The sequence below is a fragment of the Elephas maximus genome, chromosome 3 (assembly GCF_024166365.1).
Source record: "Elephas maximus indicus isolate mEleMax1 chromosome 3, mEleMax1 primary haplotype, whole genome shotgun sequence".
Classification (NCBI taxonomy): Eukaryota; Metazoa; Chordata; class Mammalia; order Proboscidea; family Elephantidae; genus Elephas; species Elephas maximus.
The window spans coordinates 195,737,255-195,799,477 of NC_064821.1; the positions used below are offsets into that span (position 1 = coordinate 195,737,255).

Genomic DNA, 62,223 nt, shown 5'->3' on the forward strand with positions numbered 1-62,223 from the left:
TCAAGGGGCACTCCAATTTTACCTGTAGTGTTCACATTTTTGCAAGAGTGAACTTATGTATACTTGTGTGATTCAAAACTAATCTGAAAATCAAAGAAAAACATTGTAACTTGCTAATAATTAAAGAAAAAATAAAACATTTGTCACAAGTCATAACACTACTGAACCTCAATAAACTGGGTCTCTGCTTTCCCTTTAAGATCCATTTTGGTAAGGTGGCATTTTCAAAAAGTACAGAAATCCAATCCCCACAAGTACTGAAAAGTAACACAGGATTTTAAAGACTACCTCTTGAGGAGGGGCAAGAGTAGAGAGTGGTAAATATGATGGATATCACAACACACAGCACACAGCAAAATTTTCTAAAATTCTTTTTTTAGGTATTTCTCTTGCCAAAGTTCACTCGTCATAGTACCTGCTCACCCCAGATCGATTTTCTTTTTTCCCCAATCCTCCAATTCCCTGACCTCACCCTACACCTTCTATCCCAACCTCTCCACTTTTCTTCCTTCTCCTCCTATCTTCCAGAGGTTTCCTCCATATCTTGCCCCTGCATGTCTTCAATTCTCCTCTCTTCACTACAATGATCCTAGAAGCTGTCACTGCAGATTCAGAAGCTGACATGGAAGGTATCCCTAATACAATCATACATTGTATAAATATCTGTGAGAGTTGTACTCTGGCCAGCTACGACGATGAAGAGACTTTATAACGGAATTAGTTGGATCCAATCAAATGGCAAAGAGGCAAGCCGAAGACTGGTTGGGGCGGGGCAGGGTAATCATAGCCTCTAATCAGATGTAAGACATCATTTGAATCCAGGGACAGTGAGCTGCATGACCATTTCACTTCCAGGGCATAGATCTGAAGTTCCTGTTGGCATGGAGTCCCTAAAACCAAAAAACCAAACCCATCGTGGTGGAGTCAATTCCGACTCATAGCGGCTCAGCCGCATGTCGCTGTGATGGCTGAGGTTAAGGTGTTGGAAATGAAATTCCATGTGGTCTCCATGTGCATTTTCAAATCCTGCTCACAGCCTCTGTACTTTTAAACCCTGGTGGCGTAGTGGTTAAGAGATACGGCTGCTAACCAAAAGGTTGGCAATTCGGATCCACCTGGCGCTCCCTAGAAACTCTATGGGGCAGTTCTAGTCTGTCCTATACAGTCTTTATGAGATGGAGTCCCCAAGTGGTGCAAATTGTTAATGTGTTCAGTTGCTAATGGAAAGTTTCAAGGTTCCAATCCACCCAGATGTACCTTGGAAGAAACACATGCTTCCAAAAAAGCAACTATTTAAAAACCTATGGAAAAAAAAAAAAAAAACCTATGGAGCACAGTTCTACCCTTGACACACATGGGGTCACCATGAGTCAGAGTCCACTTGACAGCGCCTGATATCGGCATGGAAACAATAAAAGAGGGTTCTACTTATTTTTCACAATTTTGAGACAAAAAAAAAAACTTTGAAGCTCAGCCCAAATCTCTGGTCTGTGTACAACTTCAGTCTACCAGCACCAACCCTGTAAAGTCACGGTGCTTGGCAGAGTGGGGCAGAGATTGGAGGTTGTCCACCAAACACTTATTCTCCCTTTCTTATTGGAGGCAGCAATGTAACCAGATGAACACCAATGTTTCCCATGTCTCCCTTTGCAGATAAGGGTGGCCATATGACTGCATTCTAAACAATGGTATGTAGGCAGAAGTTGCTGGTTGAGAGGAGATGAAGTTGACTCAACTTAGAGGCCTTTTTACTCTTCCTCTTTCCTCCTTTCTCCTTTCTGGAATGGAATGTTGTGTCTGTGACCTTGAGGCAACCTTTAGGATAGAAGCCATGTGGTAAGAAATGTAGAATAGAAACCTAGAAGGAGCCCAGAACATTGAAAAGGACAGAGATGCCAAACTAAGTAGGAGGAAGATAACATCTTGGGTGAAGAGTGGACTTTGAACTGGAAGAGACCCTGAGCGGGCCAATTGGGTTTTGTGAAACTCTTTCCAAAGACTCAATTTTGGCTCCTGTAGGCATTAGGTGCAAGAAAGACAAATTTCTAACATCTTTAAGTCATCATCATTTCAGGTTTCTGAAATTAGCACTTACGCAAATTCCTAACATTTAGTAACTCCAGATTGCTTCAAACTGCTAAAATTATTTCCTTAATGGGTAATTGACTTAGCCTGCTGAAGGCATAAATGAGAATTGAGATGATGAAGTAAAAGCAAACACATTTCATTAATATATTCTCTATGTTAAGAAGGAATCTTTGGATATTTAATGTTTTCAATATCTCAACTATTTAAAATAATTTAGCATATTGGATTATCTGATAAATTAACCATGAGGTTCTAATTTCAAACATGTGCAATAAGTAAATTATCTAGAAGTGTGGTTTTAGGTTGAAAGTTATAAGAGAATATTTTACTAAGTTTGTAAACATCATTGAGAAGAGCTTAATAGTCACCGTGTTTATAAGTGTAATTTATTTGATTTGTGCTTACTTAAGTACATAAGAATATTTGTTAGTCAAGCAGTTTATGGGGAAAGAAAATCAAATACGGTGCATTAAATTTATAACTGCAGTTAAAAATGTTCAAGAAATTTAATTAACTAAGCTATCAACTTCACCTTTAAAACTACTTGTTAAATTTCATTAACATCAACTGACATGTGTAAGCATTATTTTTTGTTTTTCTGTTTTTGATTTTGTTGTTACTCAACACACTGAAAACATTTAAACCATAAATGTCTTCAAAATCTTTTGGTTCCCACAAGCCACCCTCAGAGACACAACAGAACTCACAGGAACACCCTCCTTAGATTATCCTGATAAACTGAATCGTGCAGTCTGAACAAGGAACTCTCCACAAAAGCCAGGCTAGGGGAATGCTGAATAGTCAATACTTTAGTTTTTTTCCCTGCCACTGAAATTGCCGTAATATTTGCAAAGGGGTTCACAAAATCTAATTGGATCATGCAGGGTCCCTTCAACTTCAAAGCCCATTCTCATTCTTGAGATGATCTCGCTCTTACTGGGTTCACATGGCTCCTCTGTCACCCTTTATGGTGACTGCCTGGATCGGCCCAGACATAGCTTTTCGATTTTTTTTTTCTTTTAGTAAACTTTAAATTTTGGATATGTGTAACATTCCTGAGGAAAAACACATCAGTAGGAACATTTGTGCCTCTTGAAACTTTTGTGCCTCTTGATAATGTGACGAAGATGTGAAAATGTGAAGAAAATGGCATGTTCACAGAGCATTTTTCTTCATGGATGCCACCAGATGTCACTCTTCTCTATAACCAAGATCATTGCTAAAGTTTCTGTGGTGGGTGGAATACTCAGTGCTATCCAGTGGGTTCTGACTCACCGCGACCCTATTTGACAGAGTAGAACTGCCCCATAGGGTTTCCAAGGCTGTCATCTTTACAGAAGCAGACTGCCACGTCTTTCTGCTGTGGAGCGGCTGGTGGGTTTGAACTGCCGGCCTTTGATCTGACCTTTCTTATAGCAGCCAAGTGCATTAAACACTGTGCCTTAGTGGGTCAAACAGTGTTTCTGAAAGGTAGGGGAAAGAAGGAAAATTTTGGTTAAGCTAGCACTGAGTTTTTGTTTATGGGGATGGAAAATATGACAATGGATATTGGTGATGGTTGCATAATGATTGATGTAATTGATTTCATTGACTTGTGCAAATGACAAATGTTGAATTGGCAAATGTTGTGTTATCTATGAGAACATACATATTATTTTTTTGCAACAATTAAAAAAAAATTCATGTCCACCTGGAATCTCAGAATGTGACCTTCTGTGGAAATATGGTCTTTGCAGATGTAATTGTGAATATTAGGTCATGTTGGGTTAGGGCGGACCCTAAAGCCAATGACTGTTGTCCTTGTAAGAAGAGGAGAAGACACATCTAGTTCCATACAGGGAAGACCATGTGACAATGGAGGCAGAAACTGAAGTGATGCAGCTACAAACCAAGAAAAGCCAAGGTCGCTGGCAACCACCAGAAGCTAGGAGAGAGGTATGGAACAGATTCTCCCTCAGAGCTTGCAGAAGGAACCAATTCTGCCTAAACCTTGATTTTGGACTTCTGGCCTCCTGAACTATAAGACAATACATTTTTGTTACTTTAAGCTTTACAGTTTGTGGTAATTTGTTACTATGGCCCTAAGAAAGAAATATAGTATCCTTACCTTTCCAAATCCTGGGAAGTCCTAGATTTGTAAGTCTGCCCCAACCACGGAGAAGATTGAAGGCATCAGCTGGACACTGCGGCATCTCACTTAATCTCCAATACTTCCTTACCTTCCAGGTTGTCCAACCTGCAAACTTCAGGGGCCTGCTCTTACCATGACGGTCTTTCTCGACCGTCTCTACTAGAACTCCCCATGAGTTTCTCTTGTTTATGGTAGCACATGGCCTCTAATTCTGGTTCCAAAATTTGTTTAATGACTTGCCTCACAAGAGCCATTCAGTCCCTAGAGGGCCCTGTCTTTGAAGGTGGAGTAGAGCAAATGTCTAATCAGGATCTTTCTCCTTCTAGGAAAGATTGAAATTTATTAAGAAATTCGATATCCATAGAAGTTGGGTTAAAAATACAAGGTTTGATCTGTAAAGGGAGTTACTTAGCCTTCCCCCAAATCCCAAAACCCAGTGCTGTTGAGTCAATTCCAACTCATAGCAACCCTATAGGACAAAGTAGAACCGTCCCATAGAGTTTCCAAGGAGCATCTGGCGGATTCAAACTGCCAACCCTTTGGTTAGCAGTTGTAGCACTTAACCACTACACCACCAGGATTTCCACTTAGCCTTCATATCAATGAATTCATTTAACGTTATAAATCTGGTTTTCCTTCTAATATAACCAGATCAAACTGCATCAGTTCATCAATGGGCATTACTAAAATACCACAATATCCTCTACAATATCTCTTTAATTTTGCGGGTGTATTTTGAGAAGCCATTATAACTTGATTGGGATAAATTCCTGCTCATTTATACCATAGGCCAAAGAGTTTGGTAGTCATGGTGAAGGTTACCTCTTTACCAACTGTCTTAGTCATCTAGTGCTGCTATAACAGAAATAACACAAGTGGATGGCTTCAACAAAGAGAAATTTATTCTGTCACAGTCTAGGTTTCAAGTTCAAATCCAGGGTGTCAGCTCCAGGGGAAGGCTTTTACTCTCTGATAGCTCTGGAGGAAGATTCCCTGTCATCAATCTTCCCCTGGTCAAGGAGCTTCTCAGGCATAGGGACCCCAGGTCCAAAGGACACTCTTTGCTCCTGGTGCTTCTTTCTTGGTGGTATGAGGTCCCCAACTCTCTGTTTGCTTCCCTTTCCTTTTATCTCTTGAGAAAAAAGGTGGTGCAGGTCACACCCCAGGGAAACTCCCTTTACATTCCATCCGGGATGAGACCTGGTAAGGGTCTTACAATCCCACCCTAATCCTTTTTAACATAAAATTACAATCACAAAATGGAGGACAACCACAGAATACTGGGAATCATGGCCTAACGAAGTTAATACACACATTTTTGGGGGGACATAATTCAATCCATGACACCAACTACATCTGAGAAAAGAAGAAATTTCATCTTACAACCCAAAGCCAAATTTCCTCGATATCTTTTCTCTATATTTTCTCCAAATCAAAATTTCACGCAGCACAGTAGCTATTACTTCCAAAACGTATTTTAAAATCCCTTCCAACACCCTAATTCTCCTGGCTCTTCTCTTTCATCACCTCTTTTCCTTTCTTGAATCTTCTTTTCTCTTTTGTTCAGAATATTTTCTTCTGCAGTTAACTCTGTGCCTTTTCTCATGGAAATCAATTACTCTGCTCTCAGCTCCTCCCAGTTCTTTTCCTCACTTATTATCTTGATCAAGTCCAGACACTGTGCAGACCAAGCAAAGAAATCTACTTACAAAAAAGGAGCAAGAAGAAAGGCAGGTATATTTATATTTCAAAATTTTCCTAGGCACGGTCCGGTGAAATTAACAAAAATAAACATAAAGAATAAAATGCAATGATAGTAGATCTTTTAGAAATAAGTATATTGCCAGTGGCATTGAAAAATAGCAATTTTTCCAAAAAGTAATCTCACAATATATGAAAAAGTCTGTTCAAGTTCTTTCTGATTCAGTAATCCCATTTTAGAAATATACCCCCAAGAGATAAATAAATGTCAAAATGTACAAAGATGTTTGAAGCATTGCACTGTGAAGGGAGGTAATGGTGGTGTAAATACTATCCCTGATTTATAGCCTGAAGCATTATAGAAGCTGTATATCTAGGATGTGGCCTCAGAATTTGAATAAATAAATAAAACACTCTCACCCTGTAAAACTGAGGCAAAGAATATTCAACATATAGTAAAAGGAACATGCCCATGGCCCAATTCTTTCCCACGGGAGTGGCCTACCCAAAAGAAGCATTTGTAGGTTTCTTTTAATGAGGCTTGGTAGCTCCCAATTCCCAACAATGAGATTAGAGTGCAACAAGGGGCCAAACCCATGAACTACAATCTTTGAAACTCTAATATAAAATGATAAATGAAAGGGGGGGAAAAAAAAACAGGATTGACTATCAATGATTCTTAACTAGTTTTGCTCCTTAAGGCTTTTGATGACTATCAGATGCTCCAAGAACACTTGGTTGAGCTATGTACAACACCTCCTTCTCAGTTCTTAGTACCAAAGGACTTGAAAAATAGATTTAGTTCATTCATTAAGTCATTTAAAATTTCGAATATTTTGATTGCCTACTTTGTGCTGAATACTGTGAACTTGTTGTTGTTAGGTGCCATCGAGTCGGTTCTGACTCATAGCGACCCTATGCACAACAGAACGAAACACTGCCCAGTTCTGCGCCATACTTACAATCGTTGTTATGCTTCAGCTCATTCTTGCAGCCACTGTGTCAATGCAACTCCTTGAGGGTCTTCCTCTTTTCCACTGACCCTGTACTCTGCCAGGCATGATGTCCTTCTCCAGGGACTGATCCCTCCTGACAACATGTCCAAAGTATGTAAGACGCAGTCTCGCTATCCTTGCCTTTAAGGAGCATTCTGGCCACACTTCTTCGAAGACAGGTTTGTTCGTTCTTTTGGCAGTCCATGGTATATTCAATATTCTTCTCCAACACCACAATTCAAAGGCGTCAACCCTTCTTCAGTCTTCCTTATTCATTGTCCAGCTTTCACATGGATTTGATGTGAGCTGGGTATGTCAGGGGTGGGCAAATGTAGGTAGTAGGTGGAAGTTGAAAAAAGGGAGAACAGAAAGCAAATTTCTCTAGCTTCCAGGAAAACCTATGTAGTCTGAAAAAGCTGCTTTCTTCTCAGATATTAATACACACATTCCCCAGATCAGTTCATCACCACCATGCTTCAGCCTTGAGGAATTTGCTCCCCTACATTAGTATAAACTGGCAAGCAAAGTGTTATAGATTCAGTTGTGTCCCCAAAGAAGATATGTTGAAGCCTTAACCCCCAGTACTTTCAAATGACACCTTGTTTGGAAATAGGGGCTTTGAAGATGTTACCAGTTAACAGGAGGTCATATTGGAGTAGGATGGGCCCTAATCCAATATGAATGCTGCTCTTATAAAGGAAAAGAGACACGGAAAGAGACACACAAAGGGAATACAGCCATATGAAGATGGAGACAGAGTTTGGAATGATCTACAAAGATTGCCAGCCATCACCAGAAAATGGGAGAAAGGCATGAAACAGATTCTACCTCAAAGCCCTCTGAAGGAATCAACATGGCCGATACCCTGAATTCAGGCTTCTAGCCCTAGAAGTGTGGGACAATAAATTTCTGTTGTTAAAAGCCACCCAGTTTATAGTACTTTGTTATGGCAACCCTGGGAAACTAATATGCACGTGTGTGTTCCCATCATCTGTTGTTATTGTTGTTATTGTTACGTGCTGTTGAGTTGTTTCTGACTCATAGCAACCCTATGTACAACAGAACGAAACACTGCCTGGTCCTGAACCATCCTCACAGTCATCATTATATTTGAGCCCATTGTTGCAGCCACTGTGTCAATCCATCTCATTGAGGCTCTTCTTCTTTTTGGCTGACTCTCTACTTTACCAAGAATGATGTCCTTTTCCAGGGACTGGTCCCTCCCAATAACATGTCCAAAGTATGTGAGATGAAGCCTCGCCATCCTCACTTTCATAGAGGAGATTTACAGTTCTTAGCTGACACAAGACAAAGTTACATGGAAAGTGTACTTCCAGTAACACTTCCCAAAGTTTTTCCATGTCATAATATTTGTTGGGCAATCTGGCGCTGACTGGAGGCAATCTAAAGATCTGGGTGAGGCTGCTGCAGCAGGAAATGAATGGTCCAGGGGTTCTAGCAGCCTCAGGCACAGCCCCCAGGAATTAAGGGCCTTGAGGGTCAATATCTCACCCAGATCAGCGTTCCAGGGTGATGATAGTTCAAGATCTACCACAGCCATATCCCCTGAAGTCTCCTTAAAACCAAACAGTAGTTTATCTTGGTGGTGGTGGTGTTAGGTGCCATCGAGTCAGTTCCGACTCATAGCAACACTATGCAGAACAGAGTGAAACTCTGCCTGGTCCTGTGCCGTCCTCACAATCGTTGTTATGGTTAAGACCATTGTTGCAGCCACCATGTCATTTCATCTTGTTGAGGTTCTTCCTCTTTTTCGCTGGCCTTCTACCTTATCAAACATGATGTCCTTCTCCAGGGACTGATTCCTCCTGATAACGTCAAAAATATGCAAGTCGTAATCTCGCCATCCTTGTTTCTAAGGAGATTCTGGTTGTACTTCTTCCAACACAGATTTGTTTCTTCTTTTGGCAGCCCGTGGTATATTCAATATTCTTCACCAACACCACAATTCAAAGGCGTCAATCCTCCTTTGGTCTTCCTTACTCATTGTCCAGCTTGCCTTGAGCATTAAACTATTTTAAGTGCTATCTATATGGAATCGAAGTGACAACAGCAATGGGAAAGCTTAGACAGGAACTTTAGGGGTCAGCGAGTTTATGTTAATAGGGGAGGAACAGCTCAGAAAAGGAAGGCGACAATGGTTGCACAACCTGAAGAATGTAATCAACGTCACTGAATTGTACATGTAGAAACAGCTGAATTGATGTGTGTTTTGCTGTATATATTCAACAGTTTTTTTTAAGTGAAAAAAAATAAAGGTCTACCACAGCCTCAGTGACATATCATTAGCTCTTTGCTCTGATTCCATGTTCATTAAGCAACATTCTAGTGTTTGGATGAAACACTACGCCACAGGATGTGGGAGGAACAGACAGATTCTTCCTTAGTCTTCGCTCTTGTTGACTAATCTGAAGCGTGATGCTTCACTGAAGAGTCTCTAGAGAAGCCTTGCAGCCAAGTGGATGCACACATTTTGTGACCTTGCTTTGGTTCTATGTAGCTTGATATAATTGATAGCCAGTGTGAGAATGTACCACTTCATATTCCTTCATCTTTGCTTGTTTCATTTTCCTTCTTCCTTACCCTTGTATCCTGAGTTTTCATTTCCCAAATAAAAGGTCAGCAATTTAATCTTGTCCTCAGCCTATGATTTCCAGAAAACTCTGGCTAAAACAACCATTAAATTCTCTCTCACTTTTTCTCTTTTTTCTACCTGAGCTAATTTGAGTTGGGTGTCCGTCACTTGCAATCAAGAATCCTGACTAACACAATCCCAATATAAATGTCTACTCTGTTATAAACCAAACCAAAGCCCGTTGCCATCGAGTCGATTCAGACCCATAGCGAACCTATAGGGCAGAGTAGAACTGCCCCATAGAGTTTCCAAGGAGCGCCTGGTAGATTTGAACTGCCAACCCTTTGGTTAACAGCTGTAGCTCTTAACCACTACACCACCAGGGTTTCCCTACTCTATTACAGCCTCTCATGAATCCAAACCCTAACCCACTGCCATCCAGTCAATTCTGACACATCGTGACCCTATAATTTTTCTTGGCAGCACTTGTCAGAATTTTTAATATCTGTCTTCCTGCATTAGCACATAAGCTCCATGGAAATAGGGGTCATAGTTTTTTTTGGATGGCATGCAGAGTTAGCATCTACCACAGTGTTCAGTATAAAGTAGACTATCAACAAATACTCAAATTTTTGAATGACTTAATGAATAAACTAATTCTACTTTTTTAAGCACTTAGGTCATACCAACAGTTAAGTGTTCAACTACTAACCAAAACGTTGGTGGCCCAAACCCATCCAGAGGCACCTCAGAAGAAAGGCCAGGCTATCTACTTGTGAAATATCACAGCCCTGAAAGCCCTATAGAGTGCAGCTCTACTCTGCAACACAAGAGGTTGCTTTGAGTAGGAATCAGCTCAATGGCAACTGGTTGGGTTTTTTAGGTCCTTTTTTTTTTTTCTTGAAGAAGGAGGTATAGTACATAGCTCAACCAAGTACTATTTTGAACCCTGAAAGTTACATCCAATGTATAAAACTTTTAAAAATTGATCTTTGGGTTTCTTAAATGAGTCTTCTATGAGTCTGGCCAATAAGAATTAATTTACCAGTGTATGTTCAGCCCTTGTACTAATATTGTTTAGTCACTAAGTCTAAAACATAGACAAAAAAGCTTTTAGCTTTTACTGGCTCTGAGATTTGGAACGTGTCATTGGAACTCTCTGATTGTACAGGACAATTTTGAGGACCCAACACTTCGAATGGTGTGAGTGCTCCCTGTAGCTGTGACCGGGAGGGTAGATGTTGTGGTTTTCCTGAGATTGACTCAGAGGGGCAGCCACCATGTAAGGAAGTTACAGCTCAGAACAGTAATCTCAGAGTCTCTAATCCAGAAATGAGAAAAGCAATTCCATAATATTTATGAAAATGCTTTGCCCTTGTTGTTTATAACTTCTTTTATTTTATTATTCAGAGAAATTTTAGCCATTTTTCATCTTCTCATCTACTACCTAAAAGTGATGGGGGAGGAAGAGCGGATGCATTTTCTAACAGGACTATTTTTGCCAACAAAAGAGCAGTTCTCTTCCCGAGGTAAATGTTGTTTCTGAAATCCAGGTCAATTGACACAAATTGATATTGGTCTTTAAATAGTAATTTCTTCATATACTTGTAATGGGATCATACTATAATGGTGCTTTATAACCTCTTTGTTTACTTGACTATATATTATACTGTCTACACCAAAAAATATGTATTTACTTCATACATAACTACACACAATTCCATTTTGTGAATATACAATAATGAATCTAACCAATTCTATAGTGTTGGACAGTTTTATTGATTTCAGTATAATTAATAACCCAGCAATGAATGATCTTCTGTAATCACCTTTGCATGATAAATTTTGGGCATATGAGTTAAGAATCTGGAAACATAGAGATATTTTAGACAGCATCAAGCACTTAATCAGTATTTTTCCATGAAGAGAAAACAGTGACAACTGTCTATTGGGAAGTATCTCTGTAGGAAATGGTATAACTCATTCCTGGAATTCCTATTCACCCGCTTACTAATGCCTCTCCTAATCCATGGTTTCTGTACCTGGAAGACAGTCTATATGGAAATTTATCAATCCTGACCCAACAACAAGCCCGCCTCTAAGATTGTTCTGACTACTTTCTGCTACACTTAAAGGGAAGCACAGGGATTGCAGAGCCCCTGGGCCTCCCTTTTCACAGGAGCCTTCTCACAACTCAGAAATGTCCTTCTCCCTTCTGGGATGCTGCAGAAGCTTCATTAGAAGCAAACAAGTCATTTGCTGATCTGCACACAATGTTTTCTTCCTTGGGGTAGAGAAAAGGGAACAGTTCCCGCAGCCCATGTTGATCTGTGGATCTAGTCCCGTCTCCTCTGCACACACCACACTGTGCTCTGCCAGGAGTTCCTGTGCTCTGAATTCTCTTGTCCATTCTAGAAACAGAGCCCTTCCCAGGTGGAAAGAAGAAGCATAAGGGTCCTGCACAGGGCCATCTGAACTAACACAGAGCCTGAGGTGTGATCTCTTTCCAAGTCAGTAAAGTGAGGGTGCAATAAGACCGTACTCCCTTATATTGACATGATTCATTCTTTTCACTAAAACTTACAGCATATTTCCATGTGTCAGGCATTATTAGGCATGTATAATATAACAATGAACAAAAGAGAAAGCCCTTGCCCTCAGGGAGCTTACATTACAGTGGAGGGAGAAAAATTAAACAAATAAAATGTGTGCTATTTCTTATGTTGATAAAGCATATTTTAAAAGCAAGGTAAAGGGGGTGGAGAAGAGGAGTGCTATTCTATATGGGTTGGTCAGTCAAGGCCTTGCTGATAAGGTAACATTTGAGCAGACCTCTGAAGAAATAAAGGGATGAAATGAAGGGGTCATACGGTTATCTGACGGGAAATGATTCCAGACGGAAGGAACAGCCAGTGCAAAATCTCTCATGCAGGTGTGTGCTGGTCATGTTCGTGCATTCAAGAAATATGTATAATAGGAAGATGCAGCTGAGCGTGGGAAGGAGAAAGTAGTAGGAAATTAGATTAGAAAGTATATCTAGGGAGCAAGATAATATAGGCCATTGTGAGAATTTTGGGATTTTTAGTCTAGGTGAGATGGAAAACCGTGGGGGTTTTCAAAAGAAGACTAACATAATCTCTCTCCATCCATGTTCTACTGCCTGCATGTAGTCTTGGAAGGGATAATAGGCATGTAATTGTACAACCTTTCTATTAATTAAGCAATTTGACAATATGGATCAAGAGCCTCAAAATGGCCAACACCAACCACTAATAAGAAAGCATTATAGAATAAAAGATCCCATTTACAAATAGGAAAAAAAAACAAAGCTAACTTAACCTAGGAATCAGCTTGGCGGGATCTATAAATTAATCTTCAAACTCTAATGAGAAAGATAAAATAATACCCAAACAAGTAATAATATAAAATCTATCCTCAGAAATTCTCAATATTGTAAATATGTTTGTTATTTTTATACTTATTATTTATATAGATCTTTTATATGACTATTTTTATTTATGTATTATTCGTTCATGACCTAGGAAATGGTCTATCTTGTTTAATGCTCCATGTTGTTGTTACTAGGCGTCATCGAGTCAGCTCTGACTCATAGCTACCGTATGTATAACAGAATGAGACACTGATCCTGCACCATCCCCACAATCTTTGCGACGTTTGAGCCCATCATTGATGCCACTGTGTCAAGCCACCTCATTGAGGTTTTTCCTCTTTTTCATTAACCCTTTCTTTTACCAAGCATGATGTCCTTCTCCAGGGACAGGTCCTTCCTGATAACGTGTCCGAAGCACGTGAGACAAAGTCTCACCATTCTAGCTTCAAAGGAGCATTCCTGCTGTAATTCTTTCAAGACAGATTTGTTAGTTCTTCTGGTATTCCACCGTATATTCAGTATTCTTTGCCAAAACCTGTAATTCAAAGGCATCCATTCTTCTCTGGTCTTCCTTATTCACTGTCCAGTTTTTGCATGCATATTGAAAATACCATGGCTTGGGTCAGGCACACCTTGGTCCTCAAAGTGACATCTTTGATTTTGAACACTTTAAATAGGTCTTTTGCAGCAGATTTGCACAACGCAATACATCATTTGATGTCTTGACTGCTGCTTCCATGGGTGTTGATTGTGGATCCAAGTGAAATGAAATCCGCTTATCATGACGTTGCTTATTGGTCCAGTTATAAGGATTTTTGTTTTCTTTATGTTGAAGTGTAATCCATTCTGAAGGCTGTAGTCTTTTATTTTTCATCATTAAGTGCTTCAAGCCCTCTTAGCTTTCAGCAAACAAGGTCATGTCATCTGCATATCGCAGGTTAGTGAGTCTGCCTCCAAATCTGATGCCGTGTTCTTTTTCGTATAGCCCTAGTTCTCGGATTATTTGCTGAAAAGATACAACCCTGAAACACACCTTTCCTGATTTTAAACCACACAGTATCCCCTCATTCTGGTCAAACGACTGCCTCTTGGTCAATGTACAGGTTCCAAATGAGCACAATTAAGTGAGCAGAAGATTCCAAAGGGTGACTCAGGAAGACAAAGTAAAGTGTTATAATGACATGTGCAAAGACCTGGAACTAGAAAACCAAAGGAGAAGAACATGTTCAGCATTTCTCATACTGAAAGAATTGAAGAAAAAATTCACGACCTGACTTGCAATGTTAAAGGATTCTATGAGCAAAATATTGAACGACAAAGGAAGCATCAAAAGAAGATGGAAGGAATACACAGAGTCACTGTACCAAAAAGAATTGGTCGACGTTCAACAATTTCAGGAGGTAGCATAGGATCAAGAACTCATGGTATTGAAGGAAAAAGTCCAAGCTGCACTGAAGCCTTTGGCAAAAAAAAAAACAAAGCTCCAGGAACTGACAGAATACCAATTGAGGTGTTTCATTCCAAAGAAAGGTGATCCAGCAGAATGTGGAAATTATCGAACAATATCACAAGCAAGTAAAATTTTGCTGAGGATAATTAAAAAATGGTTGCAGCAGTACATCGACAGGGAACTGCCAGAAAGCCAGATTTCAGAAGAGGAAGTGGAACAAGGGATATCAGATGAATCTTAGCCAAAAACAGAGAACATCAGAAAGAAGTTTTCCTGTGTTTTATTGACTATCCAAGGACATTCAACTGTATGGATCATAACAAATCACGGATAAAGGTCTATAGCCTAGGCTAAAATTCCTTCAGAATTTGGTTCTGCAAGTAACTAGTAAAAAAGTGTTTATTTGCCTTGTTTACTCTTTGATCAGTACTCTTCCTTAGTATGGCTGAATGAAGATGATCAAGGTATTCTCTTTGCTTGGCCAAAATATCCTCTGAATCTTGCCTCAGCACCCCACACACTGATGACATTGGGTGGGATTGTGCAGATTCCAACAAGGAGGGAAAAAAAGGCTTTTGCTGGGAAGTTGTAACTTTGTTTTCCCCATTGAGGACGCTATTGGTTATTTTCCATTTAAGCCATCCCACTCCACCTTAGATTCATTCTCTGCCCTTCCCACTGTTCTGTGCCCTGGAGGACTGACCCCTGCATACTGCATCTATCAGACTCTGGCTGGCTGGCTTATAGTTGGGTTCCATTAGTGGAAGGTGCTGATGGGTGATCCGATGGCAGGGACAGAGAGAAATCAGAATATTTCTTCCCTCTCCCACTTGGCCTTGGTGTGTCTTCCCACATCCACAACTTCAACTGGCATTTCCTCTTGTGGTTCCAGTTTTCATTGGGCTTTGTAACAGTACTTCCTCCCTTGTTTCTTCAGCCCTAGGTATAGTAACAACTTCCCACCATGGCTTGTATCTGGATAGTTTACCATCTTTACTCTGTTACTTTAATCCTATCTACATCTCAGTAGGCAGTCCCTTCATTGAGGTACCTCCTTTTTTAACCATTAGAGTGAATTCTATTTCCAACTTGACACAAAAGCTGTCTTTCAAAATTCATTCTTGAACTTTGGAGTATGTGTGTTCTCCTGTATGTGTTCAAGCCCTTCTGACTACTCTGCTATAGTTTAGAACTAAAGCCTCAAGTATCCATAAGGTGTTTGCATTACTTCTTCCTTCCTGTATGTGTCTTCTGGAACACCTCGTAGGCAAGAGTGACTTGGGTTAAGCAGAATTTGTATCTTGCTAGGTCCCTTGGTCATATATAATACCATCTAATATCATCCTATTCCCATCATCATTTCTTACAAATGTCTGTTTGGCTCTTCATGGGGTCCAGGTGGATTCCCATAGAGCAGCATTGATGCAGTATATACAGGAATTGCATAATAAACCATGCATCTCAAGTGGTAAAGAGAATTTCCTTTGAATGAGGCAAAGCAGGTGATTAAAATCTTGGCAAGCATGTATTTCAACTTTCTCTGCAAAGTCAAAATAAGTTGGGAAACATCCTGAGAGACCTAGCTACTGGGCTGAGGGTTGGAGACCGTGGCCTCAGGGGATATCCAGCTCAAATGGTATAACAGAGTCTGTAAGGAAATTGTTCTACTCGGGTGAGTGCGTCTGTGGTCTTAAAAGCCTGCTAGTGGCCATCTAAGATACATCTACTGGTCCCATCCCGGCTGGGGCAAAGGAGAATGAAGAAGACCAAAGACACAAGGGAAAGATTAGCCCAAAGTACTAATGGACCACAACTACCATAACCTCCACCAGACTGAGCCCAGAACAACTAGATGGTGCCCAGTTACCAGCACCGACTGCTTGGACAGGGATCACAATAGAGGGTCCTAGACAGAGCAGGAGAAAAATGTAGAACAAAATTCAAATTCACTGAAAAAAAAAAAAAAGCCAGTCTTGCTGATCTGACAAAGACTGGAGAAACCCTGAGAGTATGGCCCCGGACATTCTTTTAACTCCGTACTGAAGTCACTCCTGAGGTTCATCCTTCACTTCAGCCAAAGTTTAGACAGGTCCATAGGGCCAACAATAACACACGTTAGGAAAGAGCTTCCTAGTTCAATTCATGCATGGGAGACTCACGGGCATACCCGCCCAAAGCAAAGACAAGAAAGAAGGAAGAGGAAAACTGGACGAATGGCAGCAGGGAACCCAGGATGGAGAAGGGGACAGCGTTGACACAGTGCCGGGTTGGCAACCAATGTCACACACACACAAAAAAATTGTGTATTAACTGTTTAATGAGAAACTAACTTGTTCTGGAAACTTTCACCTAAAGCACAACAACAACAAAAAATTGGGGAAACTTCCCTTGAGTGACTTGTGCTATGAAGTGAACATCTGACATTTTAAGACTTTTTCTAGTCAATACACACCATCTGAGCGACTGTGTGAAGGAGCAAAACATTTCCTTTGTCAGCACCCGTGGAGATGGGGGTGGGGGCAATGGTGATTGGCAAACAGAGGGCTTTTCTACTTCCTTTTTTCTGTTTCTGTACCGCCCCTGCTAAACCACGTGCTCAGTCCTGCCTTCATGGTCATCTGGATAGGCCCCTGCTCTAGGACCTGAGCAGCACCTGAGCTGCCCCTGACTGTCCCTGGGACAACTTCTCACCTGTGACCTCATGCTACTGTGACCCCTGCTTCTGGTCCTTGGTGGGTAGGACGCTCAAGCAGGACAATGGTAGAGTCAGGGCAGGACCATCTGTGCCTGGATGTCCTGGAACCTCTTCCTGAGCACAAGTCTCTGCTGGAATGAGTAGGGTGGGCTTCACTGCCAACTCAGGGCCAACATGCAGTATGCAAATGGTAGTGAGCAGAGAAGGCGCCAGTAAAAACAGAGGACTGTGACTCTTCTCCAGCTACTGATAACCTCTCCCTTTATTTCAAATCCATTTCTGCTTTGCTGTCTAGGAAAATTTGGAAACACCTTAAAAGGACATCAAAGGAATTTTTCTAACCATTAGGATGAATTCTACTATAAATCCTACTCTGCCCTAACCTCAATTTCCAGTCCAAGCTACCACTTTTTTAGCTGAACTTACCTCCCTGGACTTAGAGTTTGGAGAGGCTTCAAGCCCTGTTAACCATGATCTAGAAGAGATTATACCCTTTGCTGATACATTAACCAAAAAACAAAAGCCCTTGCTGTCAAGTCAATTCTAACTCATAGCAACACTATAGGACAGAGTAGAACTGCTCTATAGAGTTTCCAAGAAGCACTGGTGGATTTGAATTGCCGACCTTTTGGTTAGCAGCCATAGCACTTAACCACTACGCCACCAGGGTTTCCTGTTGATAAATATGACTCTCTCATACAGATTCAAACACAACACTAGACCTAGTACAGGCAAGGAGGGAGAAATAGTGTCAGTGAGATATGAGGACACCGCCATTTCTTTCATGGACCTTACTGGCTTCTATGCTGATCCCAGGCAGGACATTTTAAAAAGAGAGGATGGGAGAGGAGGGAATAAATAAACTTCTGAGAATTTGCCTGCTGAAAGACAAACATCTAGTAATGGGCAAGAACTTTGTTTATAAACTGTTTGAGGTTTATAAACTAAACACTGGTTTCTAGGAGAGCGTGAGTGAGGGAAGAAAGGAGGGAGAGAGGAAGGGAAAAAGAAATAGAAGAAAGGCAGGAGAGAGGGTAGAAGGGAAGAAAAGGTAGGGTGGGAGAGGAGGGTGAAAGGCACAGAGGGGAGGAAGGAAGAAGAGAGTTGCTGGGAAGTTTCTCAGAGGGTTACTACTTTTAAAAACAAGGATTCCATGGTAACCTCTGATTCTCTTACTTGGCAGCTTCTGCCACTGTCCAGTCAGGTGAGTGACCTTCTGTTTTTAGTTTTGGGTCATGGGAATCATACGTGCTCTGCCAGGCCCAGGAGGTACTACTTGCTCCAGCTTCTCAGGCTGAAGGCTGTAGGAGTCAGGGCTTGATTTAGGATGAAGAGAGTGAGGACTTGTTGCCTCACTCACCTCACCCTAGACCTAGCCCTGGCAGGGACGGGATGCTCCAATGTCACATTCATCTCTGCTATTGCCACCTGGCTACTTGATGAGTGAGAAGACTCTGCCTCAATCCTCTAGAAAAAATGAATTATTTTCCCTTTACTATTAATCCCTGGGGCTGGTCGGGAGAAGATAGCTATGAAGCAAAAGGCAGGCCATGCATTGTAATGTTAGAAAAAGTACCCATTCACTTGGTTCTGGACAGAGGTGCTCAAAGTTTCCCACCAGAAGCACTAGTCAGTGATGGAAAACATATTTACAAAGAGAGGCAAACAGAGGGTCAGGGAGACACTCTGCATAAAACGAGAACGTCCCTAGATCTTTTACTTGGATGGTAAACTATCCTACGCTTAGCTTGTTTTTCCTTTTTAAATTAGAATTCTAATGTAATGAAATAAAGAGAAAAACTTGATTTTGTATTAGACTGGAAACTTACATTTTCTTGTTTAATCATTTCTTTGGAAAGTATTCACTCTATCACAGGGAAGGGAGTTGATACTTGTATATCTAATGCCCCAGGCTTGTAATTCTGAGCAAATTCTCTGGATCATACTCATGGGACCAAGTGAACTCCACTGAAATTATGTTAAAATGCGTGTTTATATGTAATTGGACCTTCTTCTAGGGAATGGGTCTATAAGCACAATGTCAAAAGTTGGTCACTTACCAAGGTATCTTACAGTGAAATCCTTCTTCCACACTCTGTATGACTTGAGGTCACCATTTCTTCTCTATCTTCAGCCCTGTCATTATCAACTTGGTCACATAAATCTTGTTCTCAAATGTTTCTTTAATCAAACTGATTTTATCCCTATATTCTTTACTGAAAACCTTTCTCAGTCTGAATATGGAAGAAGAAACTTGTGGCCTCCAGGATGGCCTAAGACTTCCCTATGGTTATCAGTACTGTGCTCCCCACCATCCACCTCCACTTCCTATTATAACAGTGCAAATTTCCAAGTGGTTAAAAGGTGTAGATCAATTGTCTCTGAACTCATTTGATCACTTTGCTGTATCGAAAACAAAAATTTTGAGCATGTACTTCCAACATGGAGTCCCTGGGTGATGCAAACAGTTAATGTGCTTGGCTGCTAACCAAAAGGCTGGTGGTTCAAGTCTACTCAGAGATGCCTAACAAGAAAAGCCTGGTAATCTATTTCCAAAAAATCAACCACTGAAAACCCTATGGAGCACAGTTCTCCTCTGACACACATAGGGTCACCATGAGTTGAGGTTGACTTGATAGCAACTGGGGATGGGCAAATAGATATAGTTATGAATATACATATTGTGTTAGTTGTCTAGTGCTGCTATAATAGAAATACCACAAGCAGATGGCTTTAACAAAGAGAAATTGATTCTCTCACTGTCTAGTAGGCTAGAAGTCCCAATTCAGGGCATCAGCTCCAGAGGAAGGCTTTCTCTCTCTGTCGACTTTGGAGGAAGGTCTTTCACATCAGTCTTGCCTGGTCTATGAGCTTCTTCACGTAGGAACCGTGGGTCTGAAGAACTCGCTCTGCCTCTGGTACTGCTTTCTTGGTGATAAGAGGGCCCCATGTCTCTCTGCTCACTTCTCTCTTTTATATCTCAAAAGAGTTTGGCTCAAGATACAGTCCAATCTTGCAGATTGAGTCCTGTCTCATTAACATAACTGTCACTAACCACACCTCATCAACATCATAGAGATAGGATTTACAACACATAGGAAAATTACATCAGATGACAAAATGGTGGACAATCACACAATACTGGGAATCATGGCCTAGCCAAATTGATACACACATTTTGGGGGGACACAATTCAATCTGTGATGTGTATAGATACAGATACATTGTAGTTGCATTGAGTTCACTCATAACAACCGCGTGTACAACAAAACGAAACTTTGCCCACTCCTGCGCCATCCCCATAATCAGTTGAGGATTACACGCTTTCCACTGCGATCCATAGAGTTTTTACTGGCTAACTCAACAGCACCCAACAACTAAAACAACAAATTTTCAAAAGCAGATTGCCAGATCTTTCTTCCTAGTCTGTCTTAGTTTGGAAGGTTCACTGAAACCTGTCCAGCATCGGTGGTCATGCATCATAGCAACGTGAAAGCCACCATAGTACCACAAACTGACAGGCGGTGGAGATATAGATATACAGACATAGGTATATATCTGTGACCCTAATACTCCAAGATTTGTTTTCTCCTTTTCAAAATGAGCAATTGAAAGCTTGACATAACTAACGCCATAATGATACTCTAAGTGACATATAAGTTTTTTTTGCTTGGTATTTTGTGCACTCTTACTTCCAGCGTCCTTTTTTCATTACACCAGCTGCAGTGGTCTCTTTCCAAAGGGGGGTGAGGTCTTCTCAGCTCTTGTGGCCTTGGTCTCCTTCTTTTTCTTTGTTCTCTTGGGGGATGGTCTTCAGCCCACAAGGTGGCAGCTCGGAAGGCTGCCTAGTGTTTTTGGTCTGTAACTTTCTTTTTTTTCTTGCTCCTTATCTCAGTTTGGTTCTTTTATTTTATCTCAGTTAGAGTCCAGATGTCCAGAATGCATATCTTTTTTCTAATGAAGAGTTTCTTGTAATTATCTTGTTATGTATATTCATCTGACCATCTGTGGGCTATGTGCCTGAAGACTCTATGTAACCCTTGCAAAAATGATATACAAGCTCTGATGTAGAAATTGCCTTTTGGGACTCCATGAAGAAAGCCAACGTTGCTGTCAGACCTTCCATTGGTGTTGCCTCCTAATAAACTTTCTCTCTCTTTCTGACTTGGAGTGTGTTTCATTGGCTTGACTGCTCCAGGGCATACACCTTAATGGGACAACATATCCTTATACTGAAATATGGTGAACATTGTAAAACATATACGAAAACAAATTTTACAAGATGAGAAAATGTTTAATATACAGTAAAACTTGTGAAAGCTGAAACCTGTGTAAGGTGGAAACCTGTCAGAGAAGGAAAATGCAAATATTCTCCACTAACAGAGAGCAATAGAAAAGGCTGCACTGTGTCAAAGACAGAGAGACCCAGAAAAACAAGGCAATCCTATCACATTCCAGCCCTCACAGGTTTTCCCGTAATATGGAAATTCTAAATGTTTTCTCCCTACCTCCTACGGAACCCATTTTTGAGACTGTGGATCTAGGCCCTGTGAGAGGATAGTCTGTCTTCTAAGACAAGACCCTTGGGAGTTTTCTTCCTCCCCTTTCCCATAAGCTCATGCCTAGAGAGCTAACCTGGGCAGACAGCCTAACACCCACTCTCATGCCGTGCCTCCTCCCTCTATTCTCCTACTGGATGGCTCACTGGCTGTCTACCCTGCAGGGGAATGGTCCAAGTTTCAGGCCTTGGATTAGCCTCTTTATCAGAACAGCAAGCATTTTCCCTGAGGTCCAAGCCTTATGAGACAGAATTCCAAATTGAGATTTGAACCTGAATTCCTAGCTCTGTTGGCAACTGAAAAGTTTTCAAAAAAGGACCAAGGTTGAAGGGCTGGGTCACAGAGCAGCCTCGTTTCTAGCTCTCCCCTCCTTATGCACAACCTTTCAGAGAACAGTCTACAACTCCATCCATTCTATTGTGTTTTCTTTCCCTGGTAATAGGGGAGGGGAGAGAAGTTCCAAAACACCAAGCTGCTCACTGGCTCTCTAGTGACCACTATCTTCCAAGGGGAAGCAATGGCCTGAATAAATAGAGAAGCCCATTTCATTCAGGTCCATTCACAGAAATGATTTCCAGAAGCCTCTGAAAAAAGGCATTTGAGTGGGGTATCCTACAGATTGAAGATGTAGGTCCCAGGGCTGATGTCTCAGCAGGCTGGTTTGTTTCACCTAGGGAGAATGACAAAGAGGAAACCTTTGAATTGTACCACTAAGCCTCTAAGAAATGGGAGAACGCAGAGAGCCAAACGTCGCTGCAATGGAGACTTGAGGCCATTTCGAAGGGCTACAAGGAGATGTAAGGGCAATAAATTTAGATCATATTTTGCCCAGAAAACTATTGGCACCTGAAAAAATGGGATCTGTTAACAAACATAAAACTAACACAGTGTGTGGAGAACAAGAAGTCATGGAGGGAAATAGAGCTCACCTTCTTCGATTGATAGAGAAGCCAGCAGGGCCAGTAGGATGCCTAGCTTCTCCACTCATGTGTAAAGAACTTAACCATCCCCCCACCCCCCTGCAGAAAAAGTCACTGAGTTTATTTCTACTCATGGCGACCCATGTGTGTCAGAGTAGAACTACACTCCATAAGGTTTTCAATGGCTGATCTTTTGGATCTTCTGTAAGTAAATCGCCAGGCCTTTCTTCCAAGGTGCCTCTGGGTAGCCTCAAACCTTCAACCTTTAAGTTAGCAGCAAGTGGATTAAGAGTTTGCACTGCCCAGGGACTGCCTGTTTAGCACTATCCCTCTCTTTTATCAACAGAAGTTAGAGCTGGGGGGCGGAGGGTGGCAGGACAGGGCAGTATTAACACCACAGGTATCTGCATCTTTTGCAGACTGGCTGAGCATCAACATGCCACACTATGCCTACGAAGGGGGCCAGGTGGTTATAAGCTGCTATGGGAAAGAAAATATTAAGATAAAGAGACTGATGTACTACAAGGATGGAAATCAGATAGCCCCTCGCCATAGTGCCTCAAACTATGCCATCCAAAACACAAGATTCAGTGACAGCGACTCCTATAGCTGTGTTTCGGATGGGAGATTTTTCTTATTTGTAGACAGGACTGAATATTCAAGTACTCACTGCCTGAGGACCTCACTCCTCAGTGGGTCAGCCTGGGCAGGAGTATGGCCTGTGTGGGAGGACCAGGGTACAGGGCAGAGGAGACTGCTCAGAGTGGCCACAGGAGAGAGACATGGCAGAGAAGCTGTGCATCCCTGAACCTGTATCTGTGGGTCAGGCACACTGGGGCTGAGAAGACAAGGAGGCACTTCTCAATAGGAACGCTACACCTCACTGCCTGGTGGTTTCTGTTTAATTTTTTTCCTCCAGAGCTGTTTCCATCGCCTGGGCTGACAGCCAGGGCCTCCGATCCCACAGAGGGGAGCTCAGTGACCCTGTCCTCTGATGTCTGTCTCCTTTCAGATAGGCCTTGGACCCAGCTTAGCTTCTCCTTCTTCAGAGATGGCTGCACCCTGACGTCAGGCTGGAGCTCTTAAGAATTCTGGATCTCAGGAGTATGGAAAGAAGACAGGGTATTTCTGGTTTGAGGCAATGACGGCCTCTCACGGTGTCTGGAAGCGGAGTCACCAATCCTATACACACATGCAGAGTGAGTATCAATAGGCTGGGCTGCCAGGGCTGGGCTGGGCAGGGCAGGACGGTGGCACCGGGCCAGATCTTTGGCCTTTCTCTTCTTTTGTGTTTCCCCGATCCCCATGGGTGTGAGAGCTACAAGGACCAAACTGGGCTCTTCTCTACTCATTTCTACAGAAGCATCATTTCCCAATAACTTTGCTCTTCCTATCAGAAAAATAATCATACTAACTCTCTCTTGGAGCATTTACTTTGTGGCTGGCACTGAGGTATGCTCAGCAAACCAAGAAATCAATAAGTCATGGTTTCTGCCTGCAAAAGCTACCTCCCAATTAGTAGGGACACTTAACCCAGGTGGAACAACAAAGGAAGAAAGTAATAATAACAGAAATAACAATAACGATTTCCAGCACTTATAAAACCTGTTGCCGTCAAGTCGATTCCTACTCATGGCAACCCCATGTGTTACAGACTAGAACTGCTACATAGGGTTTTCTTGGCTGTAAACTTAATGGAAGCAGACTGCCAGGCTTTTCTTCCGTGGCATCACTGAGTGGGTTTGAACTGCCAATCTTTAGGTTAGTAGTCAAGTGAAAGAAAACCATATGCACCACCCAGGGGCCCTAGATAGCACTGATAAAAGGCTTACTAAACGCCAGACCTGAACCCAAGCTGTTGTGGTCAGGTCTGGAAAAAGCCTTTCTGGCACTCAGAGCTATCTAGAGAGGAAAAGACTTACATAATATTCACCACGTGCAAGGCACTATTCTGAGGACTTTTACATTTAATCCTTCCAATTACCTGGTGAAGTAGTAATGTGAAGAGTGCTTGCAAAGTAGGTACCATCGCCATGCCCATTTTACAGATGAGGAAACTGAAAGTACAGAACTGTTAAGTAACTTGCCCAAGGAAATCCGGCTAGTAAGTGGCAGAGCTGGAATTTGAACCCAAGTACTCTATCTAGCTCTAGTGTATTTGCTTTTAACCACTTTGCTACACTTCCTACCTCAACCATACTAGGAAAGGGTGGTACCCATAAAGGTACCATTGGCTGAATACCTTCAATGTGATTAAAAAAAAAAAAAAGACAATACTTGCCATTGAACTAATTCCGACTCATAGCTACCCTATGGGACAGGGTAGAACTGCTCCATAGGGCTTCCAGGGAGCATCTGGTGGATATGAACCGCAGACATTTTGGATAGCTGTCAAACGCTTTACCACTGTGCCACCAGGGTCCCGTCCCTCCAAAGCGATAGGTGTTTTATAAATGTATCTCGTTTAATCTTCATGAGAACCATGTGAGGTTGGTATGATTTTCCACATTTTATATGTGAGAAAACAGAATTAGAGACAAATTGATTTACCAAGATCAAGAAACGAATAAGTGGCAGAGCGGAGTTGGAACTCAGGTCTGTCTGACGCCCCATCCTGGGCTTTCCCCATCACCCCTTCTGCCCCAGGTCCAGCAGGGGATGGCGGAGGGTGAGATCACTGTGGATTGTGGTTGGTAGAGAGAACTAAAGAATGTGGAGGAAGTGTGAGGTAGGATCTTTATCTAACACCAAGTTGCAGGGTGGGCCCTGTGGCCATGCATAAGACCCCTCAGCATGCTCCTTCCCCACTAAGAAGCCCTCAGGCAAGTGAGGTAGACACTCCTCTGCCAAAACATTTAATTCCACCAACTCCACATGCTGTAATGCTTAACAGGGGTTACCAGCTTAACCACCCCAGCCCTGTCCTCCCCCACAGCTGGCCCTCACCTGTCGTCTCCTGTTCACACAGGAATCCCTATGTTTGGAGTGCTCATGGAGACCCGCCCCCCCCGGGGGTGGGGCAGGTGGCTTGAGCGGAGGAAGCTGGTCCTTCCCTGCTCTGTGGCTAGAGGCACCGGAGGCAACATTTTCTCCTGGCACAGGGAGAGCATGAAGGACAGAGTGGGGCGGACATCTTGGCATTCCCAGAGAGCAGAGCTGGAGCTCTCTGTTATTAGGGAGAGTGATGCTGGGCAATATTACTGTACAGCTGACAGTGACTACAGCTCCATCCAGAGCGAGGTCGTGAACATCATGGTGAGAAATACCAGTCAGCTAGCAGCGGTTCCCAGCTGGGGCCAGTTTCCTTTGCAGCTGTGAGGATATTCCAAGGAGATCACAAGGACCAGGGCTATGAAGAGGTTAAGAAGCCGTTTGAAATGGTAGGATTGTTGTTACAACGGTGGTGGCGGTAGTGGCGGCAGCAACAGTAACAGTGGCAGAGAAGCTAAAGGAGGGTGACAAGGTGGAAACTCCAGGCAGATTATGGGGCATGGCAGAGGTGTACACCCTGAATACCTCATCACGGCTCATCAGAGCACTGTGGGAGCCGTCTCTGAGGTAACAACGAGAACGAATTAGAGGTCCTGGAGGTTTACTGTGAGGACCCTTAGGTGAGGATAGAGCAGGTTAAAATTCTGAACCAGCAGGAGAGACTCTCTGATGGACCCTACTCCCTCTCTCAGTTCCAGTGTCACAGTCCCTCCTCAACTTCAGCATTCCTGGGGCCCAGCCCTTCATTGGGGTTGTGGTAGAGCTTCACTGGGGATGAGAGAGCATCTCCCCTCACTTTGTATCGGTTCTATCACAAGGATGTTGTCCAGGGTAACAGCTCAGCCCCCTCTGAAGGAGGAGCGTCTTTCAGCCTCTCTCGACCGAAGAGCATTCTGGGAACTACTCCTGTGAGGCCGACAATGGCCTGAGGGCCCAGGACAGTGAGGTGGTGGCACTCAATGTCACAGGTAGGACATGTCTAATGTCTCCTTCCAGAGGACCAATTACAATAATGCCCAGCAATGGCTTGGGCTTCCCTTGCATTGGATTTTTCTGTCCCTCAGGCAATCTGAGTTCTAAAAGAGAGCTTGTCAAATCTCCCAGGCACTTCTTTTCACTGGTCTTAACAATGTCACTGGCCTACCACCTCCCCTTCCTGTTTCCTTTTGACTTTTTAATTAAATATATCGTAATAGGGAAACCCTGGTGGTGTAGTGGTTAAGTGCTAGGGCTGCTAACCAAAGGGTCAGCAGTTCACATCCACCAGGCGCTCCTTGGAAACTCTATGGGGCAGTTCTACTCTGTCCTATAGGGTCGCTATGAGTCGGAATAGACTCGATGGCACTGGGTTTGGTTTTGGGGGGGGGTTTATATTGGAATAGAAGCATTAGTAGAACACTGTGAAGAAGCCAAGCCAGTGTTGGGAGTAGGGTAGGTGAGAGGAGGGAAAAGCCCTAAGATAAACAAGGAAAGAGCATTGCCCACTCAGAGCTCGCACTGAGTGAGCAGACACAAACTAACCCTTGCAAACAATTAAGGAAAATGTAGAAGAACCTTGAACAAAGCTAATTATAAGCATAGCAGAGGTAAGAGAAAGCAGAGATATATTTGGACTGAGGAAAAATACGTGCCCACATTTTTCTGAGCACATATTGTGTGACAGATTCTAGTAATATTATCTCATTTAATCTCTACAACCCTCATTTTACAAATGAGGAAATGAAGCTTAGATTAAATTATTTGCCCAAAGTCACACAACTTATAGGTACAAAGCTGGGACTTTAGGTCAAGGCCATTAGTATCAGAGGGATTCTGCTTTTTGCCGCCGTGTTAATATGTCATGACGGTTATATGATATTTTCCCTTAAATCTATTTTTGTGGTGGATTACATCACTAGATTACATCACTGAATTTCTGCAATAAACCCTTCTTAGTCATGATGTTTATTTAGTGTAATAGAAAGCTACATAGAATTTGCTCATTTTTTATTTCAAATTTTTGCATCCTTTTTTAATGAGTTTTCTTTTTTTGAATTATACCCATCTTTTTTTTTTTTTTAGTTTAAAAAAAAGAAAAGAAATCTTCTTTCTTTTTAGTTTTGGTTTCAGGGATCATTTAGCCTCACGAAAATAATAAAGAAGCTTTCTACATTTTCTATGACCTGCAGAAGTTTAAAACAATGTTAGAGTTACCTGTTACCTGAAGAGTCTTTGCAGCTAGCCCAAACAACCCTCGGAGCTTGGTAGACTTTTATCTTCAATGTCAAATCTTCTTTTTTATTAATCTTTTCAGATTTCCTATCTATTTTTAAACAATTTGGATGCTTTTACCTAAATGGTCAGGTGTTTTATGTACACTTTCAAATTTATCACATCATGTTGACTATGTATTTTCATATAATTTTTAAATAGCCTTCATGTTTGTGATTACGCTCTCTTCCTGTTGCTAATTATGTCTGTGTGATCTCTTTTTTCTTAATCAGATTTGCTAGAGGTTTGTCAATTTATTGCTCTTTTCAAAGCATCGGTTTTACAATTCAAAAATACATATTTTTTGGTTTTCTAATTTATTTATTTCTCCCTTACTTTTGGTATATTCTTTTTCTTTTTTGTTTTAGGTTTATTTTATGTTGTTCTTTAATTTCTTAAGTAAAATGCTTATTCATTTTTCGTCTTTACTTGTTTTATAATGAATGCTTTTAAAAATACATGTTTCCCTCTAAGTACCGTTAACATATAAGGTTTTCATTTGTTTAATTTCCAAAATATGTATAATGAGAATTTTTATTTCTTTTATAACCTGAAATCTACAATTTCTTATGAATATATTTATTTTTATCCTTTATTTCATTAATTTCTTAGAGAAATAAATCTCATAGATTTATTTATTACCCCGGTGGTTAACATCCGTCAAAGAATATGAACTACGTAATTTTTACTTTTGGGAATTTATTAAGAATTTCTTTATGTCCTAACACACATTCAATTTTTGTAAATGTTCAATGTGGAATTTGAAAAGGATGCAAATTTTCTGCTTAGGTATGCAAAGTTCAGCATTTATTGTTCTCTTAAATTAAGCTAGTTACTTGATTTATTCAAGTCAGTTCCGACTCATAGCGACCCCATGTTCAACAGAAAGAAACGTTGCCTGATCCTGCACCATCCTCACAATCGTTGTTATGCTTGAGCCCATCGTTGCAGCCACTATGTCAATCCATCTCATTGAGGGTGTTCCCCTTTTTCACTGACCCTCCGCTTTACCAAGAGTGACATCTTTCTCCAGGGACTGATCCCTCCTGATAGTATATCCAAAGTATGTGAGATAAAGTCTCACCATCTTTGCTTCTAAGGAGCATTCTGGCTGTACTTCTTCCAAGACAGATTTGTTTGTTCTTTTGGCAGTCCCTGGTGTATTCAATATTCTTCACCAACACTATAATAGTCTTTACAGAGCCTTACATATTTTTGGTCTCTTTAATCTACTAGTTGTTGAAGAGCATATCCATATTTTTACCTTTAATTCTGCTAAGTCTACCTTTTTGCAGGGCCATTTCTGTCAAATTGGAGTCCTTAGGTGGCACCGATGGTTAAACACTTGGCTGTTAACTGAAAGGTTGGCGGTTTGAATCTACCCAGAGGCACCTGGGAAGAAAGGCCTGATGATCTATTTCCAAAAGGTCACAGCCATTGAAAACCCTATTTCAGTTCTACCCTGAAACACATAGTGTTGCCATGATTCAGAATCGACTCTATGACAACTGTTTTTGCTTTTCCTTTTTTTAAAACCATGAACTTAGTAACTGACTATGTGAGATCAAGCATTTTGGTTGCAAATGACAGAAATCTCATTCAAAGTGGCTTGGGCAAAAAAATAAAAAGGAAGTTGGTGGGAGGGATCAGAATAAACGTAGCTTACTGTGTGGCTGGATCCAAGAAGGGCTCTGTCTTTCTCTCCCCTCTTTGCTCTGCATTCCTCCGTTATCTTCATTCTCAGGCGGGCAAAGATGGCTGCTGACAGTTCTAGGCTTACATTACTCCTTTCTGTTAGAAATCCTAGAGAAAGAGTCTCTTTCCAAATAACTCCAGTTTTCTTAAAAACAAACAAACAAACAAACAAACAAAACAGAAACAGCCATGAGTGGGAGATGAACCAATCTGTGCAATATATCCATTTCCCCTCTCCCCTTCCTACCCTGCAGAGTAAATGGACCTGTGATTGTGAACGCATCAGCAAGGTGTGGAGCAATTTTCAAAAGGAAAATGAATAACTTAGGTTACCTTAGACTTTTCCTATTCTAGACCTCAGTCTTCATCTCCAGGAAAGATCTACTTCTAGCCTTCTCTGCTTCTAAGTTCTTTCCAAGCTCATGAGAAACAAACCACAAGTTTCTACGTCTCCACATCTTTTTATTTTCAGAGTAAAAGCGAGGACTCTTTTCCAGGGTGTCATCGAGTGGAGCCATTAGTGGAGTGGAATGATCTTGTTGGGGGTGGTGTTAGCTGTTGTCCAGTTGGCCACCAGCTCAAGGTGACCCCATGCACAACAGGATCTGATCATTGTGATCCATAGGATTTTCACTGGCTGGTTTTTGGAAGTAGATCACCAGGCCTCTCTGACTAGTCTTAGTCTAGAAGCTCTGCTGAAACCTGTTCAGCGTCATAGCAACAGACAAGCCCCTGCTGACAGACAAGTGGTGGCTGTGCTTCAGGTGCATCGGCTGGGAATTAAACCTGGGTCTCCTGCACAGAAGGTGAGAATTCTACCACTGAACCTCCACTGTTCCCAGAACGATCTTAAGAGATGGTAATAGGCATAGGGAAAAGTCCAAGCTCTGTGATTCCCTACTTCAGCAAGTCTCCTACCCCCAAACACTGCACCACAGCCATCAAATGTCTCATAATGATGACCACTGTGCTAAGGGTACATTCCTGAATGTGCTCTAATCTTTTCTGTTTACAGAGCTCCTACTCAAAGTTCTTTTGATAAATGACCCCCACCGCTGCGAAGGGAAGGTGGAGGTAGAGCAAGGTCAATGGGGCACCATGTGTGATGATGGCTGGGACATGAAGGACATGGCTGTGTTGTGCTGGAAGCTGGGCTGTGGGGCAGCTAAGCACACACCTGCAGGTATGTTGTATGGGCCACTGGCAGAAGAGGTCCAGCCTGTGTTCATTCAGGTAGCCCTGTGCAACTGGACAGAACAGACACTGGCTGAGTGTGAGCAGGTTGAGACCTTTGACTGTGGGCATGATGACGATGCAGGGGTACTAAGTGAAAGTGAGTAATGGCAGGGTGGGAATCACAGGCTAACCAAGCCCAAGGCCCTTCCCCATGCTGCCACCTCCAGTTCACCTTACTACTCACCATTGCCCCTTTCTCCCTCAGAGCTGCTCACCCATTCTGCAGCAGAAGGTGGTCAGGACAATATTAGTAGTAGTCGCATTATGTTGGTCCAGGGTAATAAAGGCCTGTCTTGTATGCTCATATTATTAGCCCTTATCTTCTACCTCAAAAGATAAAACATAGGTATTTTCATGGCCGCGAGTTGGGACATAACGCCAGGAAAATAATTATGAAACCATAAAATTACACAATTTGAGTGATCTTAATCAAGCTTGCATTGCTTGTATTGATCTATAACCTCTTCAGTTCTGAGCTCTCTCCCCTGTACAACTCCACTCATCAAAACAAATTCCAAAATATGGAAGAGTGTTGGGGTGGGAAGATCTAGTTTCTTTTGCCGTCTCTGGATTTTAATGGGAGAGAACTTGGGGGTAGGAACACTGTTGGAAAGACTCTGGTCTGTCAAGGAAGACAGGCCGCAAAGGACAGACCCTCCTGAATGTGGAGGTGGAATAAAGACAGCCCAGAGTAGGTCCTAAGACCTTCATAGAGTCCATGACTGGGGCAGAAGCCAGGAGACTGCTCCCTCTAGCCCCTGCCCCAGCCTCTGGCGAGCACTCCAGCCACATGGGCCAGGGAATGCATTAGTAACATTGAAAGGTCCATGGTGAGGAGATGGGACTTTAGAAGTACTGGCTGGGTCAATGCCCAGTTTTAGGGGCATGCAAAGGCCTGTGATTCATTCAGGGAAATGGACTCAGTATTGGGCACTGGAAAACATCCAAGATTTGGAGTCAATGGTACATCCACTACCAGCGATATAAGACTAAAATTCTCTAAAGCTCATTATCTTTGTCAGGAAAGTGGGATAATACCTGGCCCAACTTCCTCAGAGTTAGGACAGTATCAGAGAAAACACATTCATAACCGCCTTTTGCGAAGAAAAAAGCCTGGAAGAAGTCCCAGGGACCTGCTCCAGGTTCCCACTTAAGGATGGTCTCAATAAGGAGAGTGTGTCCTCAACGCCAGGATAGCCCTCTTCTTCATTCTGGGTCTCACTTCTCCTCAGGAGATCCTGTGAGTTTGTCTAGACAACCCCTTCCTGGATCATTCTGTTCTTAACACTTTTCTGCTTTTCTCTACAGCATTCTTGCCTAGTTCTTTTTGAAGATTTAGAGACTGAAGCCCAGCGGGCCTCGTATTTTCTCCTTTTTGGCCTCACAGGCCTGGATGATTCCCATAGTTCCTAATGGGCCTTAAGATTTTGCCTGTGGTCCCATCATCTTCACGTCTCCCCTTTGCCTGTCGTCTCCGCATTCTCCTGGTCTCCTGAGCCAAAGCCTCAACCCTGCCTGCATTAGGGGCGAACTTATCTCCCAAAGAAGCAAAGCCTGGTGAAATTCTTCCCCCATACTGACATGTTGGCCCAGGCCTGGACTTTCCCAGTCTCTTCCACAACTGCCTGAGGACCCGGATACTGTCTACTTGGGCAGAGGTAGCTGCTCTTGAGGTGGAACAAGCAAAGGATAAACTGAGACGGACCCTACATCTGGTAGAAATGTGGGCATATAAACGGGCCAAAATGAAACTGTGGGTATTTCATTTCATTTCTAAGTGACTAGGGAAGAAACTAGCTTCTAAAAAATGTCTTTCTTTAAATTTTTCTTAAATTACAAATATAAAACACACTAGGAAAAGAGTGGTATTCAAAAATGAACATAAAAATCAGCCAAAATTCTAACATCCAACAGTAATTGCTGTTAATATTCTAGTAGTTCTAAAATGTTTTTATGAATATATAAATATATGTGAGTGAATATATATTTGCATCTATTGTGCTGTAAACTACATGTCCTTTTTATACTGCTTTTTCAATTTAACAATACAATGCTGGCAGAGAGTCCATATATAGAGAAAATACACACACACACATATACACACATGTGTATATCTGTATTTGTATATCTATATCCATTCTGTGAGCCCCCAAAACTTGAGTGACATCTAAGTCTCAAAAAATATTTAGTGGATGATTTCTTTGAGAAGTTAGTGACTAAATTTTGAATCTAGCTGGATATGGGAAAAAGTAAACTCATATTATATATATATATTCCAGACTAGATATCTCTATCAATAGATAATTTATTAAGCACATATTATGGGCCAGCTTTTATGTGTTAGCTCTTTACATGGTTAGTGAAGCTCCAAAAACTATTTTTGGTATTTTAATTGGGATGGAATTAGGGCTGTATTGAAATCACAAGTTAATATGAGAAGAAACTGACGTCACCCATTCTTCTAATTCTGTCTTCGTTTTGATCTCTCAGTAGTTTTGATCTCTCAGTAGTTTTTGATCTCTCATGTAAGAAAAAAAAAAGTTTTTTTTTTCTTTCTTAAGCTCTACCCATTTATTTTTAATTTTTATTTTTAGACTTTTAATACTCTTGACGTTATTGTATGGGATTTTTATTCCATTTTCTAGAGGATTATTTTAGTACAAAGTATAAATATTAGGTTTCGCCCAAGGATTTTGGACCCAACTATTGCACAGAATTCTCATAGCATTTCCAACTTTTTCAGTTAATTCTCCCAAGTTTTCTAGGTGTACAATCGTATCGGCAGATATGTCTGCTTCCTTCTAGAATATGTGGAACTCATGCCTCTTTCTCTTTCTAAATGCATCGTCTGGCCTTTCCGGAACAATATTAAATAACTGGGAGGATAATAAGCATCTTGTTTTGTTCCCACATTTAATAGGAACGCTATTTTGTGTTTCACCATCATTTCACCATAATTCTGGCTTTTAAGATATATGTTTATAACATCAAGAAATTGCCTACTTTCTAAAATTCATATGAATTTTATTTAATGTATAATCAGCAGTAAATGTTGAATCTTTAAAACATTTTTCTGGAGTTATGTTTGTTCCCCTTTAACTTAATATGATGACTTTATTAACAGATTTCTCAATAATGAATTATTCTTGCAACCCTACTTGGTTATGATGTATATTAATATCCTTCTGAATCCTAATATCTTCAGGCTTTTGCATAGATATTCACCATAAGGATTTGTCTGTTGTTTTTATGCTTCCTTTGAAAGTTTTTCTATCAACACTGTATTGGTTTTTTTATTATTTTGGAAAGTTTATTCTTCTATGCTCAAAATAATCTTAAATACTACTAAAATCATCTTGTCCTAGAAGATGTAAGAAAAGTCACTGTGAAACCATCTGGCCTGATATGTTTGAAGGTGTGGCTCCCTGATAATTTTCTCTTTATTTCCATTCTTTCTTATTGATACTCTTTCCAAGTGTTTAATAAAATTTCCTGAGAACAATTTCACTCATATCTCAAGTTTGGATATATAATGTTTTGATTTAAGTCTGCAGTATCAATTTTATTTTCTTCTTTGGCCTCAAGGTTGATTAAAAGTGGGAAATTTTTAATTACTTGACAATAGGATTTTTTCCCTAATTTTGTGGATTTTTGGAAATACCCTCATTGTATTGCATTGTAATTTTATAAAGGTCTTTTTTGTGACCTAATATATGGTCAGTTTTTGTAGATTTTCCATGAGGACTTGGAAGAAAGTTTATTCTCTGCTACCAGGGTCCAGAGTTCAATATGTATCTGTTAGGAATTCCTTATTAATCATATGAATCAAATCAGATGCTACCTTATTTTTTACTCACTTGAGCTTCTGTGAGTCCACAGGGGTCATTTGTTGTTGTCATTGCACCTGAGTTTATTTCTCCGTCCTTCTCCTTGTTATCTATTTTGACGCCATGATATTCGGTGCCAAAGATTTATGAGCTTCATGAGCCTTCTCATATATTTTAGCCTTCTCCGTTTCTTTCATTCAGTGCTTTCTGCCTTGACATGTCTTTGTCCATTCTTTTACCTTTAACTTTTCTGAACGACTTCCTTTTAGATATGTCCATTGCATATAATGTATAGCTGGGTTTTGGTTCTGTACTGAAACTGAAATTCTTCTTATTTTGTTAAGTGCGTTGGCCTTTTTATCTATGCAATATAGCCTTTATTTTTTGTTTCTTTGGTTTGGTTTTGTTTTTCCCCTTCATTTTTGAACCCCACGTGCAGGGTTCATTATACTCCTCAATTCCTGCCTCGCTACCCTTTGCTGGTCCATACCAGTTTTCTCTCTGGTTGTCTTGATTTCTTTCTTTTTACCTTTGGTTGAAATCCCTATTTCCCAGTGTCATGGGTTGAATTGTGTTCCCCCAAAAACATAAGTCAACTTGTCTAGGCCAAGATTCCCAGTATTGTGTGGTTGTTCACATTTTGTGATCTGATGTGATTTTCCTATGTGTTGTCAATCCTACCTCTATAATGTTAATGAGGTGGGATTAGAGGCAGTTTTGTTACTGAGGCAGGACTCAGTCTACAAGATTAGATTGTATCTTGAGTCAATCTCTTTTGAAATATGAAAGAGAGAAGTGAGCAGAGAGACAGGGGGACTTCCTACCACCAAGAAACAAGAGCCAGGAGAATAACATGTCCTTTGGACCCCAGGCCTCTGCCTGAGGAGCTCCTCCATTGGGGAAGATTGATGACAAGGGCCTTCCCCTAGAGCCGACAGAGACAGAAAGCCTTTCCCTGGAGTTGGCACCCTGAATTCAGACATCTAGCCTCCTAGACTGAGATAATAAATTTCTCTTTGTTAAAGCCATCCACTCATGGTATTTCTATTACAGCAGTAATGGATAACTAAGACACCCAGCCTCCCAATAATTCTAATGTGTTTGATGTGTTGCCTTCATTTATATGGATTATTTTTTGTGAATCTAAATGTTTTATTTACATATGGTTTTGCGCTATTTTTCACTTTGCACTATTTTTTTTTAATCTCTCCTTGTTATTGTGTGTTCATCTAGTCTATTACTCCTAACTTCTGCATATTATTCCACTATGCTTTTCTTATTCAATCCCCCAGTGATGGACACCTAGATTATCCCTGACTTGCTGCTACTGTAAACACTGACAGACTTCCTCTTTGATGTCTTGTCATAGGCCAGTGTGAGGATTTCTCTGGATACAGCCCCAAGGGTGAGATTGATGGCACAAGTAATGCCAGGGGCTCGCCCAAATTCCTACACTTTTCTACAGGCCCAACAGTACATGAGTGTCCCCTTTCCCCACATCCCAGTCAACCATTAGCATTATTCAGCTTCCTAATTGTTGCCAATCAAATGTTTTTATTTCTGATTTTATAATTATCAATAACTGTAAGTATCTTTGCATGTGCTATTTAGCTTTGGGGTTTCCTCTTCTACGAAATAACTGTTTTGTGTCCTTTGCTCATTTTGTTAACAGAGTCCTTGTCTTTTCCTTGTCGATATACAGGAGCTCCCATTCTTTCTAAACGAGTCGTTTGCTTGTTTTAGACATCATAAACATCATTCCCCACTTTGTTATCTGTCATCTTGGTCCGTATGATCTTTGTTCAGCAGAAATCTTTGATTTTTATATAATCAAACTAATTAATTTCTTTGTCTTTTAATTTGTGCTTTTGGAGTTTTGTTTAAGCACTTCCTGCCTCAAAGCCACAATGATATCCTCCTAAGAGTATCTTCCCGTAATTATATAGTTTTATTTTTTACAGATAAATATGTAAACCATTCAGCACCTACATTTACTTTGATATTTAAGTATAGATAAAAATTTCTTTTTTCTATAGAGTAGTTCTGTCTTCCTAATACCATATGCTAAACAGGCCATTCCTTATGAAATATTTTGTGCTGTCAATTTTAACTTTTCATATGTGCACAGGGTCTGCTTATGTTTTATTTCTGTTATATTATTTTTATTGTTCTGGCCTTCTACTATAGGTTAATATCTGGTGGTATAAGGTCCCTCTTTGTTTTTCTTTATTAAAGGTAATCTGAATTTTTATGAACTTAAAATAGCTCATAAAATTTTTAAAATAAATCTATTGAGTTCCTTAAAAAAAATCCAGAAGGAATTTTTATTGGGATTTTATTGAATTTATAGATTAGAGAGATTCAGGGGTGCCTATTGCTACCAAATCCCCCATTCAAAGCACTTATTTGGCCTGTGTGAAAGACAGATGTGTCTTGGAGAATGATAGTGGATTTTATAAACTTAACCAGGTGGTAACTCCAGTTGTAACCACTGCTCCAAGGGTGGTTTGGTATCAGAGAGGAGATCAATTTACCCTTGGCACTTGTCATATAGCTTTTCATCAGGCAAGTGCTTTTTTTCCCCTCCATTCCTGTTGATGGAGAACACCAGAAGGATTTTGAAACACACTTTCACTGTCTGCCTTAGAGCTATGTCAATTCTCTAGTCCTCTGTTTTATACTTACAGAGACCTTGGTCACTGTCTCCATTCCACAGGTCATCACACTGGTCCACTATATTAATGACACCATGGTGATTAAATCAGCTAGACAGAAGGTAGCAACTCCAGATGCATGGGTAGGACACATGCGTGCCGGGGGTGATAAGTGAGTCCCACGTTGGTGACATTTTTTTTTTAGTGGTCTGGGGGAAACCCTGGTGGCATAGTGGTTAAGAGCTATGTGCTGCTAACTGAAAGGTCTGCGGTTCAAATCCGCCAGGTGCTCCTTGGAAACTCTATGGGGCAGTTCTAGTCTGTTCTGTAGGGTCGCTATGAGTCAGAATCAACTCGACAGCAATGGGTTTGGTTTTTTTTGGTTTGGTGGTCTGGGAGGAGCTCTGGTAGTGCAATGGTTAAGAGCTCAGCTACTAATGAAAAGGTCAGCAGTTAGAACACACCAGTTGCTCAGGAGGAGAAAGATACGGTAGTCTGCTTCCATAAGATTTACAACCTTGGAAACCGTAAAGGGCAGCTCTACTCTGTCCTATTGAGTTGCTATGAGTTGGAATCAACTAGATGGCAATGAGTTTGGTTTTGGGCTTGGAGCACTCTTGGGGATATCAAAATATATATACCTCATTTGGACATGTTACTCCAACCTATTTACTGCTAGTTTTGAGTGAACCCCATAAAAAGGAAAGCTCTCAAGAGGCCCAGACTTCCATTTAAGTGTTTGGGATGTCTGTGGCAGATAAGGAATCTACATGGAGCCTTTGGAAGGCCCTTGCAGGTTAAACACAGCACGGAGTTTTAGAGTTTGGGAGGAAAGCTATATCAGCCTCTGCAGATATCAATTCTCATTTAAAAAAATCAGTTCTGGCTTGCTACTGGGCCCTAGTAGAGATTGAATGATTGATGATGGGTCACCAAGTTGCATATGACTGGAGCTGCCCATAATGAAGTGAGTGTTATCTGACCCAGTAAGCCAAAATTTTGGCATGCGAACAGCATTCCATTATCATCCCATGTGATACAGAGCAGGGGGAGGGTGAGGAATGGAGTAAACAAGCCCAAAGTCAGCACAATATGCAAAGACTTTCTCTCCCCTTCATCAAAGAGAATGTAATAGGCCTGTGAGGGATGATGGAAAAAAGAATCTCTTCCCAAATAAGATTCAAGTTAGATGTACTAAAAAGTACAGATTAATCCCCCTATGTCTCCAGGTGAAAAAAGAGTGTGATGGTTAAGACTGTGTGTCAAATAAAATCTATTAAGAAAACATTCTGCATCTCTCTTTGGAGAGTGGCGTCTGGAGTCTTAAAAGCTAGCAAGCGGCCATCTAAGATGCATCAATTGGTATCAACCCACCTGGATCAAAGGAGAATGAAGAACACCAAGGACACAAGGTAATGATGAGCCCAAAAGACAGAAAGGGCCACATAAACCACAGACTGAATTAGCCTGAGACCAGAAAAATTAGATGGTGCCTGGCTATAACCAAAGACTGCCCTGACAGGAAACATAACAGAGAACCCCTGAGGGAGCAGGATAGCAGCGGGATACAGACCCCAAATTCTCATAAAAAGACCAGACTTAATGGTCTGACTAAGACTGGAAGGACCCCAAAGGTCATGGTCCCCAGGCCTTCTGTTAGCCCAAGACAGGAACCATTCCTAAAACCAACTCTTCAGATAGGGATTGGACTTGACTATAGGATAGAAAATGATACTGGTGAGGAGTGAGCTTCTTCAATCAACTAGACACATGAGACTATGTGGGCAGCTCCTGTCTGGAGGGGAGATAAGAAAGCAGAAGGGGTTAGAAACTGGCCGAACGGACACGAAAATAAAGGGTGGAGAGAGGGAGAGTGCTGTCTCATTACAGGGAGAGCTACTAGGAGTATATAGCAAGGTGTATGTAAATTTTTGTATGAGAGACTGACTTGATTTGTAAACTTTCACTTAACGCACAATAAAAATTTTAATAAAAAACGATTGCGTGTCAACTTGGCTGGGCCATGATTCTCAGTGATGATGTAGTTTGGCTGTTATATAATGATGTAATTAGATGATGTAATGAGATCTGCTCTGAGCAGCCAGTCGGTTGAAAGGGAGTTTCTTCTGAGTGTGGCCTGCCTTCAGTATATAAATGGATGTTCCAGAAAGTCTGTCACTCTGAATCCTGCATCTAGCTTGTCATCATCTGACCTCTGATCATTGGGGCTTGAGCTAGCAGCTTACCTGCTGTTCTTGGGATTCCTCAGCCTTTGCAGCCTGTGAGCCTGCAGCCTGCAGTCTGACCTGCTGCTCTTGGGTTCATCAGCCCCTGCAGCTACTCGAGTCAGGAGAAGGCTCCAGCCTGATGCTTGATCCATGGACTTGGGACTTGCCAGCCCCTACAACCACTTGAGCCATTTCTCTGAGATAAATACATACATACATATATATGTTGTTGTTGTTGTCATGTGCCATTGAGTTGATTCCGACTCATAGCAGCCCTACAGAGCAGAGTAGAACTGCCCCATAGGATTTCCAAGGAGCAGCTGGTGGATTCAAACTTCTGACCTTTTGGTTAGCAGCTGTAGCTCTTAACCACTGTGCCACCAGGACTCCTTATAAATATACACTTCACTGACTTTACTTCTGTGGAGAACTCAGCCTAACACAAAGAGAAGAGTCAAGTCTAAGAAAACATCCACTTCTGAATGATGAGTAAACTTAGAAAGGGAAAAGTATAATTATCTATAGGAATAGAGAGCTCCCATAAAAAGCCACTGTCCCTAGACAGAGAAAGGTCAGCCAGGTGGACACTGCAGCTCTGTGATGCCTAGGTAAGGAAAAAAAGAATGAAGGCCATGTCCTCATTTTGATAAAAACTCAACCTTTGACAAGTCAACTAGAGGCTCCAATGGCAAGGCCCAAATACCACTGATGTGCATCTCAGAACCTCAGCGCCTTCTAAACAATGAGACTCAAAGTTTAGTGCAAGGTTAACTCTCTTGATGGAAACCCTGGTGGCGTAGTGGCTGCTAACTAAAGGGTCGACAGTTCGAAACCACCAGGTGCTCCTTGGAAACTGTATGGGGCAGTTCTACTCTGCCCTAGAGGGTCACTATGAGTCGTAATCAACTCAACAGCACTGGGTTTCTGGTTTAACTATCTTGATTGGGATGGGTTGGGGAGGGGTGGACAGGTTTGTAGAAGAAAGGCAGAAGGGTCCCTGTCCGAAGAGAGCTCTTTGAATAGAGCTTTCTCAAGCTGATCTTCCCTATAGGGAGATGGGAGTGATGTCATTGCCCCATAGCCTGTGTGGTCCGTGTTCTAGTGCTGAGGACACTACAAGCTTGTCACCAGTAAGCTGAGCCTCATTGCCCTGGGAAATATGTTTAGATCTTCTCTAGAGCTTATCTCACCTTCTATTTTGAAAGCCAGGTCTTAATCAGTACCCCATGGAGGAGAGTTCAGGAACCAGATCCTTCCAAATATGAAAGACCCAGGTTCACTTGAGCTTCTTCAGAAATGGCAGAGCCCTGGGGTGAGGCTAAAGCAAGCCCCAAGAGCTTCGCATTCTGGGAATAAAAAGAAAAGTCTCTGGATGTACTGGTATTAGGGAGAAAATATAAAGACCACAGAGTCTGAAAAGGGAGTAATAAATTCCAGATTCATGTAAACGGTGAGTGTCAGAGGGGCCAGAACTTTGTCCTTTCTTTTATGTCTTGTTCCTGAAAACTGGGCTCTGCTTGCAGCCATCTGGCAGCCATCCTGGTCCCCTCTATTTCTCATTGGTGCACAAAACTGTATCAGTTGTCAAGATTTTCCAATAATTTCAAGATTTACAATGTCTCCACTCTGTATTCTTGCTCCTCCCAGTCAGGAAAACTACCAAGTGTTTACTAGGTAATTATGGGATGCCCATCAGCTGGCCACAGAGGCTGTTGGGAAAGTAGATTGGATACAAGGAATGATCTTTTCTGACACAGCCAAAAAAACAACTAGAAGCCATAGCTCACAAACCTGGAACAACACAGACAAGAAAGACCAGTAAAGGCTAGAGCAGAGAGAGGTGTTATGCAAGCTACCAGACTTGAGAAATATCTGTCTGGTAACATGAGAAGAAAGAAGGATTTGTAGTCTTCAGTGGTATCCTTCAAATCAGGGTCAACATTCTCCAGTATGATCCCTCATATCTATGCAATAAGTCCCAGGCATGTCCCCAATGATGTTTCTTTTCTGAGTCACCCATCCTAACCTTCCTGGGGGAATCTGAGTTCCCAAAGTGAGCTCCTGCATCTGGAGGACACATATTCCTAAATGAAGAGGTAGGGGTTTTGGCCTCCTTCATAGAAATATGTTCAAAATTGACTCCTATTTTATGTAGTGGGTGGTGCGATGTGCTGTTTCATTATGACTGACCTCTCTGCTGCTGATATTCTGATTTTCTTTGGACACCAGAGCAAGAGTGATGGGTAAATCATATCTGGTTTCTTCTTTGGTCACTATAAAGCTTACTTATGGCCACCTAAGGATCCCTGGTGACACTATGGTTAAGCAGTCTGCTGTTAACCATAAGGCCTGCTGTTGGAACCCACAAGCTGCTCCATGGGAGGAAAGACATACTCTGTCCTATAGAGTATGTTACAGCATAAATATTATAGCATACTCTGTCCTGTTGAGTCACTATGAGTTGGAATCAACTCAATGGCACACAACAACAACAAGAATGTCTAACTATAACAGTGCGATATGGATCCTCATTCTCCTTTCCCCTCTCTGCCGCTGTCTCACTCTGACCACATGTTTGTTCTTTCTTCATTAACTCCTTTGTCCCTTAGCTTTGATTGTTTCATAGGACCTTACTCTTTCCATTACCCTTTCTATTCAAGAATCCCATTACTCTCAGAGCTTTAGCTATGACTTCTATGCAAATAACTTAAAAATCTGCATCTCTTAACATCTCTCATGAATTCCAGGTTTAAGGGACTTTTCTACTACTAGAATTTCAACTTAGGCAGTCCACAGTCACCTCAACTCAACCCGTCTAAAATCAAAACCCTCTTCTTCCACAGATTTATTTCCTTTCCTGAATGTCCTATTTCTGATACGGATTTCAACATTCTCTCACTTGCCCCAGCTGTTGTTTCTGAGTCATTTTTATTCTCCCTTTTTCCTTGTTGCCAATCAGTTAGGACAGCAGTTATCACATGTATCACAGCATTTATCATATCTCCTTAATCTAGACTCTTGCCTTTCTTCTCTATCCTATACCATTGTCATTCCTAGGAAAGTGTTCCCACCAGCGTGGAGACCGAGGCTCTCTCAGGAGACCAGAGTTCATCTGTGGTCCCTGATACCTCAGAGCCCAAGAGCTCTGAGCCCCACAGGAATGGAGGCACGTCTGGGCTGTCGAGCCCCACTGAGTTGTTGAGCACGGTCCCTAGGATCACGTGACAAGAACCTCCACCCTTGGCTCACTCACATAAACATGAACACTCCCACTCTGCATGGAAAAGACCACTATGTGTGTTTGGGGTGGGGAATGATTGAAACTCTGCCTTCCAAGTGATAAGATAGCTAACCCATTCCCCTCGATCTCCTTGTGGACCTCCTTCAGGTTAAGAATTTACACTCTCACAGAATAGGTTTCAGTGAGCCAGGCAAGGAAAAGATCGATCTAAAAATCAATCAATATTTCTCTCTTGCTGTCCTTCTCTCTCCCTTCCCTAACCCTGGATGCTAAAACGAAGCAACCAAATACTGAGTAGAGGAAATCCGTCTTGCAGGGACATTTGGTTTCTCAGTGTTTATAAAGCTCATATTAGATCAGCTGCCCTTTGGATTCAGGTTGACCGTAACTATCGGTGGCTGCTGTTCTTAGATGTTGGAGCTGCCCTCTCAACAGACCTGTCCTCTTCCCACACAAAAGGAGGGGGAAAAAAAAAGTATTCTTAAACTGATTCTTTTCCTCATTACTTTGCAAGCAAAGTATAGCAGAATCTGAATATATACATATCCAAAGAGAAAGCAATGTTTTCAGTGCCAATGGGATATTCAGAATTGACTCGTCTATTGCAAACCCCTTAGAGAAATTATTGAGTTTCTATTATACAATATGTTTGGCATAAGACATAGTGGGAGAAAGATGATTAAGACGTAGTCTTTCTCTCTGGAGAATTTCAGAAATCTAATGTGAGACACATATAAGTAAAAATCTCTTTGAAGAAATGAACCCAGCACTGTAACAGAAGGATAACCAAACAGTTGCTGTTGTGTCGATTCTGACTCATGGTGACACAAGTGCGTCACAGTAGAATTGTGCTCCACAGGGTTTTCAATGGCTGATTTTTCAGAAGTAGATAGATCATCAGGTCCTTCTTCTTACATGTCTCTGGGTAGATTTGAACCTCCAACCTTTGGGTTAGCAGCTGAGCATGTTAATCGTTTGCACCGCCCAGGGACTCCAATAGGAGAATAATCATGCTAAATTTCCTCGAGGTTCCATAAAATGACTAAGAATAGCCCTCTTAGGTGCTGTGTGCCCAAGACTGAACTGAGCAACTTTACAAGCATTATCCCATTTAATCCTCAGAACAACCCTATAACAACCCATATAAGGAAGATAATTTTCTCTCTGTTTTATAGAGTAAAATACAAGTAACTTGCTCAAAGGCTCACAACCAGTGATGATGGGGCTGGGGTTCACATTCAGGTCTGTTTCCTTCACTGGTGACCACTGCTCTTTACGGCCTCCCCAAAGTTGCATTAAAACTGGGAAGAATACATAAAATTTCAGTAAGTGGCAAGTCCAAAAAACCAAACCCATTGCTGTCCAGTCGATTTCGACTCATAGCGACTATTATGGATTAAATTATGTCCCCCAGAAATGTATGTCAACTTAGCTAGGCCATGATTCCCAGTATTGTGTGGTTGTCCACCATTTTGTGATCTGATGGGATTATTCTATGTGTTGTCAATCCTAACCTCTATGATATTAATGGGGAAACCCTGGTGGCATAGTGGTTAAGTGTTACGGCTGCTAACCAAAGGGTCGGCAGTTCGAATCCACCACGCGCTCCTTGGAAACTCTATGGGGCAGTTCTACTCTGTCCTTTAGGGTCGCTATGAGTCGGAATCGACTCGACAGCACTGGGTTTTTTGTTTTTTGGTTTATGATATTAATGAGGCAAGTTAGATGCAGTTATGTTAATGAGGCAGGACTCAATCTACAGGATTAGGTTGATCTTTGGATCAACCTATTGAGATATAAAAGAGAATCCAGCAGAGAGAAGAGGGACCTCATTACTGCCAAGCAAGAAGAGCCAGGAGCAGAGCACTTTATTTGGACCCAGATTCCCTGCATCGAGAAGCTCCTAGACCAGGGGAAGATTGATGACAAAGACCTTCCCCCAGAGCCGACAGAGAGAGAAAGCTTCCCATGGAGTTAACTCCCTGGACTCAGACTTCTAGCCTCCTAAACTGTGAAAGAACAAATTTCTGTTTGCTAAAGCCATCCCTTTGCAGTATCTCTGTTACAGCAGCACTATATAACTAAGACAGTGACCCTATAGGACAAAGTAGAACTACTCCACAGGGTTTCCAAGGAGTGCCTCGTGCATTTGAACTGCCTGCCTTTTGGTTAGCAGCTGTCATGGATTGAATTGTATCCCCCCAAAATATGTGGCTAGGCCATACGTGGTTGTCCTCAATTTTGTGATTGTAATTTTATGTTCAGAGGATTAGGGTGGGATTGTAACACCACCCTTACACAGGTCACCTCCCTGATCCAAGGTAAAGGGAGTTTCCCTGGGGTATGGCCTGTACCACCTTTTATCTCTCAAGAGATAAAAGGAAAGGGAACTAACCAGAAAGTTGGGGACCTCATACCACCAAGAAAGCAGCACCAGGAGCAGAGCGCGTCCTTTAGACACAGGGTCCCTGTGCCTGAGAAGCTCCTCAACGAGGGGAAGTTTGAGGACAAGGAATCTTCCTCCAGAGCCAACAGAGAGAGAAAGCCTCCCCTGGAGCTGACACCCTGAATTTAGACTTTAACCCACTAGACTGTGAGAAAATAAATTTCTCTTTGTTAAAGCCATCCACTTGTGGTATTTCTGTTATGGCAGCACTAGATGACTAAGACAGCAGCCTAGCTTTTAACCACTGTGCCACCAGGGCTTCAACAACCTGGTAAGAGACAATTAACAGAAGTTCATGTGCACCCTTCATGAGCAAAAGGGAGATCCTAGGTACCTTTTCTGTAGCTGCCAGGATGCAGCAAGGCCATCTTCTACTCTACTTTTTTTCACAACAAATTTTATTGCTGAGCTTCATGCTGCTTCATGAGGACCATTCAGAGAGCACGATTTGCAAGTCAGCCAAGGGTCAGATCAACCAGACATGCTGAAAACAGCAGCCAGGGCTGCCAGTGCCCATTCAAGTCTTTCTGTGCACAACTGCCATTCACCTGTCATTCAGAAACAGACTAACGCACAGAGCCAGTGTCACGCTCAGCCAGGCTCTGACAGCCAGGACCCAGAGGTCTTCTATTATGATATTATCCTTCTCCAGTACCCGTCGCTGTCAAGAGCTCCTGTGGTTACAAGACCTAACAACACCCATCTGCTCAACTGAAGTTACCTACAAGAGCTAATACCCCATGCAAGTATCGAGTGGATTTCGACAGAGAAGTAACAGTGGGATTCCAAACCTACTAGCAGGTCCAAAGGGGAGAAGCGTTCATGGAATCTGAATATCGAAGCTGGATGTGATCTTAAGAGATCAACTTGATCAAGGGTTCCCACCTTTGTAGGTAAAATGACAATGGTTACCTTTAAAGCATCTTAAGAGACTAAAGGGTATGTTGCTATGTGCAGGGAGGCGACAAGAAGGATGTATAGTGGGCTCTGAGATAGTAGAGTCTCCCCATAATGGACCCTTTGAACCACCAGATGAATCTGACGGTGCTATTATCATGATGGCTACCAGCTTGCAATACCACCATCAAGGGTCCTCCTGATCAAGTCTGATCCCTTCCGTCCCCAGATAAAGAAACTAAGATCCAGAGAGATGGAGCGACTTGCCTAAGGTCACATAGCTTGGTGGGAACACTAGCTCCTGTACCATCCCCCTACTTCTTCCTAGCAATGAGAATGCTTTCGATTATCTTTGTTTTACTATCTTAACTGTAACCTGCATGCAGATACTGTCATGACTGTCTTCACATCATCTCCAGCACCTGGTAGAGTTCCTGGAATATAACAGGGTGCTCAATAAATACTTGTTTATAGACTCACTCGAGTGTAAGCTCCATGAGAACGAGGATAATAGCCAGCATTTAAAGAGGGCTTAATTATTACTATGTGTCTGGCAGTGTTCAAAGCACTTTTTACTAATTCATTTAACCCTCACAGTAACCCTGTGATGGTGGTCCGGTCACCATGTCCATCTTAGAGATGAAGACAAGGAAGTCCGGAGAAGGGAAATAAATTGCCCAGATCTCACAGAAGTCTAATCCAGGCAGTGTTTCAGACTAAGATCCGTCTGTTAGGACAGCGCGCCCTCTGCTGACAAGTACAGGCCTTGTTGTGCTGGTCCCTAGTCTAAGACAAGGCAGACTTCCGTGTTGTTGTGTTGCAGCATGGGCTGTGACAAAGACTCAGCCAGTCCCAGCCCAACCTTTCTAGGTGTTTCACTTTCCGTGGCCGTACCCAGGTTAATTTTAAGGCCAAGACAGACGGAGAATTAGATTCTGAGTGTCCCGCGTCCTTTAGCCCTGTGTCAGGTTGCCTGTCTATTCCTTCAGCTGAGGTGCCCCCTTCCTATTCCCCCCGGCACTGCACTGTCCACCTTGAAAGGTTCCACACAAATATCATCACTCCATAATCCATACAGGGCCTTTGGTTTTCCTCACTGTTGATTTTTCTGATATCCTCTCTTCTATCCCTCTGTTTTCACCAGCTCTCTCCCATTCTCACTTTCCGAGGGAATATCATGTTTTTCTGACTGTCACAGACTCTCAAAGTCCCACCTACTCTAAGCTCTAGGCCCCAGCTGACCTGGTCAGTGTGTGGCAATAATAATGGTTTCCTCTGAGGTAAAGCTCCAGGACAGGGCCCAAGAGGGAGGAGAGACGCTGAAGACTCCACCGGGTGAGGTTTGGAGGGGTATCCTCACTGCTCCAGCCCCTGCTGAGGTTCTCAGCACGAGAACAAAGACAACAAATTATATTGGTGTTGCTCATCAGAGTTGGTTTCCCTTCTGTAAATTTTTTTTTTTATTCTTATTGTGCTTTAAGTGAAAGTTTACAAATCAAGTCAGTCTCTCACACAAAAACTTATACACACCTTGCTATATACTCCCAATTGCTCTCCCTCTAATGAGGTAGCCAGCTCCCTCCCTCCACTCTCTCTTTTCCTGTCCATTTCCCCAGCTTCTAACCCCCTCCACCCTCTCATCTCCCCTCCAGGCAGGAGATGCCAACATAGTCTCAAGTGTCCACCAGATCCAAGAAGCTCACTACTCACCAGCATCCCTCTCCAACCCATTGTCCAGTCCAATCCCTGTCTGAAGAGTTGGTTTCGGGAATGGTTCTTGTCCTGGGGCAACAGAAGGTCTGGGGGCCATGACTACCAGGGCCCTTCTAGTCTCAGTCAGACCATTAAGTCTGGTCTTTTTACGAGAATTTGGGGTCTGCATCCCCCTGCTCTCCTGCTCCCTCAGGGGTTCTCTGTTGCATTCCCTGTCAGATCAGTCATCAGTTGTAGCCAGGCACCATCTAGCTCTTATGGTCTCAGACTGATGTTGACTCTGGTTTATGTGGCCGTTTCTGTCTCTTGGGCTCGTAATTACCTTGTGTCCTTGGTGTTCTTCATTCTCCTTTGATCCAGGTGGGTTGAGACCAATTGATGCACCTTAGATGGCCGCTTGCTAGCGTTTAAGACCCGAGACGCCACTCTTCAAAGTGGGATGCAGAATGTTTTCTTGATAGATTTTATTATGCCAATTGACTTAGATGTCCCCTGAAACCATGGTCCCCAAACCCCCGCCCCTGCTACACTGGCCTTCGAAGCATTCAGTTTATTCTGGAAACTTCTTTGCTTTTTGTTTAGTCCAGTTGTGCTGACCTCGTCTGTATTGTGTGTTGTCTTTCCTGGCACCTAAAGTAGTTCTTATCTACTATCTAATTAGTGAATATCCCTCTCCCACCCCCCTCCCTCCCCCATCTCCTAACCACCAAAGAATATTTTCTTCTGTTTAAACTATTTCTCGAGTTCTTATAATAGTGGTCTCAGACAATATTTGTCCTTTTGCAACTGAATAATTTCACTCAGCATAAAGCCTTCCAGATTCCTCCATGTTATGAAACATTTTACAGATTCCTCACTGTTCTTTATCGATGTGTAATATTCCATTGTGTGAATATACCATAATTTATTTCTCCATTTATCTATTGATGGACACCTTGGTTGCTTCCATCTTTTTGCTATTGTAAACAGTGCTGCAGTGAACATGGGTGTGCATATATCTGTTTGTGTAAAGGCTCTTATTTCTCCAGGATATATTCCAAGGAGTGGGATTGCTGGATCCTATGGTAGCTCTATTTCCAGCTTTTTAAGGAAGCGCCAAATCAATTTCCAAAGTGGTTGTACCATTTGACATTCCCACCAGCAGTGTATAAGTGTTCCAATCTCTCCACAGCCTCTCCAACATTTATTATTTTGTGTTTCTTGAATTAATGCCAGCCTTGTTGGAGCGAGATGGAATCTCATTGTAGTTTTGATCTGCATTTCTCTATGGCTAATGATCATAAACATTTTCTCATGTATCTGTTAGCTACCTGAATGTCTTCTTTAGTGAAGTGTCTGTTCATATCCTTTGCCCATTTTTTAATTGGGTTATTTGTCTTTTTGCAGCTGAGTTTTTGAAGTTGAGTTTTTGCAGTATCATGTAGATTTTAGAGATCAGGCGCTGATCAGAAATGTCATAGCTAAAAACTTTTTCCCAGTCTGTAAGTAATGTTTTTACTCTTTTGGTGAAGTCTTTGGATGAGCATAGGTGTTTGATTTTTATGAGCTCCCAGTTATCTAGTTTTTCTTCTGCATTGTTAGTAATGTTTTGTATACTGTTTATGCCATGTATTAGGGCTCCTAATGTCCCTATTTTTTCTTCCATGATCTTTATCGTTTTAGATTTTATATTTAGGTCTTTGATCCACTTTGAGTCCATTTTTGTGCATGGAGTGAGGTATGGGTCTTGTTTCATTTTTTTGCAGATGGATATCCAGTTATGCCAGCACCATTTGTTAAAAAGACTGTCTTTTCCCCATTTAACTCTTTTGGGGCCTTTGTCAAATATCAACTGCTCATATGTGGATGGATTTATGCCTGGATTCTCAATTCTGTTCCATTGGTCTATGTATCTGTTGTTGTACCAGTACCAGGCTGTTTTGACTACTGTGGCAGTACAATAAGTTCTAAAATCAGGTAGAGTAAGGGCTCCCACTTTGCTCTTTTTTTTTCAGTAATGCTCTACTTCTCCGGGGCCTCTTTCCCTTCCATATGAAGTTGGTGATTTGTTTCTCCATCTCATTATAGAATGTCATTGGAATTTGGATCGGAATTGCATTAAATGTATAGATTGCTTTTGATAGACTAGACATTTTTATAATGTTAAGTCTTCCTATCCATGAGTAAGGTATGTTTTTCCACTTATGTAGGTCTCTTTTGGTTTCTTGCAGGAGTGTTGTAAATTTTTTTTTTTTTTTCTGATGTTGTAAAAAAGAAGTCAAGGGGGCAGTGGTAAGAGGAAGGAAAGATTGACAAATATGAACTAGAACCTGCTAACAGCCTGGTCTAGATATGGCATAGCTGTTTCTGAAAGAAGCCCTGGTTGCACAGTGATTAAGAGCTCAGCTGCTAGCCAAAAGTTCAGCAGTTTGAACCCACAAGCTGCTCCTTGGAAACCCGATGGGGCAGTTCTACTCTGTCCTATAGGGTTGCTCTGAGTCAGAATCAACTTGACGGCAACAGGTTATTTGTTGAAAGTACAGACCAATAGGCAGGTAAGGGAGGGGTAGGTCGTTTTAGAAGGTGAAGGTTCCCTGAAAAGGCACTGGAGAAATGGTCTCTGGCTGGCAGCTCTGACCATTCTTGTTAGAGGGTGGAAGAAAGGGAGACTGAATGGCTCCATGTTAGAGAAAGCCAAGAGCTGGGTGGAGGAGATCTGATGTGTTGCATAAATATCTCTATTGGTCTCATTCCTTTCTAGAGCATTCCATTCAGGATGGAGTGGAGAGAGATCCAGTCACCCCATCACCTCTACTCCCTCTGCCCATCATGATGCCCTCTTCCCCAACTTCCATACTCATTGACATCAGTAGAATAAACCAGAGTCTGGGTCCTGGATTACTCTCCTCCAGGACTTTCCAAGCCTCCAATGTTCCTGCTTTTCTTATTTCATTTTCAAGGAGGAAATAGATAAAGTTTGTATGGGGGACTATCTCTCCTCTTTACACTCCCCCTTCATACTTGATACCTGATGCTGTTCACAAGTGCTAGTTGTACTTATCATCATTATTAGTTTTAATATTATTTCTCCCCGACTAGACTACAGGCTGGAAACCCTGGTGGTGTAGTGGTTAAGTGCTACAGCTGCTAACCAAAAGGTCAACAGTTCAAATCTACCAGGTGCTCCTTGGATACTCTGTGGAGCAGTTCTACTCTGTCCTATAGGGTCACCATGAGTTGGAATCGACTCGGCAGCGATGGAGTTAGACTATAAGCAAACTGAGCACAGAAGCTTCATCTTCTTCTCTGTATATCATATGCAATTTGTATAAGGCTTGCCTCATCGTAGCTGTTCAATAATTGTCACTGGATGGTGTAGCAAAGGAAGAAAGAGAGTTAGAAATCAGAAAAGGAAATAGAATGCATGTTTGGTTGCCTCCATGAACAACTGACTCCTATGCCATGAGACCAGCAGAATTAGATGGTGCCTGATATCCGTTACTAAACATTTTGATCAGGATTCTACAGGAGAATCCTGATCAAAAAGTGGGAAATGCAGAACAGAATTTAAAATTCTCAATAAAATCCAGACTTTATGAAACCAGTGAAGCCGGATGAATCCCCAAAACTATTGCCCTGAGATAATCTTTAAACATTAAGCTTCAAACTAAAACTATCCCCTGAAGTCTTCTTGGAACCAAACAACAGTTTAGCTTAATTGGTAAAGCATGTCTGCCTTGAGCATTGTACTCTTTCAGAAATTACCTATGTGAGATCAAATTAACAGCAGCAACTTGAAAGGTTAGATGAGATACTTAGGGGGCAGTAAGCTTATGCCGAGAGTGGTGTAATAATTTGGAAAAGTGTAGCAAGAATGGTTGCATAACTTGAAGAATGTAATCAATGTCACTGAATTGCACATGTAAAAACTGTTGAAATGGTATACCTTTTGCTGTGTATATTTTCACCAAAAATATTAAAAATATATATATATATTATTGGTGGAAGAGCTGGGCTGCTCTGGGAACCCACCTAAGCATAAATATCAGATTACCTTTAAGCTGAATGTCATTGTCCCTAGAGGTTGCCTACTCAACTCCACCAAAGAGCAGCTGCTGGGTCTCCTATGAATGGATCTGATCAGGTTTCACCAAGTCATAGGAAATCAACTTTTTTGTGCATCATATCCAGGCCAGGATAGGCCACATTCCTGAGCCATCTTGGGGAGCATGAGAAGGAGCCCTGTGACAGCCATGTAGGCACCCTGCTCAGACTTCCCTTCAGGAAAGAACCTGCCTTGAGGAGTGCAGTTAGGAGACAGCCACAAACTACAGCACCTTCAGGATTCACTGTAGCATTTGGACCAAAGCTGCACTCTCCCCAGGCAGCTCTAGCCGCTGGACACTGCAAGGGTTCCAGCTGCCCAACATGCCAATTTCTGGCCAGTATGTGAGTCCTGTACAGGCGATGTTTACACCAGAGCCTCCATTGACCTGGACTAGACTTTCTCCAGGCTGCACCACAGTCCAAGTCTCTTTCTACCTAACTCTCCTTCCTTCCCCATCTTATTTCACAGGTGTCAGGCCAGCATTGTGGTCTGGAGACCTTCCCTAACTCCTCCTGCTCCCTCTCCTCTATCTCAGGCATTTTCTCCAATAAAATTCTTGCACTTCTAATTCCATCCTTTACATCTGCTTCCCAAAGGACCTGAACTGACACAAATACCCTTTCCCTCATGGGTTTAATGGTCTTGCACTGACTTGGTCTGTGTGCTGAACCCAATCACCACCATAGAAGCATCTTCTGTCTGAGGATGAAGGCAGCGAGAAGATCATTCTATCAGCTGAGGTCTTGCTCATGTTTCTGCCCAACAGGCCATCTGAGAAAAGAGAAGGCTACACAACAGAAAATGCACCTTTTGTCCAAATGCTACAGTGGATCCTGAAGGTGCTGCAGTTTGTGGCTGTCTCCTGACTGCACTCCTCAAGGCAGGTTCTTTCCTGAAGGGAAATCTGAGCAGGGCACCTTCATGGCTGCCACAGGGCTCCTTCTCATCTAGCAACAGACACCTTCTGTGCTTACCTCTACTCCTGCATGGTTCAAAGTCATTCCTCCCTTTATAGCCCTGAATAACCTTCTGTCTTAGGTATCTAGTGCTGCTGTAACAGAAATACCACAAGTGGAAGGTTTTAATGAACAAAAATTTATTCTTTCACAGTCTAGGAGGCTAGAAGTCCAAAATTAGGGTACCAGCTCCAAGGGAAGGCTTTCTCTCTCTGTCAGTTCTGGGGGAAGGTCCTTGTCCTCAATCTAACCCTAGTCTAGAAGTTGTCCGTGCAGGGACCCTGGATCTAAAGAACTCACTCCACTCCCAGTGCTCTTTTCTTGGTGCTATGAGATCCCTCTCTCTTTCTGTTCTCTCCTTTTATCTCTTGTAAGATAAAAGGTGATGCAGGCCACACCCCAGGAAAACTCCCCTTACATCAGATCAGGGCTGTGACCTGAGTAAGGATGTTGCATCCCACTTAATCCTCCTTAACATAGCCCAAACTTGCCTCATTAACCACAGGCAGAGATTAGGATTTACAGCACACAGGAAAATTACATTAGATCACAAAATGGAGGACACACAACACTGGGAACCTCGACCCAGCTAAGCTGGCACACATTTTTGAGGAACACAATTCAATCCATAACACCTTCCCTGTGAAAACTTCAGAGATAACTTCAGAGTGGATTAAGCCTTGTGAAATTTCATAGCTAGACTTCTAGTTTAAAATAGCACCTGGCTAGCCACTCTTGACCCTTCTTCTCACTGAATACCTATAAAAACCCAGAGTTTCCAAGGAGCCTATAATACCTATAAATACCTATAAAAGCCCAGAAAAAGATGAACCTAATAATAGCACTAAAAATGAGGACCAACAAAAATCAACCTACTGCCAGGAGGCCAGAGGAATTTCCATGAGCTTTAAGATCATGAGAATTGAAGCATCAGAACAGAGGGAGCACCTTGGCTATGTTGGGAAAAACAGGGCAAGTGGCCTGCCTAAAAGCAAATAGAAAAAGTCATTTCCTACCCATGCGCTACTCCTACCACACTCCCATGCCCATTTTAGAAATACCAGATCTATACAAAATAGAGAGCAGGACATCTGCCCTTCTATTGCATGGGTGCTGTCTTTTAGAAGCGAGTGATGCCCACCCACACCCAAATCATCAGTCTCTTCACCCAAAGAACTCTCCTGAAGGTTGGTTTCAGATTTCTCTGCCCTTACCAGTGAAGCAAGATCTACAGAGTGTTGTGGGAAAGGAGTTTTCCCCTGGAATGTAATACCCAGCCACATTTCTGTCTTCATATGAAACCAGTTGAAAAAGAAAAGATAATATTTATACATACTGAAAGGCTTCTGAAAAACACATAGCTACCATTTCTGGGCCAATCTTAAAACAAATCACTTGAAGATGTTCTCCAACCAATAAAGACAAACCAAAATTAAGAAGTAAAGAATGGAGAAGTCTTTGTATAAAAGACTGATGGACCTTTCTTACCTGAAATTGGACTCTAAACCAAGAGAAACAATTGAACAATAGGCTATCAAGTAGCTTTTCCAGCCAGAGATCAAAGTCCAGCCCTACATATTTTCCAATATATTCTTCTGTTTTCTTACAGATTCTATTTTGCTTTTATTTAGGATTTTTTTTTTCCCCCCTGATGCCAGGAAAAGACACATTTTTAGCCTGAAAGTTCAGAGATCATCTCTCGGCAATTTGATTTAAAAAAAAAAAAAAACTAAAACACTAACTGTATCTGTTCTATTCCTACTCTGCTAAGCAAATTTATATGGCAGGGATAATTATCAAGCTAAAAATCTTTATTTTTTTCCCTTTTCTCCATTTCTCAAAAGCAGAAGTGCACAGAAGGACATAATGGCCAAAGAATATCATTAATGATTTTCTCTATCTTTAAAATCTATCAGTATGGGCTGAATCATGTTTTAATTAAATAAACCACCAGGTGGAAAATATGTCACCAAAAACTTTGCATAAAATCTGCCAACTAAATTCTATGGATGACCCTTTGACATCTGTGATTAAAACTCAAGACACATGGTACAAGAGTCTGCAACTGAATAATTTCTTAAGTCTTTATAAAAACACACTAAAATGTAAATTATGGTTATTTCTTCATGTGGGATTCTCAAATGCCAGTCTTTTCTTCTTTGTAATTTGGTCTATATTTATAGGCGTTTTCAGTAATATGCACGTATTAGTTAGCGAGAATGTATGTGTGTGTATGTACATGTGTATGTGTGTCCCTGGATGGCACAGTTAAGTGCTTGCTTACTAACCAAAAGGTTGATGGTTCAAAGCCACCCAGAGGTGCCTTAGAAGAAAGGCCTTGCCATCTTCCAAAAGGTCACAACCATGAAAACCCTGTGGAGTATGGTTCTACTCTGAAACACATGGCATTGCCATGGGTTAAAATGATTTTACATATATGTATGTATGTGTGTGTGTATATATATATATACACCAAAAAACCAAACCCATAGCCATCAAGTTGATTCCAACTCACAGTGACCCTATAGGACAGGGTAGAACTGCCCCATGGGGTTTCCAAGGCTGTAAATCTTTACTGAAGCAGACTGCCATATCTTTCTCCTAAAGTGGGTTTGAATGGCCGACCTTTTGGTTAGCAGTCAAGACCTTAACCACTGGGCTACCAGGGTCCTCTAGACATACATACTGTATTTTTACACAAATGATGCACACCTTCTACGTTTGTTTGCCAACTGTGCCCTCCCCACAAGAAGTATTTCTGTAAGACCACTATGCAACTGTTTTTTACAGCAACATGTAAAAAAAAAAACAATTGGTATAGAGGTGCTTATGAAAACACTTCACAGGAGAGAGCATGGTAGGCAAATAAAAGTAGAAGGCACGAGTTATTTGTGTAAAAATACAGTGTATATATATGTGTGTGTATATATATATATACCCCCCCAAAAAAACCCCAACACATTGCCATCAAGTCAATTCTGGCTCACAGCGACCCTGTAGGACAGAGTCAAACTGCCCTATAGGGTTTCCAAGGAACGGACGGTGGATTCAAACTGCCAACCTTTTAGTCAGCAACCAAGCTCCACCAGGGCTCCATGTGTACGTGTGTGTGTGTGTGTCAAAATGTACAATTTTGTGTTGATCACAATTATGTTAAAAAAAATTGTACAAAGGAACAAAGGAGAGTGAAGAAAACCAAAGACACAAGGAAAAGATTAGTCCGAAGGACTAATGGACCGCAGCTACCACAGCCTCCACCAGACTGAGCCAATACAGCTAGAGGGTGCCCGGCTACAACCACTGACTGCTCTGACAGGGTTCCAGACAGAGCTGAAGACAAATGTAGAACAAAATCTAACTGACAAAAAAGACCAGACTTACTGTCCCAACAGAGACCGAAGAAACCCTTCCGGGCACCCTTTTAGTTCAGTAATGAAGTCACTCCTGAGGTTCACCCTTCATCCAAATATTAGACAGGCCCATAAAAGAGAAATCACCACGTGTCTGTCACTTTATTATACTGTGGGGGCTTGCATGTTGCTGTGATGCTGGAAGCTATGCCACCGGTATTCAGATACCAGCAGGTTCACCTATGGAGGACAGGTTTCAGCTGAGCTTCCAGACTAAGACAGACTAGGAAGAAGGACCTGGAATTCTATTTCTGAAAAGAATTAGCCACTGAAAACCTTATGAATAGCAGCGGGACATTGTCTGATATAGTGCTGGAAGATGAGCCCCCCAGGTTGGAAGGCACTCAAAAGACGACTGGGGAAGAGCTGCCTCCTCAAAGTAGAGTTGACCTTAATGACGTGGATGGAGTAAAGCTTTCAGGACCTTCATTTGCTGATGTGGCATGACTCAAAATGAGAAGAAAGAGCTGCAAACATCCATTAATAATTGGAACCTGAAATGTATGAAGTATGAATGTAGGAAAATTGTCAAAAATAAAATGGAAAGCATAAGCATCAATATCCTAGGCATTAGTGAGCTGAAATGGACTAGTAGTGGCCCATTTTGAATCAGACAATCATATGGTCTGCTGTACTGAGAATGACAACTTGAAGAGGAATGGCATTGCATCCATCACCAAAAAGAACATTTCAAGGTCTATCAGTACAACGCTTTCAGTAATAGGATCATATCCATATGTCTACAAGGAAAACCAGTTAATACAACTATTATTCAAATTTACTCAGCAACCACTAAGGCCAAAGATGAAGAAGTTAAAGGTTTTTACCAGTTTCTGCAGTCTGAAATTGATCAAACATGCAGTCAGGGTGCATTGATAATTACTGGTGATTGGAATGCCAAAGTTGGAAACAAAGAAGAAGGATTGGTATTTGGAAAGTATGGCCTTGGTGATAGAAATGATACTGGAGATTGCATGATAAAATTTCACAAGACCAATGACTTCTTCATTGCAAATACCTTTTTTCACCAACATAAACAGCGACTATACACATGGACCTCGCCAGATGGAATACACAGGAATCAAATCAACTACATCTGTGGAAAGAGACGATGGAAAAGCTCAATATCATCAGTCAGAAGAAGGCCAGGGGATGACTGTGGAACAGACCATCAATTGCTCACATTCAAGTTCAAGGTGAAACTGAAGAAAATAAGAACAAGTCCACGAGAGCCAAAATATGACCTTGAGTATATCCCACCTGAATTTAGAGACCATCTTAAGAGTAGATTTGACACGTTGAACACTAATGACCGTAGACCAGACGAGCTGTGGAATGACATTAAGGACATCATACATGAAGAAAGCAAGAGGTCATTAAAAATACAGGAGAGAAAAAAAAGACCAAAATGGATGTCAGAAGAGACTCTGAAACTTGCTTTTGAGCATCAAACAGCTAAAGCAAAGGAAGAAATGATGAAATAAAAGAACTGACCAGAAGATTTCAAAGGGCAGCTCAAGAAGACAAAGTATTGTAATGACATGTGCAAAGAGCTGGAGATAGAAAACCAAAAGAGAAGAACACACTGCATTCCTCAAACTGAAAGAACGGAAGAAAAAATTCAAGCCTCGAATTGCAATAGGGAAGGATTCTATGGGAAAAATATTATACAACGCAGGAAGCATCAAAAGAAGACGGAAGGAATACACAGAGCCATTATACCAAAAAGAATTGGCTGATGTTCAGCCATGTCAAGAGGTGGCATATGATCAGGAGCCCAGGGTTCTAAAGGAAGAAGCCCAAGCCGCACTGCAGGCTTTGGCCAAAAACGAGGCTCCAGGAATCGACGGAATATCAGTTGAGGTGTTCGACAAACGAATGCATCTCTGGAAGTGCTCACTTATCTGTGCCAAGAAACTGGGAAGACAGCTACCTGGCCAAGCAAATGGAAGAGATCCATATTTATGTCTATTCCCAAGAAAGGTGATCAAACTAAATGTGGAAATTATCGAACACTATCAGTAATATCACACGCAAGCAAAATTTTGCGGAAGGTCACTCAGAAGCAGCTGCAGCAGGATATCGACTGGGAGCTGCCAGAAATTCAGTCTGGTTTCAGGAGAGGACGTGGAACCAGGGACATCACTGCTGATGTCAGACGGATCCTGGCTGACAGCAGAGAATGCCAGAAGGACATTTACCTGTTTTATTGACTATGCAAAGGCATTCAACTGTGTGGATCATAACAAATTATGGATAACATTGTGAAGAACAGGCATTCCAGAACACTCAATTGTTCTCGTGAGGAACCTGTACATAGACGAAGAGGCAGTTGTTCAGACAGAACAAGGGGATACTAATTGGTTTGAAGTCAGGAAAAGTGTGTGTCAGGCTTGTTTCCTTTCACCATACCTAGTCAATCTGTATGCTGAGCAAAAAATCCCAGAAGCTGGACTATATGAAGGAGAACGGGGCATCAGGATTGGAGGAAGACTCATTAACAACCTACGTTATGTAGATGACACAACCTTGCTTGCTGAAAGTGAAGAGGACTTGAAGCGCTTACTGATGAAGCTCAAAGACTACAGCCTTCAGTATGGATTACACCTCAACATAAAGAAAATAAAAATCCTCACAACTGGACCAATAAGAACATCATGATAAACAGAGAAAAGATCAAAGTTGTCAAGGATTTTGCTTTACTTGGACCCACAATCAACACCCATGGAAGCAGCAGTCAAGAAATCGAAAGACGCATTGCGCTGGGCAAATCTGCTGCAAAGGACCTCTTTAAAGTGTTGAAAAGCAAAGATGTCACTTGAAGACTAAGGTGCTTCTGACCCAAGCTGTGGTATTTTCAATCACATCATATGCATGCGAAAGCATATGGAAGGAAGACCAAAGAATTGATGCCTTTGAATTGTGGTGTTGGCGAAGAATATTGAATGTACAATGGACTGCCCAAAGAACAAACAAATCTGTCTTGGAAGAAGTACAACCGGAATGCTCCTTAGAAGTAAGGATGGCGAGGCTGTGTCTTACATACTTTGGACATTGTCATGGATTGAATTGCGGCCCCCCAAAAATATGTGTCAACTTGGTTAGGCCGTGATTCCCAGTATTGTGTGGTTATCCTGCATTTCGTGATTGCAATTTTACGTTCAGAGAATTAGGGTGGGATTGTAGCGCCACCCTTACTCAGGCCACCTCCCTGATCCAAGGTAAAGGGAGTTTGCCCGGGGTGTGGCCTGCACCACCGTTTATCTCTCAAGAGATAAAAGGAAAGGGAAGCAAGCAGAAAGTTGGGGACCTCATACCACCAAGAAAGCAGCACCAGGAGCAGAGCACGTCCTTTAGACACTGGGTCCCTGCACCTGAGAAGCTCCTCGACCACGGGAAGATTGAAGACAAGGACCTTCCTCCAGAGCCCACAGAGACAGAAAGCCTTCCCCTGGAGCCGACGCCTTGAATTTGGACTTGTAACCTACTAGACTGTGAGAAAATAAATTTCTCTTTGTTAAAGCCATCCGCTTGTGGTATTTCTGTTATGGCAGCACTAGATGACTAAGACAGACATGTTGTCAGAGGGGATCAGTCCCTGGAGAAGGACATCATGGTTGGTAAAATACACGGTCAGCGGAAAATACGAAGACCCTCAACAAGATGGATGGACACAGCGGCTGCAACAATGGGCTCAAGCATAACAATTGTGAGCATGGCGCAGGACCAGGCAGTGTTTCATTCTGTGGCACATAGAATCGCTATGATTCAGAACCGACTTGACAGCACCTAACAACAACAATAAAACAAAACAAGACTAAAGGGGCACACCAGCCCAGGGGCAAGGATTAGAGGGCAGGAGGGGACAGGAAAGCTGGTAATAGGAAACTGAAGATGGAGAAGGGAGAGTGTTGACATGTCATGGGGTTGGTAACCAATGTCACAAAACAATATGTGTGCTAATTGTTTAATGAAAAGCTTGTTTGTTTTATTAACCTTCATCTAAAGTACAATAATAAAAATAAAAAGCTTAAATCCAATGAGAACTTCAAATGATAAATTAATGCTTAATAAATCTAAAAAAATGTACAATGAATAGAGTGATAGAAAATATACTAAAATATTACGTTGCTTGTTTTCATTTTGCAGGGCAAGGGTGTTCTGTTTCTTTCTCTTACTTTTTAGTATGCCCCAAATTTCTGTAATTAGCATTAATTTTTTTTTTTTTTTAAAAAAGACTTTATTTTTTTTTAACGTCATCATGAGGAAAGAGCAAAGAGCCCTGGCCTCTTCAGCCTGCAGATCAGGCTCAGTGCCCACGAGACTGGAGATAGGCATCTGTCCCTGAGCCACAGGCAGCCCTGCTAGCCCTAGAATGATGCCTTCCAAAGGTGTGCTGTGGATCACAGAGGGGCAGGGAAGAAGGTAGGATTGAATCATCGTCACAGACCTACCCTACCACCTTCTGTGATGAGTGCTCATTATTCTACCTGGATATTCAAGATAGTCTTTCAGGAGGAGATGACACCTGGGATGATTGTTGAAGTATGAGTCAAGTTATCTAGGCAAGATGATGCTGATGGGAAATAGGAATTCAGTGGGCCCACACAAGATTTAAAACCAGAGACCTGAATACTGTTGATCCTGGGAGGGAAATGCAAATGAACTTTCCCAAGAATCCAGAAATCATGGCACCAGTGCCAGCCTTCAGGATACTCAAAGCCATTGCATTGGTTGTGTTTCTGATTTTGTACAACAAGGATTTAGAGGCAATGACCAATGTGAGTGCCTGTCACATAGGCTTAGGGAGATGTGCGAGAAGGATGTCACTTTCACTAAGTAGGTCCAGTGTGTAAAGATAAGGTCCCTGGGTGGTACAAAGAGTTTGTGCTCGACTACTAACATAAAGGTTGGCAGTTTGAACCCACCCAGCAATACCACACAAGAAAGGCCTGGTGATCTGCTTCCATAAAGAAAACCCTATGGAGTTGTTCTACTCCAGCACATGGGTTCGTCATGAGTCAGAATCAACTGGACAGCAATGAGTTTTCTAGTGTAAAGACATGGGAAATTTTATTCCCTGGAATTTCCAAGGTGCTGATGGTTGTGAGAAAAAAACTGTAATAGTGAGGGGATGGAGGGAGAGTGTCTTAGTCATCTAGTGCTGCTATAACAGAAATACCACAAGAGGATGGCTTTAACAAAGAGAAATTTATTCCCTCACGGTCTAGTAGGCTAGAAGTCAAATTCAGGGCGTCAGCTCCAGGGGAAGGCTTTCTCTCTCTGTTGGCTCTGGAGAAAGGTCCTTGTCCTCAATCTTCCCCTGGTCGAGGAGATTCTCAAAGAATGTACTGTTCTTCTGGCTCTTGTTTCTTGGTGGTATGAGGTCCCCCTGTTCCTCTGCTTGCTTCTCTCTTTTGTATCTCAAAAGAGACCAGCTTAAAATAACTATCTAATCTTGTAGATTGAGTCCTGCCTCATTAACACAAATGCCACTAATCCCATCTCATCAACACCGTAGAGATAGGATTTACAACACATAGGAAAATCACATCAGATGACCAAATGGTAGACAATCACACAACACTGGGAATCATGGCCTAGTCAAATTGATACATATATTTTAGGGGGACATGATTCAATTCATGACAAGGGGCAAGGCATGAATTTTACCACCCAGGGAACCAAGTGCAGCAAAAAATGGTGCTGTGATGGTTTTCTTCCCCTCCCAAGGAAAGAAACAGAGAAAAGTCCCAAGAGAATAATTCACAAAGATTGGGGGTATCTACAGGAACAGGACACCGGCTGCTTACTTCCCAGCTGAACACCTACTTTCTGAACTAGAAGCAATTCATAGGCTCTCCCAGGTGCACTGGAATAGTGCACAATGGTGAGAGCTTTGGGCAAATGGCTGCTGCCTACTTGCCATTGGTTAAAGCGGGACATGATGGAGGCAAGAAGAGTTGGGCAAGCTGCACCTCCCCCATCTGGTGCACAAGAATGTATGGGTTTCCTGTGAACTGAGTGGACACTGGGAAGGTGGCCATAATAGCACCATTTTGATGAGAA

At 41.9% G+C, this 62,223-nt stretch overlaps 1 pseudogene; it reads left to right on the top strand.

Annotated features, from left to right (window-relative positions):
* Positions 1 to 583: 583 nt before the first annotated feature.
* LOC126071492 (Fc receptor-like protein 2) lies at positions 584 to 30,800 on the top strand (annotated as a pseudogene).
* The last annotated feature ends 31,423 nt before the right edge of the window (positions 30,801 to 62,223 follow it).